The 60948-nt window shown below is 41.5% G+C and overlaps 2 protein-coding genes across 3 annotated transcripts; one reads left to right on the forward strand and one right to left on the reverse strand.

Moving 5' to 3' along the window:
* The first annotated feature begins 19550 nt into the window (after positions 1-19550).
* On the forward strand, positions 19551-35427 carry IFRD2 (interferon related developmental regulator 2). Of its 2 annotated transcripts, XM_063426580.1 has the most exons (13): positions 19551-19685; positions 21223-21282; positions 24590-24706; positions 25871-25955; positions 28706-28830; positions 29372-29529; positions 32188-32238; positions 32360-32526; positions 32817-32922; positions 33050-33187; positions 34020-34148; positions 34253-34348; positions 34535-35427. In XM_063426580.1, exons 1-13 carry the CDS (start codon positions 19631-19633, stop codon positions 34613-34615), a joined length of 1368 nt encoding a protein of 455 aa, XP_063282650.1. In that variant the 5' UTR covers positions 19551-19630; the 3' UTR covers positions 34616-35427. The 2 variants fall into 2 exon arrangements, with proteins under 2 accessions (XP_063282650.1, XP_063282651.1); XM_063426581.1 differs by lacking the exon at positions 21223-21282 and having other exon boundaries at positions 19552-19685.
* A 17814-nt stretch (positions 35428-53241) lies between these two features.
* On the reverse strand, positions 53242-56237 carry NAA80 (N-alpha-acetyltransferase 80, NatH catalytic subunit). Its single transcript, XM_063427466.1, has 2 exons — positions 56192-56237; positions 53242-54801 (listed from the first exon to the last, which is right to left on the reverse strand). Exons 1-2 carry the CDS (start codon positions 56212-56214, stop codon positions 53793-53795), a joined length of 1032 nt encoding a protein of 343 aa, XP_063283536.1. The 5' UTR covers positions 56215-56237; the 3' UTR covers positions 53242-53792.
* Positions 56238-60948: the final 4711 nt, after the last annotated feature.

Consider the following 60948-nt stretch of genomic DNA (forward strand, 5'->3'; position numbering starts at 1 on the left):
CATGCGTGCTAGCACTCCTGCTACTCCTCCACAGCAAGGTCCTGGAAGGTAAGTAAAGCTAGTTTTACACTTTCATTATAGTTAGTGCATTCACTAAGCTTAGGCACACGGGACATTTAGGGTTAAAGGACCACTATAGTGCCAGGAAAACAAACTCGTTTTCCTGGCACTATAGTGTTAATAGATCCCCCCCCCCCACCCTCATGGTCCCCCTCCCACTGGGCTGAAGTGGGAGGAAGGGGTTAAAATCTTACCTTTCTCCAGCGCCGGGGACTCTCCTCCTCATTCCAACGTTATCGTCTGAATGCACATGCGCGCGCGAATTCAGTCAGTCCATAGGAAAGCATTTCTCAATGCTTTCCTATGGACGTCCAGCGTCTTCTCACTGTGATTTTCACAGTGAGAAGCGTGGAAGCGCCTCTAGCAGCTGTCAGTGAGACAGCCACTAGAGGCTAGATTAACCCATATGTAAACATAGCAGTTTATCTTTAACTGCTATGTTTACAGCAGGCAGGGTTAACCCTAGATGGACCTGGCACCCAGACCATTACATTGAACTGAAGTGGTCTGGGTGCCTATAGTGGTCCTTTAAGTGAGGGTTCAAATCAGGGTTGCCATTGGTGTCTGTGTATAAATAGTCAATGGGTTTGTTAGCTCTCACGTGGACGCACTGAGCAGACTAGATACTGAGCCATGGAGGGCAGAAAAGAACTGGTCAAAAGACCTGCGTAACAAGATAATGGAACTTTATAAATATGGAAACAAGATATAAAAAGATATCCAAAGCCTTGAAAATGTTAGCCAGTATTGTTCAATCTCTTATTAAGAAGTGGAAAAAAAATCAGGGATCTTGTTCGGGATACAAAGAGAAACCCACAGGTAACCTCCGCAGAAATACATGCTGCTCTGGAAAAAGACTATCTGGTTGTTTCAAGGAGCACAATATGACGATACTTGAACAAAAATGAGTTGCATGGTTAAGTTAACCGAAAGAAGCCTTTACTGCTCCAATGCCACAGAAAAGCCCGATTACAATATGCCCGACAACACCTTGGTACGCCTCACAGCTTCTAGCACACTGTAATTTGGAGTAACGAGACCAAAATAGAGCTATACGGTCACAACCATAGCATAATGTTTGGAGAGGAGTCAACAAGGCCTTTAGTGAAAAGAATAACATCCCCACTGTGAAGCATGGTGGTGGCTCACTGATGTTTTGGGGTGTTTGAGCTCTAAAGTCACAGGGAGTCTTGTGAAAATTGATGGCAAGATGAATTCAGCATGTTATCAGAAAATACTGGCAGATAATTTGCATTCTTCTGCACGAAGGCTGCGCATGGGACGCTCTTGGACTTTCCACCATGACAATCAACCTAAGCACAAGGCCAAGGTGACCATCCAGTGGTTACAGCAGAAAAAGGTGAAGGTTCTGCAGTGGCCATCACAGTCTCCTGACCTTAATATCATCAAGCCACTCTGGGGACATCTCAAACATGCGGTTCATGCAAACAGCCAAAGGCTTTTGTAGGCATTTTGCAAAGACGAATGGGCAGCTATACCACCTGTTAAAATTAGGAGCCTCATAGACAACTATTACAAAAGACTGCACGCTGTAATTGATGCTTAAGGGGCAATACACAGCATTAAGAACTAAGGGTATGCAGACTTTTGAACAGGGGTCACTTCATTTTTTTTCTTTGTTGCCATGTTTTGTTTTGTGATTGTACCATTCTGTTAAAACCTACAGTTGAATATAAATCCCATAAGAAATAAAAGAAATGTGTTTTGCCTGCTCACTCATGTTTTCTTAAAAAAAATGGTACATATATTACCAATTCTCCAAGGGTATGCAAACATTTGAGCACAACTGTATAGATTAAATATAGAAACATAGAATGTGACTGCAGATAAGAACGGCCCAGCTAGTCTGCCGAACTTTCTAAATACTTTCAGTAGTCCCTGGCCTCATCCTTTAGCTACGATAGCCTTATGCCTATCCCATGCGTAAAACACCTTCACTGTTTTAAAAAAAAAAAAAATGAAAAAGACGGGGGGACCTCGCTCCACAGTGTGAAGTATTCATCTGCTTTAATCCAGTGTACATTAAAGCTCAAATCAATGTAATCTGATCTATACTATTTTCCCATCGACTTATTTTACTTCCCACTAACGGCTACTCGTCCATACTATCGTAAAGACGCCCAAATCTTTCAAATTAATGACCAACTTCAACATCATCATCAGCTCATACCCCTTATGGGGGGAAAAGACCCCAAGCGAACCTGGGTCGCAGAGACTACACCTGATGCATATCCTATACACTATAAAGCTAGCAACATCGCTTTTTTCCCAAAGCCATAACCAGGCTCTAAACAACTCATCTCAATTGATGGTCCTCGACTCATGACCTGCCCCCATAAAGTCATCTTTTAACAGAAACTCTCTCTCTCATCCTAAACCAAGCTGCTCCCAGGTGATTTTCCTTTTACTCTGATAGTCAGTATGGTTGTGGAAAATTAAGCTAGATAATGGGATTCTCGAGATCAGCCTGATTCAATATATCCACTTACTCCTGATTCACCTTATTCCTGGTGGTTATCACTCTACTCCTCTAATTAACTAATATCTACCTCTCTAATACGCTCACCTCACTAGAGCTTTTGCACCCTTCCTTCTTTTAGCCCGGCACTCCCAAACTGATTGTTTAACCCCTTGAGGACCGGACTGTTTTTGCGATGTTGTACATTTGCGACCAGGCCTCTTTTTACACTTTTGTGGTGTTTGTGTTTAGCTGTAATTTTCCGCTCTCTCATTTACTGTTCCCATACAAATTATATATTGTTTTTTTCAGGACAAAAGGGGCTTTCTTTACATACCATTATTTATATAATCTCATGTAATTTCATTTTTAAAAAATGAAAAAATCTGATGAAAAATTGAAAAAAATACATGTTTTTTTACTTTTATGTGAAAAATCTTTTACTCCTCTACAAAAGCGAATGAAAAAAAACTGCTAAATAGATTCAAAATTTTGTCCTGAGTTTAAAAATACCCAGTATTTACATTCTTTTTGCAATTTTTTTGCATGTTATAGGGCTATAAGTACAAGTAGGATATTGCGGTTTCAAAACATACATTTTTAAAATGTATCAATAGTGACATTGTAACACTATTATCTGTCATAAATCGCTGAATAACACCCCACATGTACATATTTTTTTTAAAGTAGAAAACCCAGGGTATTCAATATGGGGTATGTCCAGACTTTTTTAGTAGCCACTTAGTCGCAAACACTGGCCAAAGTTAGCGTTCATATTTGTTTGTGTGTGAAAAAAGTAAAAAACTAAATTGAACGCTAATTTTGGCCAGTGTTTGTGACTAAGTGGTTACTAAAAAAGACTGGACATACCCCATTTGCAATACCTTGGGTTGTCTTCTTTTGCAAATGGTATGCCATCATGGGGGTAATTCTCATTCCTGGGCTACCATACGCTCTCAAAGGCAACGTAACCAACCTGGCCATTTTCAATGTAAAAAAATTTGACCCATATATTTGACCCTGTAACTTTCAAAAACGCTACAGAACCTGTACATAGGGGGTACTGTTATACTCAGGAGACTTTGCTGAACACAAATATTAGTGTTTTAAAACTGGAAAATGTATCAAGACAATTATATCATCAGTAAAAGTGCTGTTTGTGTGTGAAAAATGCAAAAAAAGTCACTTTCACTGACAATATCATCGCTGTGATATGTTTTACTGTTTTGAATCACTAATATTTGTGTTCAGCGAAGTCTCCCGAGTAAAACAGTACCCCCCCATGTACAGGTTTTAGGGTGTCGTAGAACGTTACAGGGTAAAATACAGTGATAGCAAATTAAATTCTCTGGACTTTTGGCCTGGGTTGGCAGGCAGGTCCCTTAAATTGCAATCAATAAAATAACTTAATTATGTAAAAATATTACATAAATACGCACGTAGAATTTAAACATATATGCATATTTATATATTTGAAGTCTACGTGTATATTTATATAATTATTTATGTAATTTTGTATATGGACATATGAATAGTTCGTATTCTTTTTATTTATTTATATATACATAGATATATATACAATTTCATTCTAAGTGTATTTTGATATAAATATATATTAATATCAAAATACAGTTAGAATAAAATTTTGTATAGATATATAATTTTTTTTTACATTTTTATTATTATTTTTACGTTTAATTTAATTTAAATTACTTATTATTTGTATTTTATAATAATATATATATATACAATATATAGTTATTATATATATTATATATATACGTGTGTAATTTAATTCTAAGTGTATTTTTATATTAATATATGTACATATTAATATAAAAATACACTTAGCATGACTTAGCATTTCCCGGATGTGTTAGAAACACAGGTGCCTGCTAAGTTATGGTCCTCAGGCCCAGAGGACATAGGTCACCTAAATGTTCCACCTGTGGTGGTAAAGCTTATTCCAGGAGCTAAGTTACCAAGGAAACCACAATATCCTCTAAAACCAGCACAGGCTGCAGCCATTTCCATTCACATCAAAGCACTCTTGGAGAAGGGTGCTCTAGTGAAGTGTAAATCTGAATGTAATACTCCATTATTTCCTGTGAAAAAGAAGACTCCAAAAGGTGAGCCAGTGAAGTATAGGATGGTTCAGGATCTCCGTGCTGTCAACGAAGCAACTGTCCTGGACACCCCTCTTGTACCAAACCCTCACACTCTGCTCTCTGGAGTCCCACCATCTGCAAAGTATTTCACAGTCATTGACCTGGCTAATGCTTTTTTCAGTGTTCCACTGGATCCCTCCTGTCAATACCTGTTTGCTTTCACCCACGAAATGCAACAGTATACCTGGACTGTCATGCCCCAAGGGGCACAAAATTCTCCAAGTCAATTTGCAAAGGCCATGTGTACCATCCTTGACCCATGGCAAGCTGAACACCCAGAAGTTGTTTTGCTCCAGTATGTGGATGATTTACTGCTCTGTGGAGATGATATTCCCACTACTGAAAGGTGTTCAATTAGTTTGCTTTGCTATTTGGCAGAACAAGGATGCAAAGCTTCACTTCTCAAGCTGCAGTTCTGCCAACCTTCTGTAATTTTCCTTGGACATTGCCTATCTCAAGGTACCAGACACCTCACTCGGGACCGAGTCAGAGCAGTTCTGGATATCCCACCTCCAAGGACTTCAAAATCTCTTCATGCCTTCTTAGGCCTCATTTCCTATTGCAGAGCATGGATCCCAGAAGCCTCTCTGCTTATGCAACCTCTCTATGATGCACTCAAGTCAGACCCATTCTGCCTGACAAATGAAGCCCTGGATAACTTAAAATCTCTTAAACGTGCCATTGTTTCTGCTCCTGCCTTAGGCCTACCAGACTATACCAAACCTTTCAAATTATTTGTCTCTGAAAGACAAGGCCATGCTACAGGAGTCCTTACCCAAACTAATGACTTAAAAGGCCGCCAGAGGCCTATTGGTTACTTCTCATGCCAACTGGACATTGTGGCCAGAGGGACCCCTTCCTGCCTTAGGGCTGTTTTTGCTGCAAGAGAACTCATTGAACGAACTTCAGACCTGGTCCTTGGCCACCCTCTGGTTGTTTTGGCCCCTCATGACATCTCTGCCATTATCAACCAAGTCCAGCTCAAGCACGTGTCTCCTGCTAGACACTTGCGTCTGCAATGTCATCTTCTTCTGCCTGACAACATTTCTATACAAAGATGCCAAGTTCTTAACCCATCCACTCTTCTTCCACTCCCTGAGGGGGGTATCTACTATGGGTTTGTCACGGATGAAACTTACATCTACCTTCTCTGTGGATGTATCAAGAGAATGCATCCACATTTAACATTTTACAAAGACAAGACACCTCTCTGTGAAGGCCCGGATTATGCCTTCTGTACCATGTGGTACAAGCCAAACATTACTCCTGAACCTTGTTATGAAGATGAGCTCTACCATTGGATTGGAGTGAAGCTCACTGCTCAAGATTTCTATTGTGACTCTGAAGGCAATAGCATGGTCCTGATCCAACTGCCCCCAGAACTCAATTACCTGTACCGCCATTGGGATACTGCTATTCCACATATCCCCGTTACCAAGTTGAAAACAAAATCATGGAATGATCTTGGGCCCATGGCAAAATTATGGGCCACCATGGATGAATCACAGCTACAGGAAAATGGTATTGCCAAATACCCAGCAACTGATCTTCTTGAAGCATGGCCACGCCATTTCCTGGAAAAAGAATTTCAAGACCTGGTCATAGTGAATGATTATGACCCAGAAACACCTCATGACTGTTTTGAACAAATGAAAATGGAAACAGTGCACTTACCAACTGTGCATGAGAATCCATTACCAGATCCGGATTTTACTCTGTTTGTGGACGGTTCAAGGTATGCTGATGAAGAAGGCAAATACCACACAGGATATGCCGTAACCACAACAGATGAAGTTATCAAGTCATCATCTTTACCGCCAGCAATGTCTGCACAAGAAGCTGAATTACAAGCCCTGACCTCAGCATGCAAAATTGCCGAAGGAAAGCGTGCCAACACCTATACAGATTCAAGATATGCTTTGGGTGTGGCACATGACTTCGGCCTCATTTGGAAGACAAGAGGATTTCTTACCACCGCCGGTACACCAGTCAAACATAGCTCTGCAATCAAGGAACTAATGGATGCCCTCCTACTCCCTGAAGAAGTGGCCATTTTGAAAGTCAAGGCACATGGGAAATTGGATACAGATGAAGCAAAGGGCAACCATTTGGCTGACCAGGCTGCTAAGCAAGCGGCCAGAGATTTGCAGGAAGTGGATGAAGAAGTGTCCGGTCAAGAAGAAGAAGTTCCTATCTTTACCTTGCAAACTCTTCCTACTGACCTAAGAATTTTGCGAGAACAGCAAGCTGCAACTACGCCTGAAGAAATCCAGAAATGGAAGAAGAAAGCAGCAGTCCTAAAGGACGGAATTTATTACAATAACTCTAAATTTTGCCTTCCAAAGAATTTATATCCAGCAGTTGTCCAATGGGCACATGGGCCTGCACATCTGTCAAAAGACCTAATGGCCGCCCTCATTCAAAAGTATTATGAAGCACCTGGAATCACAACATTGATCAACAGCTTCTGTAGGGCCTGTGTCATTTGTGCAAAATGCAATCCAGGAAGACCAGTCAAGGTGCCTGCAAAACACCTAGCAAAACCCATGTACCCATTCCAGAGAATTCAAATTGACCACATCCAAATGCCCAAGAGTGGGCCTCATGAATACGCACTAGTAATAGTGGATATGTTCTCAGGCTGGCCAGAAGCCTACCCAGTGGCCAATATCCCTGCCAAAACAACGGCTAAACGTCTACTTGCAGATATTGTGTGTAGATTTGGACTTCCAGAAGTCATTGAAAGTGATCAGGGCCCAGCCTTTACAGCAACAGTGACTAAAGAAATTTGGACTGCTCTGGGGGTGACCCTAGCCTTTCACACCCCTTACCACCCACAAAGTAGTGGTAAAGTAGAGCGCATGAACGGCACTCTAAAAGCCAGAATGTTAAAAATGTCACAAGAAACAAAGATGCCCTGGCCAGAAAGCCTGCCAATAGCTTTATTCAGCGTTAGGCACACACCTAGAGGGAAGCATTCGTTATCCCCATATGAGATTCTATTTGGGACAGCACCCAGACTAGGTTGTTACTATCCGCAGCAGTTACAGCTTCAATCTGATGTTTTAGTAGACTATGTAACTGAACTTGCAAGTGCCTTAAACAAAATACATGCCCAAGTTTTCTCTTCAATTCCAGATCCTGATTTGGACACAGGTACCCACAACCTGCTTCCCGGAGATTGGGTTCTGGTTAAGAAGTTTGTGCGGAAAAATACCCTGGAACCAAGATTTGACGGGCCATTCCAAGTTCTCCTGATCACCGCAACCTCCGTCAAATTGGCCGGCAGGCCACATTGGATCCACGCTTCCCACTGCAAGAAGTCTCCTGCCCCAGAGGAAGCAGATACCGCACAACCATGTACCTCTGGTACATTGTCTCCTTAATTAGTTTAATTAAGGCCCAGCAAGTAGCCATCACTAAAGATGTTAGTGGGTACACCTTTTGGTATAATTCATCATGTACCCGTGTCGCTACCTATACCTTTGATTATTGTGACATCGTAGAATGCCCATTCCCTACATCACAAATCCAGAATATCTATAGAGATATCCCTCATGCAAAAGACCCATATGCAGTGGTGTATCCTGGTTTTGTGCTGCCCTAGGCAGGACAAAACTCAGGCGCCCCCCTCCCGCCCACGCCACCCCCACCCAACTCTCCCCCCCGCCCGCGCCACCCCCACCGAACCCTCCCCCCCGCCCGCGCCACCCCCACCCAACCCTCCCCCCGCGCCACCCCCACCCAACCCTCCCCCCGCCCGCGCCACCCCCACCGAACCCTCCCCCCCGCCCGCGCCACCCCCACCCCCACCCAACCCTTCCCCCGTCCCGCCTTCTAAATACACACACACACATTCACTGACAAATACGCATACACTAGGTAACAGACACACACACACACACTAACAGACACACACACACACACACACACTTACAGACACACACACTAAAACACACACACACAGACCCACACACTAACAGACACACACACACTAACAGACACATACACACTTACAGACACACACACACTAACATACACTAACAGACACACACATACAGACATACACACACACACAGACACACACACACACACACTAACAGACATACACACTGACATACACACACACCCACACACTAACAGACATACACACACACACTAACAGACACACACACACACACTAACAGACACACACACACACTAACAGACACACACACACACTAACAGACACACACTTACAGACATACACACACAGACACACTAACAGACATACACACACACTAACAGACACACACTTACAGACATACACACACAGACACACTAACAGACATACACACACACTAACAGACATACAAACACACTCACTCACTCACATATTTAATACATTTTTTTTAAAATTTAACCCCCCCAGCCTCCTTACCTTTGGGAATGCTGGGGGGGAAGGGGGGTATCTGTCTCCCTGGTGGTCCAGTGGCTGCTGGGCAGTGCGGGTAGGTGGGCGGCCGGCGAGGGAGCACTTCCTCTGAGCAGTCTGCTCAGCTCCCTTGCGCGCCGCAGAGTGAGGCTGGGAGGCGGAGCCGGAATATGACGTCATATTCCAGCTCCCAGCCTCACTCTGCGAGGGAGCTGAGCAGACCGCTCAGAGGAAGTGCTCCCTCGCCGGCCGCCTACCTACCCGCACTGCCCAGCAGCCCGCCGGCCGCCCAGCATGCCTTGTTAGCCGCAAGGCTAACAAGGCATTTGCCCTGGGCATTTGGGGGCGGCTTTTTTTGCCGCCCCCTGAAAAATGCCGCCCAAGGCAAATGCCTTGTTTGCCTCGCGGCTAATACGACCCTGCCCATATGTTTGTGTAGTTGACAGACAATGGGGGCACAATTGTGACCATTGGGGGGCGGCGGGATGGAATGCCGGGCCTTCCTGGGGTTACAAGCCAAAAAGTGCCTTATCTAAAGTAGATGATCATGGTAGGTCCCTCCTTCAAAGAATGACTTTGAGAAAGCCTGGAGGAGGCACACCAATGAAATTAATTCTAAATATTGAGCATCCAAGTCCAACAGATGCAGACCGATATGTATTGGGAATGTATTGGAAAAAGGGTTCCTATACTAAATTAGGGCATTTCTACCTTAGAGATATGTGTAATTCCTCTGAGTGGCAAGGAGCTACTCACATGATCACAAACCCATTAAAACCACACATCCAGTCCTTTAAGGACATGATGGCCATTGCTAACCCCACCTTTGAAGATACCATGGCCGCTGAAACAGGTTTTAATGATGTTAACCTATGGTTAGAATGGATGAAATATAATGCCAACAAGCATAACAAAACCGCATGCTATGTGTGTGGTGGTGCACGGCCTCATCTGGGCACTGTGCCTTTGACCCTACCAGTAGATGTAGAAAATTGTGTTTTGAGTCTTTTTGCCTGTCACTACAATTTTAACAGGTCCATATGTCAAGCATGGACAGCAGAGTATCCTCTTCTAGCCAAAGATGTCAAACCCCCTGATGGTATTACCGTATATAAAGGTAATTACACTTGCTATGCCATGTACGATGGTGTTGGTAAATTTGTGGGTAACTTTTCCAAAGGTTATTGTGCTACATACAGAACTGTTCCTGTACGCTTGCTACAACATCACACTAGGTCACTAGGGGACATTTACTGGTTGTGTGGGGATTTACGGCTAAGATCCAGAATGGACACGGAATGGTGGGGGGAGTGTACTTTGACCAAGGCCATTATGCCCATACACATTATCTCTGACACACACCTCAACACCCATGAGTCCAGCCACACTAAGGTTAAGCGTGAAGCCCCAGTAAAAGGAAGTTTTGATCCTCACATTTACATTGATGCCATTGGGGTGCCTAGGGGGGTACCCAATGAGTTTAAAGCAAGAGATAAAGTTGCTGCAGGGTTTGAATCACTTTTTACCATAGTTACCGCAAACAAGAATTTAAATTGGATAAATTACATTTATTACAACCAACAACGTTTTGTTAATTACACCAGAGATGCCCTCCAGGGATTAGCCGAACAATTGCAGGCCACATCCCAAATGGCCTTCCAGAATAGAATGGCCCTAGATATGATCCTAGCCGAAAAAGGAGGGGTATGTAAAATTTTGCCCGACACCATGACATGTTGTACTTACATCCCAGAAAACACAGGCCCTAATGGTAAAGTTACGTTAGCCATAGCAAAATTAAATGACCTCTCTGAAGAGTTGAAAAGGAATTCTGGGATAAAAGATCCCTGGGACAGATGGTTTGGTTGGATGACGGGTTGGCAAAAGGCTTTAATGCATATTGGTATGGCAATACTAATTTTTCTTTTTATCTTTGCTCTTCTCTTTTGTTGTGTCTTCCCTTGTCTGAGAAAATCCCTCACGAAGACTGTTGACCAAGCGGCACCTACTTTCACACATCTTGAAGTTGATGACCAAGATTTCCAGGATCTCAACTCACCCTGTTTGCCGCTGCAATCTATCCCTTTTGATGATAAAGTGCGAGAGTTCTAGGAAGGGACCATCTTAGGGACAGCATCTGTCAGTGAATGGTAAAGGCCCCGTGTGGAGAAGTGGTGGGCAAGCCGCCATGGGCCACCCATGGGTGTGAAGTGTTCGAGAGCCATGCTGACGGATGAGTTAGCCTATTAGGGTCAGAATTAGGGACAGACTTGCACTTTGCATTAACACCTAGCTAGCGGCCACGGGGTTTCTGTGCCTTTGGGCTAACACGTCTTCTGGTATTAACAAATAAAGTTTTATCTCTTAGAATCTAACATTTCATAGGGGGGACTGATGTAGAATTATTAAAAAAAATCTTTATTGAACTTGTATTGAATTATTGCACTAACTCCATTTTAACCTGATACTGTGACAAATCCTCCATTTTGTCCTCATAACCTGACTTCTCCATTTCAAAACTACATTACATGACAGAATTTCCCAGCACAACTAACACAATAGACAAAGACTGTATTTTCCATAAAGACATGACTACCCAGGAAATGCTGAATTTCCCCTAACTCGCAACATAGTATAAAGACAAGGCCATGAGAACACTGTAGTAATGAAATGTTCTATTCATAAGAGACCTTGCACCTGACCACAAGACCTGACATCACTGACCGTGTAAAATGACGCTCAAGCCCCCCTTTCCACCGAGTAAACCTCATGCTAAGGGAAATGGCGCTTGAGCCCCTTGTCCCCACCCGTGTCCAAAACAATACCACCTCTCGGTGGGTGGACACGAAGCTAACCACTTAGTTTTTGAGCCAATTAATTATATTGATAGGTGGACACTAATCCAGACACTTAACAATTAATCCAATTAATGATGTTTATTTACTGATATCTTGATAATCAATGATGACGCAAAATGCCTCTTAAAAGGGCCTGCGAGCCCGCTCTTGCTTCACTTGCCAATAAATTTCCTCGAAGTTATTTTAACCTGAACTCCGTGTGTCAGACTGAATTACTTCAGCGTATATACGCAATTCAATTTTCTTTAATTTGGACAGGAACAGATAGACATTTAAACATTTTGGTTTACTGCTAAAAAGTACCATAACATTATATATGTCTATATATCATATATATATATATATATATATATATATATATATATATATACACACACATATATATAATAATAATTTTTTTTATTAACTTTAACTTTTTTTATGATTTTACAGCAGCAGGGAGACTGCCTGTCAGTACAGACAGTCCCCCTGCAGGCAGACACATGGACACCTATTGTGACCATGTGGTCGCCCTGTTGGGGGATCACATGGCCACAGGGGTCCTAATTCACCATGGGGAGACTGTCTGGGATGCAGGCAGTCTCCCCACAACGGGAGCACCGCCGATCGCCGCCGGGGGAACAACGGCGATCGGGTAAGTACATCTTAAAGTTAGGACGGTTCAGGACCGTCAGCGGTCGGCAATGGAAAAATGCCGATGACGGTCCTGAACCGTCCTGCGTCGTTAAGGGGTTAAACTCCCCCTACACACAGATCCTACTACTTCCCATTAACTACACTAGGCCAGTGACACTCAAAAAAGATACATACACTTTGGCTGGACTAAATTATTTTATAACACAGCAGACTCAACGGAAATCTCTCAACCAACAAACACGCCTAATCGTACAGACTAACGCCTACTACATATATCCATCAAAAGCTCGTTTGAGCAGGGCCCTCATCTACCTATGGTTCCTGTGTCACCGTGTAATTGTCTCATTTATTGTAAATTACCCCCCTCCCCTTTCATAATATTGTAAAGCGCTGTGGAACTACCGTATTTTTCGCTCCATAAGACGCACTTTTTTTCCCCTCAAAAGTGAGGGGAAATGTCTGTGCGTCTTATGGAGCGAATATGAAGCTTTACTTACCTGTCTTGCAGCGTTGGCCGGCAGCACAGGGCGCACCGCGGTAGTGGAACTTGAATTTCATGTTCCGGTTTCCGGCAGGACTAAAAGGAAGTGTGCACAAGCTGAGTGCGCACTTCCTTTCAGTCCCGCCGGAAACCGAAACATGAAATTCACGTTCCACTACCGCGGTGCGCCCTGTGCTGCCAGCCAACGCTACAAGACAGGTAAGTAATTATGGGACAAGGGGAGGGGGACAGTATGGGAGAGAAGAATGCTAATGCATTTTCATTTGTAATAAAAACTTATTTAATATTTTATTAACTTTGAAAATGTGTAGTAAATGGTTGATAGGGTTATGGTATATTAAAGGAATAGTCTAAATCTAATGGTATATTAAGGAGATACCAAATATTTAATGCATTGTAAAGTAGTGAAAGGGCTAAAAATCAAAACAAATATCAGTAATTGTTAAAAAAAAAAAAAACACAAAAAAAAACAATGGATTACTGCTTTTTGGTGTGACCACTGACTAAAATTGAAATTATCTTACACCGTCAATACAATATGACATTTGCATAGTTGTAATATCAATATCTGGGCACATCTGGAGGCTTCTTATGAAGGCAGATTTATCTATGGGGAGGGGGGGGATGAAGTCTATGGGGGGGATGAAGTCTATGGGGAGGGGGGGAGGAAGTCTATGGGGAGGGGGGGAGGAAGTCTATGGGGAGGGGGGGAAGATGAAGTCTATGGGGAGGGGGGGAAGATGAAGTCTATGGGGAGGGGGGAAGATGAAGTCTATGGGGAGGGGGGAAGATGAAGTCTATGGGGAGGGGGGGAAGATGAAGTCTATGGGGAGGGGGGGAAGATGAAGTCTATGGGGAGGGGGGGAAGATGAAGTCTATGGGGAGGGGGGGAAGATGAAGTCTATGGGGAGGGGGGAAGATGAAGTCTATGGGGAGGGGGGGAAGATGAAGTCTATGGGGAGGGGGGAAGATGAAGTCTATGGGGAGGGGGGGGGGAGATGAAGTCTATGGGGAGGGGGGAAGATGAAGTCTATGGGGAGGGGGGAAGATGAAGTCTATGGGGAGGGGGGAAGATGAAGTCTATGGGGAGGGGGGAAGATGAAGTCTATGGGGAGGGGGGAAGATGAAGTCTATGGGGAGGGGGGAAGATGAAGTCTATGGGGAGGGGGGAAGATGAAGTCTATGGGGAGGGGGGGAGATGAAGTCTATGGGGAGGGGGGGAGATGAAGTCTATGGGGAGGGGGGGAGATGAAGTCTATGGGGAGGGGGGGAGATGAAGTCTATGGGGAGGGGGGGAGATGAAGTCTATGGGGAGTGGGGGAGATGAAGTCTATGGGGAGTGGGGGAGATGAAGTCTATGGGGAGGGGGGGAGATGAAGTCTATGGGGAGGGGGGGAGATGAAGTCTATGGGGAGGGGGGGAGATGAAGTCTATGGGGAGGGGGGGAGATGAAGTCTATGGGGAGGGGGGAGATGAAGTCTATGGGGAGGGGGGGAGATGAAGTCTATGGGGAGGGGGGGAGATGAAGTCTATGGGGAGGGGGGGAGATGAAGTCTATGGGGAGGGGGGGAGATGAAGTCTATGGGGAGGGGGGGAGATGAAGTCTATGGGGAGGGGGGGAGATGAAGTCTATGGGGAGGGGGGGAGATGAAGTCTATGGGGAGGGGGGGAGATGAAGTCTATGGGGAGGGGGGGAGATGAAGTCTATGGGGAGGGGGTGGATGAAGTCTATGGGGAGGGGGTGGATGAAGTCTATGGGGAGGGGGTGGATGAAGTCTATGGGGAGGGGGTGGATGAAGTCTATGGGGAGGGGGTGGATGAAGTCTATGGGGAGGGGGTGGATGAAGTCTATGGGGAGGGGGTGAGTGAAGACTATGGGGAGGGGGTGAGTGAAGACTATGGGGAGGGGGTGAGTGAAGACTATGGGAGAGAGGAGAAGACTATGGGAGGGGGGACACTATGGGACAGGGGAGAAAAAAAATATTCTGTACAAACTGTCCCATAGTAAGAAACACTATGGGACAGTTTGTTCCGAATATTTTTTTTCTGGGTTTCTTCCTCTAAAAACTAGGTGCGTCTTATGGTGAGGTGCGTCTTATGGAGCGAAAAATACGGTAGTTGGCGCTATATAAATACCATTAATAATCATCATCAACACCCGCACACCATCCCATATTGCTTGATGGCACACTTACATTTAATACTGCCTGTCTCTGATATTCTTTGTCTTATTCCCCTTTTCACATTACTTCCGTATAACCGCCATGTATAAATTCATAGACAAGACGCCCTCCAAAATACCTCAAAGAAAGCCGCAAAGACCAGACAAGAAACAGCATTTTAAAGAAGCAACATCGCCCTTTACTCCTTGCCTCTCTCCATGGTACTCAGATGCTGAGGAACACTCTCCCTAGTCCCCTTCAACTCCCACATTAATCTCAAAACAAGCCTCAGAAACAGGCAGCGTTTTTAAACAATTCTTTAAATCCCAGTTCAAGGATATTAAAGTCTCTATTGATAGTGCAGTTAATTTATTTCAAACTCACTTCTCCCAAATAATTTTAATGGAAACACCTACTTCAATCCACAATAAGACAGCAATAAAATGCCTTAACATCATTACAAGACAAAGTGGACGGTCTTGAAATCGGCAGTAGAAAAAAAAAAAAAAAAACACAATTTACGATTTGTGGGCTTTATAGAATCTTTAAAGACAAGCGACACCATTTCTACTCTTCAATTCTGGTTGCTGGATATGCTCCAAATAGCAACTACAACCCCCGCTTCCCTCACCATTGAACAGACACATAAAAAAAGCCCGGAAAGGTCACATAAAAACAATAAACTAGGACCTTCTGTGGCAAAGTTTCTGAATGTTTACGACACCATACAAATTCTTACAGCTTAAAAACAAACAGCGCGCAGGCGGAGCCAAGCAGCGGAGCTGACAAGACGCATGGCACTGGAGCTCCGGAGAATATATCCCAAACTTACCTGTTTTAGGGTACAACACCCGACCAAAATATTGGCAAACACCCAGAGGCAGTGGGAGAAATCATTATGGGTCGAAAGACCAAAAAACAGAAGCCAGATCAACCCAGACAAGGCCTGGACATCGGAGCCATGTGGAGGCAGGCCCACGGAGTAACGAGGCCCAAGATGGCCGACTACACGGAGACATACTCTGAAGTCTCAGACGACTTCTCCTTGGGCGAAGAGGTACCTGACTTACCCAGCCTGACTGTACCCACGCAACAGCCCCCATGCCCTGACACAGCACCAGTGACCACAGCGGTGCTCAAAAGCCTTTTGGCAGGCCACGATACAAGCGGACATGGCCAACATCCGCACGGACATACAAGGGCTATCGGGTAGACTGGGCTCCCTGGAAAAAACCTCTACGACCAATTCTGCCCATATCTCCTCCTTACAACAGGAGATCAAGGGTTTACAAAGCCGAAATGACAACTTCGAACGGAGATTTGACTCCCTAGAGGACACAAGGCGGGTGAACAACCTGAAAGTAAGAGGGGTGCCGGATGACATACCGCAAGCCGAACTGCCGCAACTCGTACGACGGCTCCTGGGAGCCCTACTGCAGCCACGACACGCTAAAGCAGTCACCCTAGACAGTGTCTTCATGACCCAGAAACCTGCAAGTGCCCCACTGGCGGCTACCCGAGACCTCATAATTTGCTTTCAGCAACGAAAGGATAAAGCGACAACATTAGCAGCAGTCAAGCACTGCTCCCCATACCTATTTGAATCAATGCAATTGACCTTCTTTGCAGACCTCTCGGGGAGCACTCTGGCCTGGAGGAGGTCCATGAGACCGCTCACTGAGCTCCTGCGCCAACACGGACTCCCATACAGATGGCGCCTCAACCGTACCATAAGCATCGTAAAAGGCAACGAGACACACAAGGTCAGTGACCTGCTGGGTGCACGGGAACTGTTACTAAAACTGGGACTTCCTCAAGATGCTCTGCAGCGCACAGCACTCCCCTCCCTCCCCCCCCCCCCCCCCCCCGTCTGCCTTAAGCGGTCACAGAGGGACGTGGGAAACAAATAAGGACACAGATGGCTCTAACCTCATAGCTAAGTATACCCACAGACGACCGACTAGATTTATTTATATAATGTACAAGCAATAAGAACCACATACGGTCAGCTCACTGGCACACAACGTAACCTAGAAACTCACAGCCATACCAAAGACATAACACGCATCAGACATGCACACTAAACCGGGAAACCTACAACACATCAGACCTGATTCAATGGTTACTCTAAACAAGTTGAAACTGCTTATAATATTGTTAAAATATGCCTGATGTTTACACGCCACGCAGATTGCGCGAGGGAAATACTAGAAGAATGTGTTTGGGGCACTTCGAGTCTCATGTACAGCTTTTATGCACTGAAAAACTAAACTTAAAACAATAGAGAATAATAAAAGGAAAGAAAACAAAAAGAGGAACAACATGCCGTGCACACCACCAGGCATATAGGCCACTTTAGACATAGGCCATATGTTTATAGTTACTGATGTTTCCCCCTCAACACTTTTTCACTACGGCTCGGTTAACCACTGGCAGTCTAAATCTACTTGAATGGACCTAAACCATAGCACTCAGTTGTGGGCCAATGTTACCACTCTATACGACACACTAGGCAACTGCTTTAGGCCACTGGCTCATGCAAGCTTTCCATCTAATCGCTCTACATAACAGATATGTAAACGTGGTCAATGCAATTTTTCTTTTGGTTGTATTTTTATTATTTTCATTTTCTGCAACTTAATTGAGCAACCGCCCTATGCAACTGACTATACAAAATCTTCATATTAATTCTCTACGCAATCGTTCAACACAAATCATATGTGCAAAATATATGTCATCACGCTAATATCTAAACAATGTCAATCAATACCATCCCCATTGTTATGTGAAAATGTGCTTGATTCACCCTGTACCCCTATGTTCAGCGGTTTGTATTGTGCCCGAGGATTGCCTTTGGGGTACCTCGCAGGCGAATGTTATTTTCTTACGCACTACAAAAATAAAGAATTAAAAAAAAAAAAATAGCGCATCCAATTTACCAAGATAACAATTTTTTTTTTTTTTTAAGATTATTTGGCACTCATGGACACTGCAGAATTTACTCAAATTTGTTCAGCACTACACAAAAAGGGCATGTCCTGCCCTCCTTTACCCTGCTACATTACGCATGAAAATTTCAAACCGAGCTCTCTCCCACCACATCTGTGGAAGACGCAGCAAAATTTCTAAACAATGCTTTGCCAGATTGGGAAAGACCCTCACCAAGACCCTTAGACAACTTCACCTAATCGTTTAATGACAAGTTTGTATAGTTAGTTTGGGCCAAATGGACTCAAGGTTGCTGGATCCACAGAACCCCTCACATACTGAAATACTTGGAACTTTCCATATGTGTGGGATGGGACAGAAGCACCTTCCTGCATATTATTCCCTGCTACAAAGCTTCACATGCTGAGGTGTCGACTGACTCAGATGTCTTCCAGGTCACAACCAACCACTAAACCTACTCTGAAGCTGTCAAGGGGGCCAGTAAGCTACTTAAATGACCACTATAGGCACCCAGACCACTTCAGCTCAATGAAGTGGTCTGGGTGCCAGGTCCATCTAGTGTTAACCCTGCAACTGTAAACATAGGGTTAATCCAGCCGAGGGAGCCCGGCGCTGGAGAAAGGCAAGTGTTTAACCCCTTTAGCCCAGCGGAAGGGGTGCCATGATGGTGGGGGGACCTAAAGACCCTATAGTGCCAGGAAAACAAGTTTGTTTTCCTGGCACTAAAGTGTTCCTTTAACCCCTTAAGGACACATGACATGTGTGACATGTCATGATTCCCTTTTATTCCAGGAGTTTGGTCCTTAAGGGGTTAAAAGAAAAAAAAATTCTAACTTACCTGGCACACCAACAACCACACATCACTCTCCTTCAAAAACTCATTGGTCACAATCTGTTGCCACCCAGTGGCAGCGTCTTAGAATTGCAGTTATACAAATAATCTATTGCAGGCTGCACCTGATCCAATGTGGCCATGGCAGCTTTCAGTGAAGCAGACATTGATGTTTAGTGACTTTTCCTAATTGGAGTATATTCATCAAAACAGTAAAAGGATGAGGAGCACTGACAAAAAAAAACAACCTAAAAGACAAAAAGAAAATATAGAAAATTGTCACCAGTGACAACCCAGACTTGTGTTGAATGGCGCCAATGCAATGCATCCTGTGTAATGTGTTGAGTAACCTGCTTTCTCCGGGTCCAACCTGCGGCCAACTGTTGCTCAGACAACTACACATCCCATCATGCCTTGCCTGAACGTCACCAAGTGCATGCCGGGATGTGTGGTATTTTGCGATCAGGCGGTCAGCGGTAGGCGGATCGCTGGGAACTCCAAGTTCCGTGAGTCTGTTCGGCGACCGAGCCTCGCCGCTCCAAAACACACGCTGACAGCTGCTCGGAAACCATGCCTCGGGCCCGGAGAGCCAACCAGTCCGCCAAGAAGGGCGGCGGGAGCCGCGGTGAGATCCGAGATCAGGGAGAAGGGGCACGGGAGGGCAGCAGGGTGACCTGTCCTAATGTAATGGGAGTGGGACCCTGGAATAGCCAGGAGGTAAGGCGCAGTGTGCCGGGCCGGGTATGGACAGGGGGCTGTCAGGGCTATATATACCCCATGCCAGTCACAGGACAAGCTTTACACCAGCTGGGGCTAATACTGGGGCAATAGAGGGGTTCCTGGGGCAGCTAGGGGACACGTGGGTGCCTGGTGTATGTGTAATAAATACTTTATAATGTCCTCATTGCTCAGCCTGCTTCATGTGACATATGTTGTGACATTCACTGTCCAGCTCCATGTACCTGGGGTTATGGGAGCCTGCTGTTTGGGGTATGTTCCAGTCCCTGATTGTTAAGGAATTGTCATTTCAATATCACTACCTACCTATTTTGATTTTTTTGTTTACTCATGTGGTTTATTCTGTAAACTGTGAATTCTGGACAATTATAAAGGAGATTAGTTTTAAGTCTGAAAAAATTGCCAGATTAGAAAGAAATATCTACCAGTCAGGGAGACATGACCAGGCATAGGCACATTTCATGCCAAAACATCTGAGTTGAGGAAACAACTCTCCAAATACAGTTATTTGTTTGGTTTGTTTGTTTTTCCATCTCACGCCAAATGCCATTTTGGCATCTGAATCTGTTTTCCGATATACACGGTTTAAGAGAACTAACCCCCATTTGTAATTCTCAACAATTCTTAGTTTAACAGAGTTTGCCCAGAAAGTTTTGGCACGTGTTGCTGTGATGTGGCTTAAAGGAAATCCTGGCCAGAGCGCTCAACTAGGGGGTTGCTAAAATTAATATGAACTGTTTGGAAGCCATGAATTTGTTGAGGTTTTTTTTGGGATAGAGAGAGTATGTATGTATATATGTGTGTGTGTGTGTGTGTGTGTGTGTGTGTGTGTGTGTGTGTATATATATATATATATATATATATATATATATATTCAAAACATCATCAGGGGTGCACTCTCAGGTCTTGTGAAAATACTTAGTGATTTTAATGGCAAAAAAAATGTACATCTGTAATACGATCAACGTTTCGACCCCTAAGGATCTTTAAAAAGACCCTTAGTGATTGAAACATTGATCGTATTACAGATGTAAAAAACATTTTGACATTAAAATAACTAAGTATTTTCACAAGACCTGAGAGTGCACCCATGATATTATTTTAAATTATACAACACAGGTAGCACCTAGGGGATTTTCTACTATTCATTATTGACCAGTAGCGTGCAAAGCTCTATTTGTTGTGTGTGTGTGTGTGTGTATATATATATATATATATATATATATTGTGTGTGTACAAAGTGCCCCTCTGCAGGTGATAATTTTGATTATTTATGTTCTTTTGGTAATTAAATAACATTGTTATGGATAATACCCAAACTCTCCATTCCCCTGTTATCCCAGTAAAGCCTTATATCCTCCTATGTTTACCTTCCCAACCCCCATGGATCCACTGACCCCCACCGCCCCCTCCTCCCCTTGCAGGCTCCCTGAGACAGGAATTGCTTCAGCTGAAAGTGTCGGACAAACTGAACCAGTTTAAAGGTACATGTTGTGCCACTAGCAGCATGTGTCTCTGTCCATTACAATGAAACGCTAGCTAAAATACAAGCTTGGAACATTTTATTTATGAACACACACACAAAGTATATTCGCTAAATGTAAATGTTTGAATCAATACAAGGACCAAAAATAATATATTGCACAGTAGTTTTCCTTTGCCAGTCTTTGGAGGATGTCAGTAGATACGTAGTATTCTTAAGTAGAATGTGAAAAGGGCCACGGAAATGGTTTTACAACTGCTGTAAAGTGTAATATGTTGTGAAGATATGGAATAGTTTAATTCATTACCACACACATAAATCAGCAATTGACACTATACATGTTTTGCTGACACTGTGTATTTTCCCCTGGATTCTTATGCTTGTTGTTGCAGGCTGTGTAAGGGGAATCGTGAAACATTTTGTGATTAGTATGAAATGCCAGGCTATGTGATGGTTTTATCCAGATTTCTCCAGATTATGTGAGCTTCACTCTTAGAACTGTTTTTAGGGCAACCATATATGGCTATTGTTATTTGTATCTTATGAGGCCAGTGTTATTTCAATAGTTTTTAGATATGAATTTTGTTTTTTCCAAACCTCTAGTCCTTGTTATCCCTTCTCCCTTGCAGTACTAGAAAGTCCCCATTTCTGGTAATTATCTTAATGAGTTTATTTACCTATTTACATACATGTGAATAGGGGCTCCTATTTTCTTCGGACCCCTGTTAAATATAGATAGATAAATTCCCCCCACCACCCACCAAAAAACAAGTCAGTGAAAAATGCTAAAGTATTCATCTGCTGATATATGGAACGTTTAAAGTACAGTGCCCAATTTTCTAGATATTAAAATATCCAGTTGTAACCTTGAGCAGGATGATTCAGTTTACTCTCCAGTTGGGACTGTTGTATCAACTGACAGTTTCTCCCAAAGGGTGGAATTCTATCACAGGAGTTAAACCAAACTCTGGTAATTGAATAGCAATCCTCCCATTGACATCTATGAGCAAATTGCAATTCAAATACCAGAAATATGCTTATGTCTTCTAATAGAATCCAGTTTTTATTTAACAGGTCTAAGAATAAAATAGTCAGGTAATGACAGATAAATATATATGTGTTTAAACACTTGGTAGTATTGAAATATATCTACTCTGTTAAAGAAGCTTGTGTTTTAGCTATTGATTTCCAAAATGTCATGCTTTCGCCAGTCACCACCAACACCATCACTTCATCCTACTCATGCATGTACAGCCGTTGTGAAAAATGTACCAGAATGTTTTTATTCATTGTGAATGGATTGTATTTATGGCAACAATCTGTTCTGTGCATGGGATTGGGTAGTTAGCTTTGTACTTATGTCCCTGAATTTAACTGGAAACTCTATTCAGCTGGTCACATGTCTGTCATACTGTAGGCAGTATATTATAATTTTGTATATGCACAACAGAACAGAAATGCATTGTGGGCTGTGTTCTGTTAATGTAATTCTTGTTCTCCAACAGAAGGTCATGCTATGTCACTGAAGACAGGTAACCTGAAGCACCATGGGGAAAATCAGTTCTAGGAATCGATATTTTTTTTGGAGGACCGTCGTTTTTACTTGGTCTGGTCAGGAGAGTAATGTATCTGAGCATAGATTGTAGAGAGAGAATAAAAAGCAGGATTAGTGGAACAGAGCAGGGTGTTAACGGGGATTGGTCCTGTCCTCTGGAGTAAAATAGTGTATCAGGGATTGAAAATAGTGACTGACCTGAATGTATGAGAACCATGCTACTGGAAGGGCTGCACGCAAAATACATTTTTTTTGTTAGGAAAATATACTAGGTGTCTCAAGACCTCCCGAGTAGTCCCTATAGTGAACAGGACTCATTGTGAAAATATGGTTGTTAAGGAATCTTTTTTTTTTTTTTTTTTTTTTTTTTTTTTAAATGAAATCGTATTAAAATGTTTTAACAATTAAACTACTTATTTATAGTATGTTAAAATTTTACAGGGAACAATAAATTTACTTTTACCACGTTTAGTCACATTTCTCATAAACTGCAGAGCTCTTTCAACTTGCCAGAAATAGGCTGGAAGCCACCATGTAACAAATTTATAATTGTAAAATTTAGGTGGGTTATGTGATCCTCTTTTCACCAGAGTAGATACTTTCAGTTTGGACCTCTAGAACACATTTAAAGTGACACTATAGCCACCAGAACTACTACAGATGATATAGTGATTCTGGTGTCTATAGCATGTCCCTACAGGCTGAGCAATGAAAATGCTTCCTTTTCTCTGTGTTTACATTGCTGCCTAGACAGCCACTAGAGGTGCTTCCTATTTCAAAGCTGCATTGTATGTAGCACCTATGTTCAGCGTCTCCACGCTCTGCATGGATTCCTCTTACCAATGATGAATATAGACTCCAGTGGTGTAAGGCGACCAATAAATTCATTAAAATAAACAATAGAATGGTTCTACACGTTTCTCCTGTATCTGGCTTCTTAGGCACATTCAGCAGATGACAATTTTAAAAATAACCATAATCCTACTCTTCCCAGAGTACTTCTTAATTATTAAGTATTCTGTTAGTCCAAACAAAAAGGTATCATTGCATACTGCCATACTGTGGTATTTTGGCATTAATCTACACTATATATAGATATAGACCCTGAAGTTGTAGGGGTGTTACAGCTGAAATTGCGTCCCTGAAGAATCCCGATATGGTGGAAAAGTGCAGGACGATAATAAATATACTTCTTGCCATACACCACTGGAGTCTATATCCATCATTGGTAACCAGAATCAAGACAGGCGGTGGGCCGTAGCTCCCATGGTAGAGAGGAACCCTTAATATGCTGTGATATACACAGTGCAATTTTAATGCAGAGTTCTATTGGACCTAAACTGTATTGCACTATTGCATATTTCTTTTTTTTTAGTTTTTGTTTATAGCTGTATCCTTCTATTGTTGTTTTTAGTGTATGTTTATTAAGCTGTGTCATATGTTTGTTCTGTTAATATTTACACATTGCACACAACCTCACTGACCCATGTTTCACAGCTGATTGTCTTTTAATTAATGTACTCTTTGCCAGAGATCCTAATTTATCTGTTTGTTTTTGTTGGTTATTCTGTATGCTGGTCCCTGGCTGCTGCTGTTATATTCCACGGTTCTAATGCTCATCAATATTATGTTGCAACAACAACAAAAAAAAAGCAAAAAATTACAGGATGGAAATAAAATGTTAAAACATATTGTGTAAAACTGGTGTAAACTTTTTTTTTTTTTTTTTTTTTTAATTCTTTCGTAATTTCAGGCTCCCGTCCAGGAACACGTGCTGAGTCTGAGGCCAGTGATGACGAGGCGGCAAGTGATGTTCTCAGTCATTGCAGCAGTGCCAGTGAAACGTTCAGCTTGGCAGAGGATGGCACAGGTTAGTCTGCATACATGCCGCACACTTACAAGGCAACCAAAGTTTAATCTGTCTATTTCCAGCCTTAATGTTTAGCACTTGTTTTTTCTTTACACTAATTCAGTAGAAATGAGGGTCCATTGAGGTTAGGGCATCTGGGGGGTACCTGGGCACTTCTTGCCAGCATGCACTGTGGAAACCAATGTGAACAGCACCGGAAGCCTAGAGATACCCCTCTGGTGTAGCGCTGTTCCTCTCTTAATACCCATCACTAGATTGGTGCCCAGACGTCCTAGGAAAAGTACTTGTGGAGTCCACTCTGACTTTTCTTCACTAGGTCAGCCAAAAGACAGAACTTTTTATAATTTTTTTTTTAGGATTCCATTTTCACATTCAAACCAGGAAGCTTAATTTTTTCCTTAGTTATATGTTATAGCTAATATGATAATCTTAAGACATTTGCTGATATTTCTACAAACAAATTGTTGCTTCTCTATGTTTGTGATTTTTATGTGGCTGTCACTATTCTTTAAAAACCTGAATAAATTGTACAGAAAGTAGCTTAAGAATAAATGTTAAGTTACACGATCAGCTATTTTCATGTGTACATTTGCATCCTTGTTATATATTTAATTGAATTAAAGCTAAACTTATCCAAGGATTAGCCATGGCGATTTTATACCAGACTACCCCCTGGGTTTGCTTAAAGGGGCACTAGACTTTAGGAATACACTTTTGTATTTCTAACACTACAGTGTTCCTTTAAGTAATATTCTGGGATTTTCATCAGAAACTAATCTAGAGTTGACATTTTATTTACTGCATTGTTAAGATAGTTAACATTAACAAATGTACATATTGATATCACCAAAACAGTGTCTCAATCAAACTTTTTGCATCTACATGTTTTTAGGACAAAGCAGAGTATATCCCATAGCATGTGGTTTCCTGCAGTGTTTCTTTAACTTGCAAGGTCTTATTTAAAAAGCGATGTTAACTATTTTGATGCTTTTTAAGACACATAATGGTCTTTACACCGTGCTCTTACCTACCACAACCCCCAGGGCTGGTTATTGTAATCTCTAAAATAATAATCTAAATTTCTATTTCAATCAGCAATGCTTGTGTATAATATGGACCCTTCTTCATTCTTTCTGCACCAATAATGACTGTGTTATTCTACAGGGAACGAGTTACAGGATTACCAATCTCAGCAGGAGCAACGAGAGGACAAACTTAAAGAGGATATAGACAATCTGATGGACAAAAGGTGAGGAGTGATATATACCAGAAAAAAATCTCTTGATGTCTGATCCATGTTCAAAGTTTACACCGTGTTATCCAAAGTTGTCTTTATTTATTGTAATGTACATTATTGGTTCACCAACCAGTACAGAGTTTAAATTTGGTCTTGTTCTGTTGATATAGTAGTAATGATAAAAGCTTGGTCAATTATTAGCACTTGTAAGGACTCTTTTTGAGAACCATTGTTTTCCATCAACAGTGCTATCTTTTTCTGTAAGCGCCCGTCAGGGCCGTCTTTAACGCGGGGCAAACGGGGCAGCTGCCCCGGGCCCAGTTAGTCCTGGGGGGCCCAAAGCAGCTGCCCCGTGGCCCCGCCGCCCATAGCCTGCATAAGAAAAATTCCCTCCCTACCCATGGGCCCGCGGTGCTTGTATTGCGGCTGCACCGGGGCCCATACTCTAAGGGTGCTCACCGGGTGGCAAATACACTTAGGGCCACCCGGTGAGCACTTTTCAGCACGGGCCCGGTCGGATGCTGTGGCCGTTTAACAGCACGACCGGGCCTCCTGCTTTACGGCAGCCTGGGAGGAAGTGACGTCCGGGAGTCACTTCCTCCCTCAGAGATGATGACCCGCGCGGGAGGGAGGCTGAGCCAGGAGGCAGCGAGGAGGGGGACTGAGCAAAGAGAGCCAGTCCCCAACTCCCAACCACCCAAGGCAGCACACTGAACCCCAGGGAAGGTAGGAAACTGGAGGGGGGCTTTACAGTTTGCCCATGTGTATTTACAGTTTGCCCATCAGTATATGTGTGTTTATGTCTGTCAGTAGGACTGTGTGTGTCAGTCTGTCTGTGTTTGTGTCTGTCAATATGTGTGTGTGTGTGTGTCTTGTCTGTCACTAGGTCTGTGTTTCTGTCTGTCACTAGGTCTGTGTTTCTGTCTGTCACTAGGTCTGTGTTTCTGTCTGTCACTAGGTATGTGTTTGTGTCTGTCAATAGGTCTGTGTGTGTGTCAGTAGGTATGTGTATGTGTGTCAGTTTGTCTGTGTGCCTGTCAGTAGGTCTGTGTGTGTGTGTGTCTGTCAGTAGGTCTGTCTGTGTGTGTGTGTCAGTGTGCCAGTATAAATAAAAAAGAGAGAAGTAGATGGCGCTTACACAGTAATCAAAACACAGTACTGGAGTGGAAAAAGGTGTTCCCCAACACCCTAGAGTCAAAGTAGTAAAATAGGGTATTAAGAGCAACAAGTGCCAAATACACACACCACTCCCTGTGTCTAAAATAAGAGGTAATAATACTTATACATATACAGGTACATATGAGAGATGTTCCATGCAGTCAAGTCCTATAGGGACAAAAATACAAAAAATACATAGTATAGACTGTATGTATAAGAAGAAATATATGGAAGTGGTTAAATACACTCACGCGTGTAATGGAAACGCGTCTGCATTACTGTGATTTTGTGTGTCACCATATGGGACCTGCACAGTTATTTTTAAACTTTTATTTACAATAAATGTAATACTTTTTTATCATCACTTGCTGCTTTTTCCTGCTTCTGGGGGACATCATCCAAGCCTCTCCATATAGCCCTTTAAGGCACCCTTGGGCACTATATACAGAGCCTGGTACGGCTCTGGAATCCGTGAGTGTATTTAACCACTTCCATATATTTCTTCTTATACATACAGTCTATACTATGTATTTTTTGTATTTTTGTCCCTATAGGACTTGACTGCATGGAACATCTCTCATATGTACCTGTATATGTATAAGTATTATTACCTCTTATTTTAGACACAGGGAGTGGTGTGTGTATTTGGCACTTGTTGCTCTTAATACCCTATTTTACTACTTTGACTCCAGTGTGCCAGTATGTCTGCCTGGGTATTAGTATGTCTGTCTGTGTGTGTGTCTGTGAATGTATGTCAGTATGTGTCTGTGTGTGTGTCAGCATGTCTGTCAGTGTATGTGTCGGTATCCATATGTCAGTATGTATGTGTCAGTTTGTGTGTCTGTATATCTGTGTGTCTGTATGTGTATCAGTGTGTATCTGTATGCTGTCTTTGTGTGTTTCGGTGTATCTGTGTGTGTGTCTGTGTATCTGCATGTGTGTATATGTGTCTGTATATCTACATGTGTGCCAGTGTGTATATCGGTGTGTCTGCATGTTTTTCAGTGTGTGTGTGTGTGTGTGTGTATAAATATCTATGTGTGTGAGTGTGTGAATGCGGAGATGTATGCACATATACAAACACTACATACAAATGCACCCCGGCATTCAAACTCCAACACTACGTACAAACACACACCAAAATTATATGTAAACACACCCCTGCATTCAAAAACCAACACTACACATAAATACATGCATGCAAGTACGCCAACACCACATACTTTCCATACAAAAACCTGTTTACATTCAAACACATAAAAACAGCTTAGTGCTAAATACAAACCTTCAAACATGGGTAAATGGTAGAGCCCCAGCTGTCAATGCATTGCTGGAGTTGCACGACAGATGGGGAACTACCTTTTAATCACCCGTGCGATAGGGAGGCTCAAAAAAATTCTTGCACCTCTCTACATTAGGACTGCCACTGCATTGGGGTGGAGGACGGGATTGCACACCTGGCGAGAGGGTACCAGGGGGCCCAAGCAAATGCTTTGCCCAGGGTCCAATCAATATTAAAGACGGCCCTGACGCCCGTGTTTGACCTCTGAACACATACTTGTAGTCAAATGTTTTTGTGACCTAATCCCACTCTATATTTGTAGCATCAAGACAAGACAGATAGCTTTGACCAATCTGCGCCTTACCCTCTCCTCTCATGTCCTTGGTGATGTTCTTACAGAAAGACGGATTACCCTCACGGATGCTCTGGAGCGCTGCTTGAAGAAAGGTAATAATATGTGGACAGTCTGCATTGTAAGGTCCACACAGCACTGGACATTGGTTCTGGTGTGCATTCTGTAATAGTATACTGTGTGGAAGCCGGAACCCACTTGTTACTGTGCAAAGATTGAGTATCAACTTGGACCCACACAGGAAAGTAGAAATTGAGTGACTCCCTTACACCTAAATAAGAGATGACTGCCCATTATTCCAATTAAATAAAGACCCAGAAACATTTCAATCTTGTTTCTGGGTGAACTCTGTTCAAGCTTTGCTAAACTCAACAACAACAAGCCATGTGAAATGTCTAATTTTATCAGTTTTGTACATTTACATTGCTTTCCCCAAGAAGTGTCCAACAAATACCAGCACGTTTCTATTTGTCTGTCCAGCCTAAAAAATAAAACCTGTTGGTGTTGCTGTATCATTGCTACCTGGCCAGAAAGAGACTTAATCCATTTAGTCATTCTACAATGATGTGACTACATGTTATGTCACCACTGGTTCATCTTCTTACAATCTTGGTCTATCGCTTATTTGTTTTGTAGGTAAAGAGGAGGAACAGTCTCTGGCAGCCACAGTGCTGTCTCTGCTTTGTTTACAGCTAGGCTCGGATCCCGAGGGAGAAGAAGTCTTTCGCTGTCTGAAACCCCTCCTGATCAGCATCCTTACAGACACCAGTGCAGGATTGTCTGCTCGGCAGAGTGTAAGTAGGAAAGCTTCTCAAACAGCCATACATGCTTAGTGGTCTCTGTACTCTGCACTGGACAAAACAAGATTAATGAAACACACTTGTTGCAGCAGTAAATACTACATTAGGAGATGTGATGGGCACACTATTGTTTACTTAATTTGGTCATGAAAGCTTGATATTTCAGACAGTGAGGTGCTTATGGGAGCATAGATTTCTGTAAGGGTAATTTGGTAAAGCAAAATAGAGAGGTTTTTATTTGATTGATGCAAAGTTTAAGTGTTTCCATCAACTGATACATGGTAGATTAGACATTTAGTAAGTATATTTAAATGGTACATGTGGTGTTTACATTCAACCCACCCCAAAAAGAACCTTGGGATTATTTATTATACACAGTGCCTTGTAGCTCACACAGCCTGTCAAGGCAATTTATTTTACCCTGTTCAACATAAAAGTTTTTTTAGCCTACACCAGCCGCAGTTGTTATAATTCCAACAATGTCCTGATGCCCTCCCAAAGTCAGTAATCAGACCGACCATTTAAGAATGGTTTGACAACTTTTACCTGGGGTCCGTGGGACCACCACCACCACCTACTCTGAAATCAGGATTTCCTGCACGGTCCTAATCCTGGTGATGTAGGCAAGTGTTCATTGGCTGATAGCATTCAGCTGACACTCTCAGCCAATGGGCTGATTCAGACCAACAGGGCTTGGCTCAGGGAGCTAATGAAAACTTCTTCAAGGAGCTTCATGCTCAAGAAAAGCCAACGGCAGACCGATTTGACTAGACACTGTGGGAGTCCACTCCTAGCACCATAATGGGTATTACTTCTAATAGTTCATTATTTAATACTATCCACAATCCTAACATGCTGTCTATTTCCTGACACTGAGTGGGTATGTTATACCATTTGAAAGACACTTCTGTGTTGTCTGATCTGTGTTTTGCCTTGCATCCTAACATATAGAAAAGCAGCAGGGTATTATGTGGCTTTAATGTGGGAAAGCGGGATTTGATGGTGAATGTATTATAGAGCAGCAGTGTTTGAGAAGTAATACACAATCAATACAATTTTAGGACCTTGCACAAGAAACCCCCAAAAATAGAAATGCTAAATATTCATAAAGAAAAACTCACTGGTTGATGAAAGCAAAGCTCTTTATTGCAAAATTTTAAACTCCTCTTGAACAACCACATCCAAAAATATTTCATTAGCCGATGTCTAGTGTAGTCTAACATTGGTTGTTGAAATATTGTGGCTTTGTTTGTGATTTGTTCAAAATGCTGTTTAAGGATTTTTCAATAAAGAACCTTGCTCTTGTAGACATTTTACTTTTATGAGGACTTGTAGTTGAAAGTAGGGATCGACCGATATTTTTTTAGAGCCGATACCGATAATCTGTGAACTTTCAGGCCGGTAGCCGATAAATTACCGATATTCTGTACATTTACCATTTTGAAAAAAATAAACGATTTTTAAAGGTAAATGCACAAAATATACATGCCACATGTAGTGGATGCAGCATGTTTAGGCAAGGGAGCTGTGTGTGTTTGTGTAGTGTGAGTGTAGTGGATTTAGTGTGTGGTGTGTGTGTATAGTGAATGTAGTGTGTGTGTGTGTGTGTGTGTGTGTGTGTGTATATATATATATATATATATATATATATATATACACATATATATATCTCATGAATGCAGAGTGTGTATTTCTGTAGGTATGTAACTTGTGTAAAATGAAGGGGGGGGATTTTTAATGTAAAAAAAAAAATGTAAACATGTAATTTATTTTGTATAATTTGTTTGTTTGTTTGTTTGTTTGTTTTTTAGCCCCCCTTCCCTGCTTGTTAATTGGCATGGGAGGGGGGATATGACAATTCCCTGGTGGTCCAGTGGCATGGACTGTGAAGTGGGGGTCCCGCAGCAAGCTCTTACTTCCTTTCCCTTCAGCTCCCCTGCCTAACTCTTGCGTCCTGTGTGCCGCACAGAGCATTGCCATGGTAACCTGTGGCAACACTCTGACAGCTGTGGGACCTGCGAAATGTAGACAGGGGAGCTGAAGGGAAGGTAAGTAGGAGCTTGCTGCCAGTCCTCCAGGACCGCCGGGCTTGTCATGGGCCCAGCGGTCCTGGTATGTATTATCGGCAATATTTGTATCTGATATTGCCGAAAATACAGAATGCCGGCCCGATAATCTGTCGATCCCTAGTTGAAAGTGTTACATTCATCCTAACAAGCCTGACACCAGTATGCTTAAAATAGAGAAAGAATTGATCAGAATGGTGTCAGGGATGAGCACAGTGGTGCTGGAATTTTTATCAAGTGTCCATGGTGTTGAAAGTTACTAACTAAATATGGATGAAAGTGTGTTGAACTTAGGCAGTGCCAGCTTGCTAGTGCTGCTTGTAATTCTTTATTGCTTCCTCTTGATTTCTCCTGTTTTTCAATGATTATTTCTTGTCTCAGTCGTGGTCATCTCACCGTTGCTATTAAGTAACTTTCAAAGTGAATTTCACATTTCAGGCCAGAATAATTGAATTGGGAAAATTCTCTGTCGGTTAAGCTTCAAGTTTGGCTCCTTTGGCCTGAAACTTTAATTGAATTCTCACGTTGGTGAAGAACCCTGTTTGTATCTTCAATGAGGGATAATTGTCTTGCTCTTTTCTTACAGTGTGCTACATCCTTGGGTTTGTGCTGTTACATTGCTGCTGCTGATGCAGAGGTAAAATATTTATTTATCCATCATATTTCTTATATCAACATTCACTAGCAAAGGCAGGTGGTAAGCAACCCTATTGAATGTTCTAACTTTTCCTCTGATGTCCGCCTCTCTTCTTCGCCAGGATTTAATTTCTAGTCTCTGCTGTCTCGAGGGTATAATCACATCTTACTATACTGACTCTGGTGCCCCGCACACAGCCCTCCATGGATTACTTTGCTGTACCCTCCAGTCCTGGGCGCTGCTTCTCACTATATGCCCAGCCAGCCGCATCCAGAAAGTTTTAGAGAGGTGAGTGTAAAGGTTCAGTTGGAAAAACGGTCAAGCCTAACTTTTAACACGTTCTTGTATCCACTATTGATCTGAAAATACATCTTTATACTGTAAAGAACCCTTTCCTCTGCTGTAATTGAAAAGGTGTTTGCTATATTTGAAAATGTGTTTGTTTTCTCAGTTTATTGAATCTTGTGCTTCATACAGTAAATTTATTGAACGGGTCATACGATGGCTGTTTATAGTGGTTGCATGTAGATAGGCGTTCCAGTGTTATGCTCAGAGTTGCTCTTTTTTCCCTCCACTAGTCATTTACCCCGTTTGCCTGGAATGCTGTCCAGTGAGAATGTCAACTTGCGCATTGCAGCCGGAGAAAGTTTAGCGTTGCTGTACGAAATGGGACGTGATCTTGAGGTGAGAATTGGTTGCTTTCCTCTGCTTTGTGTATTCCCTATCCATGTGCCATTTCTTTACTAAATTGTCTCATTAAGTTATCATCTGGCCATATTTCAGTGTCCCACCATCACCTTTCTCATTGCAGGAGGACTTCTTCTATGAGGATACAGATGAGCTATGTGTGACCCTGAAAGCTTTAGCCACGGATAGCAATAAATACAGAGCCAAGACTGACAGACGCAAACAGCGTTCTATCTTCCGGGATGTTCTCCATTACATTGAGGTAAGCAGTAGCGATAATCAGATTGAATGATGTCACTTTCAGATACCAAGGTCACCTTGACTAGATTCCCCACACTGTGCGTAAATATGGAGATGGCTTGGATTGTCATTAAATTATTCCATGTTGATCTTGGATGAGATGGTCTTGTTGATATATTTGTTCTTAAATGTAAAATCAGAATGGAAGTTTTTTTTTTTTCCCTCTCTATCTCCACCTCCCCCTGGTTTGTCTGGATAGAGAGGACTAAATATCTTCAATCAAATATGTCATAATGCATTTTTCTAAGGTTCAATCAGTTTATCCGGTTTTAGCAATAGATACTGCTATTATCAGTTCTGCTTCTGAATATTATTCATTAGGATCACTTTGCTATTATAATTTGGCCAAAAAGCCAAACACTACCGTCCCATATTGTCGATTCTGCTGATCGTTCATGCTTAGCAGTGTGGCAATGTGGCAGTGCATATGTGCTTGCATCCACTGCAATATACATAGTTTATAGTGTATTAAAGTATAGTTTTCAACATCCGTTATAGAGGGCTAATCACTTATGTTGAAAACCAATGTACAAAATGTAAACCGAAATAGGAAAGTTGAGAAGAAGAAAAAAAATACATATGGGGTTATTTACTAAATTGAGAATTGAAAGTGAATTTCAAATTCAAGGCCAAATAGCTGAACAGGAAAGATTCTCTAAGTAATGCTTCAAGTTTGGCTGCTTAGGGACAAATTCACCTTGAATCCTTACTTTAATAAATAAATGATGGTTTACTGTTGTTAACGTTCCCTCTTCCCCTCATTTAACACTATCCATGGTTTGTTACCCTTGCAGAGCAGCGAATGCCAAGAAGAAACCATAAAGTTTGGTTTGGAAGCCATGTATATAGACAGCTGGGCACGCAGGAGAACATACAATTTATTCAAGGAGGTTCTGGGTTCTGGCATTAGGCATCATCTACAGGTAACCTCACAGCTCTGTGTAAAACCTCTCCTTGTGAGATATATTTTACCATCATTGGTCCATGGCTAATATGTTTTATATTTTCCCCTTTCTGCTGTCCGTAGTATAACGAGGTTCTGCGTGATATATTCTCCTTGGGAGCCCCTCTTGTACTGGATGCAGCAGCAATCAAGGCCAATAAAATTTCCAGAGTAGAGAAGGTACGTGCAAATATGTTTAAGAAGCACTCCACTTTGGCACCCACTCTCCTAAACTAGGCAGGTGTCATTTTTTCTGGTAGATGTGACTGTTGTATAGTTTTTATATTTTTCTATTTTTTGGAGGAAAGGATTTGATCTTTCCTTGGTGTTCAGGTGATAGCATGTCTCTTTTCTCTCTCTCTGCAGCACATGTTCAACTCTGCAGCCTTCAAAGCAAGAACGAAAGCAAGAAGTAGAGTCCGGGACAAGCGAGCAGATATCCTCTAATTGACCGCATGCCTCACACAAGCCACTTTTTACGTTACCTGGTACTCTTGGATAGTACCCTTCCTTGGCCACCATGAATCTCCTGTGTGGAAATTAACTTTTGATCATGTATTTAAAATACCAGCTCTTGCAGAAGTAGACAAGTCCAGTATTACTGGCAGAGTAGATGTTAAAGATGCTGAGAATTACAGGAATGACAGCTGGAGGTGCTCTTTTTTTTTTTTTTTTAATTTTTCTTAATCAAGACATTTTAATTGGATTCAATCACTGTGTGATGGCTGCAAGCAGAGCTTCTCAGGACACTACAGTCTGTGAACTGTTTGTGCAATACTATAAGGGAGCCTTCAAGGAAGGTACTGCAAGTCTTTGACTTACTTCCTCTCCTCGGAAAGGTGCTATGGAGATAACTCTGCTGCCGCCAAAACCCTGCACCCTTTGGGACATGTTGGTCAATTTGCTTTACAAAGGGCAAGCAGAGCAGTGCATTGCCATTTCCCTTTTAATGGCCATGGAATAACATGTTTCACACCCACTATTGCGTTGCTTGCAGATACAGAACCAAACAAAATCTGGGTTCTCTTTGGAATTTTCAGCGGCTGTTCCTATATTAAGGACAATAAACAACTTTTTTTGAGGGGTGGGGAGAGTTGTATTAAAGGGACACTATCAGAAACATTTTGTTCTTCAGTTTAAATTGTAATATAGATTTTAGATGTAGTTGTAGATTAGAGTTTATACAATTTTAACTACTTGAATTATTTCTTTATCGATGCCTTCCTTTACTCCTGTTTGCCCTGATTAAAAAAACAAAACACCCTTTGCGCACAGGAGTCGTTCTACTGTTGACTCACTTATAAAATCTTTACAGCAGCCCTAAAGTAAAAGCAAGCTGTAGCTTGTTTTTTTTGTTTTTTTTATATAACGGAAGATTAGAAGGCGCATGTGGAAGAAGAGTTTAATATAAACTGAAATATTTAAAGAAAACGCTAAGCTACTGCTAAATATTATTTTAATGCACAAAAAAAACAAAATGTGTTATGAAAGTGTCCTTTTGAGGGTGTTTGGAGAATGTTACTAATTGTTAACCTTACTTGACCATTGTCCAAATATTACAGCCTGTGAGGTACTGGGAGTTTGAGGAAAAGACTCAAGCACAACATTCCACCTTCCTCAGATGTAGTGCATTTTCTTTCAAGAATGTCAAAGCCTATTTTTTTTGTAATGAAGGCTTCTTAATGGTCTCGCTGCCAAATAGTTAATTTTCCATCAGGTTTGTAAAGTAATTAATTTCTTTGGGAACAATACTTCTGCAGCCTGTGAACAGGTTTCTGACACAGCCTGTGGTGAGCTGGTGAAAAGGTATCGTCCCTAGAACCTCTTATTCTTCCTTACAAAGCCTTTAAACACATTCTTTAACATGCTGCATATGCACAGTAATATGGGCATGTATCTTTGTAGATCCGTGACTGATGATCAGGCTGAGGACATAATCTGCCAGATTCTACACTCCAGCCAATCAGCACAGGCAGAGTGTTACAGGGTTATACATTAATATGAGCATTACAAGTATATTTCAAATTTTACGGGTAAAATAACGGAACTGGGAGAATTATCTAATTAATGGTCGGTGATCAGGACAGCCAGCATGATTAACACTGCAACATGTAGGCTCTCTGCTCATTTTAAAATGGCATCTGTCTTAAAACATGTCCCAGTGTATCCTTATTCTGGTCACACTCTTTGTTCTTCACTAAAGTGAGAATTAACATGAATTTAAAGAATATTTTTAATTTAAAGCCACACAGCTGAATTAGAGAATTTTTCCAGTTCTGCTATTTTGGCCTTACATTTGAAATTAATTTTGAATCCCAACATATCTCACCTTTGTCAATTTCCACATCTGCCCTTAATGGTGGCCTGTGTTAATGAGGAAGTGGCACATTTTTTGTTGGTCACCAATCCTCTTAAACAATTTTGGAATGCGCCATCTCTGCCCCGTGTAACCTATGCACAGGGTGGAATCCGCTTCCCACGATGTTCTGCTTGCACATCCACATTTATAAGGAAATCAAGGGACATATTTCTAGTAGAAAAGCCTTGCATTTGATGAACAGGATGGGCAATGTGTATCACACAAATGACCATTCCTTTTCATTAAGTCATGATTTAAAGGGAAAAAAAGCATAGTGCCTCTTTTAAAGGACATTGATCCCACTCCCCTACCTCTCTTTACAGCAGTGCCTGGAGTTGTGGCCTAACTGAGCAACTACCCAAACTACTCTTTACATTTTGCATTATATGTGCATTAAAAATCAGTTGGAAGGAAAGAAAATCTAATTTATCTTTGTGGATTTTATACAAGAAGTTCTTTTAAACAAATAAAAAAATAAATAAAAAAAATACTTTTTGGAATAAAAACCTAAAATAAAGTTTAGGGTTTTAAATAAATGGATGTAATATTAATAAAAGTCTTGTGGGGGTGAAGAAAACTACAGGACTGTGTCTGATTATTTTTTTATAACATTCAGTGTCCTCATTTTAAACTGTTTAACAATATACAAATGGGGGTAAGTGACCCATATATATTTGTAGCTATGTGTAACCTTGAGGATAACAAATACTTGATGTTCACATGAATGAAATTTATACCGGTAAATCCCTATTGTATGGATTTCTTCGAAAGACAATTAATCTAAGGACCAGAGATTGTGTGCTGCTATTTCCTTTATCACATTTTATGTATTTTTGAGAGCCAAGGTTGCGTACATCTTTTGGTATTGATTGTATATGTCCATGCCCCTCTTGAACAGGCTGTTTTATTCTCTTACTAAGGGGTTTATCCACTTTTATTCCTCAACAGGGAATTAAAGAGAACAACCTACAAGGAAATGCACATTCTAGACCAAATCTGTTTAATTACTCAGCATTCAGTTGGTCTAAATTGGCAGTTCTTCAAGGAAGCATGTAGGCACCATGGTCACCTCTAAGATTGAAGTGGTTATGGTACCTTGAGTCTGTGGGTGCCAGTTCTCACATTACTGCTAGATGCTCACTCTCCTACAGTCTGACCTCCAATTACTATATAGTGATGGGGATGCTATGCTTCAGCTTTATGCCATACCTATTTATACCAGGGATTGTGGCCAGGGCCGGTGCAAGGATTTTTTTCCACCCTATGCAAAGATCCATTTTGCCTCCCATATTCTCTGAGGTTTATTTACTAAACTATAAGTTGCACTGAAATGACAACTGAATTGCAAAGTTTAGGTAAAAACAGCCAAGCTGTTACTGGTTTGAAAATTCTTATAAATCTATTTTTTTTGCATACATTTCACAATTTAGTTTTCAATTTGCAATTTGGTCTATCAGCTGCCCTTTTCCTCCATAGTGTTCCTTTTTCTCGAAATCTGTTTTTATCGTGTATCTTCCTCCTCCATTTCTTTTATGCCTAACTTGTAGTTCTTATATTCATGCTTTCTCTGCTCACAAAACTCCATTGATTCTCTGCCACCGGTTTCTCTTTATTCTGATAGGGTTATTCACCTAAGATGAGAATTGTCCGTAATTCAGAGTGAATTTCTAAATTTAAAGCCAAAATACAAGAAATGGGAAAATTTTACCAGGTAAGCTATGCTAATATAGATTACTTTGACCTTACATTCTAAGTTCACTTGGAATTCCCAACAAATTCTAATTGAGTGAATAACTCTGTCAGTGCCTATTTTTCTCTCCTTTTTTTCATTCATATATATATATATATATATATATATATATATATAAAATTATTTTTTCCCTTTGGCTTTCCTGTCTTAAAACTTTAAGGACGTACGCAATTGTATGAGTTCCGAACCAAAATAAAACCTGAAATTTAAACTATATGTCTGTTTGACCATAATTTAACTTTTTTATATTATATATATATATATATATTATTTTATATCATTTTGTTGATATAGGAAAAATAGGGCTTTCATTTCACATCAAATATTTCTATATGAAACCTAATTTAATATGAATAAACGGTAATTTGAAAGAAATGAATACATTTTTATTTTCCATGTTCTGCATGGCATTTTAACTGTGAATATCCTAATGCTGTTGACTTTTACTGCAATAACGTACACATTTGTGTTCAGTGATGTCTGGTGAGTACAGATGTGTACCCCCTTTTCCCCATGTAGAGGTTTTATGGGGTTTTGGGAAGTTGCAGGGTCAAATAGGGCTTTCCCATTTCAGTTTTTATATCTTTTCCAGATTGGTTTGCTGGACCAATGTACCAATTTTCCCACGCTTTATAAGCCTTCCCCGCCCTGCAGAGCTCAGTCTGCAAGGAGCCCTCGCTGGGTGAAGATGTTTTTTTTTTGTTTTTTTTAAATTGCGTCGGTTATTATGGATTTTTATTTGGCCTTTTTTGGGGCTGAAAAAAGATTTTAGAAGAAAGAAAACATCAAATGGTAAGTTTATTTTTACAGGTACTTAGTTAAAGGCCCCCCCCCCTCATTATTTTTAGGGTGAGGGGAGTAGGTAGGGGTTCATTTTTTGGGGGAGGGGGTGACTAGGGGTTTGGGGACCCCTAATCACCTGGGTGGGGGAGGGGGGTTAAATTTGTATTTAGGCCCCCCACCTGCCGCTCAGGGGTTGGGGGGGACATTAGGTTCCCCCCTTATTCTAGTTTAGGGCCCCACCCACCACTCAGGGGGGAGACATTAGGTGTCCCCCCCCCTTATTCTAGTTTAGGGCCCCCACCCACCGCTCAGGGGGGGAGGACATTAGGTGGTCCCCCCCCAATTTTTATTTAGGGCCCCCACCCACTGCTCAGGGGTGGGGGCCGGTGCGGAGGACAATAGGTCCTCCCCCCTTTTTTCACTTTAGGGCCCCCAGCCGCCTCTCAAGGGTGGGGGGCATTAGGTTGTCCCCCCCCACCCCCATTATTTTACTTTAGGGTCAATTCAGGTCTTTCAGCCTTTTAGTAGATAGCTCCCTCATACTGTGGGAATTAGGGAGTTATCTACTTATTCATTCCGGTCATTACATTGACTGGCCAAGTAACTTACATTATATATGAATGTGTGTTGCAAATGCTTACAGTTGAATCCTGGCTATGTTTGTATACTTTTTATTTAACCCCTTAAGGACACATGACATGTGTGACATGTCATGATTCCCCTTTATTCCAGAAGTTTGGTCCTTAAGGGGTTAAAATTGTATACAATGTAACATTCTTCTTCTTTCACTGGATAAGTATATTAGTACTTAAGCAATACTGTGCTTCGGCACCTCGGAAATTCGTTAATTTCAGCAATTCAGCTATTCGGACATTCGGAAGCATCCGAATTGCCCGAAATTCGTCCAAACATGTCTAGAAGAAATGAATATGACCATTTACTAAGACATCTGGATACGCAATTTGGCAATCTGAGAGAAGAAATCCAAATGAATACTCTGGCTATTAAGAAAGAACTGCAGACTTTGAATACACGAATTCAAGGAATTGAAGAAAAGCTAAAAAGAAGAGCATTTGGCGCTGGAAAAAAATGGTGACATGGAGAAGAAATTAATAGAACTGAAAGACCGGTCAAGATGGAACAACTTAAGATTCAGAAGAATATCAGAACAAATCAATGCGAAAAATCTGGAGTCATACATAGAGGAGCTTATTAAATATCTGAAAGTGGAATGGGACGCCAGAATCCCTACGATGGAAAGATGTCACAGAGTGAATAAACATAAGGGGGTCCCAGACCACCTCCCAAGAGATGTTTTGTATTTGTTTGTTTGTAGTGCATTGCAAGATAACATTAAAGACAGAGGCAATGCAGTGATCAGCTTGAGAGAGTAGAAGCAAGAGGTTAAAAGACATGTCTGAGATACAGCACTTTTTTAAAAAAAAATTACAGGAATACAAGTCGCTTATGTGATGTGGCAGAGAAGTTACCCACCAAAAGGCCCCATGTGAACTCAAGTATGTAAATATGTCACATATGAGTAAACTGCAATATATACTATATTCTATAAGAATGCAAAAAGTAAATGAAGTGCCGTTGTATTTGTGAAATTCAACGTTAATTGCCAAGGGTAGCAGGAGCTGCTGTAGTGAGCATCCTCACAGTTCTGCGGTTAGGCCCTGCCCCATTTTATATGTTTTTAGACAATATTAAAGCCGCTATTTTTTTCAACCTTCACCCGGAGTCCTGTAATTGAGTGGAAGTATCCAGGGGAATCTCCCAGGCCCCCCATGCCATCAGGGGAGGCACTATATATGCCTGAATCAAACAAGATCATGTGAGTGCATTTCAAGTTGCGCAGTATTTTAATTGTACAACAGTATCACACTATATTTCTTTTGTATATTTTTATTGAGATATCAGCCAGTTCCCTCGTTGTGTGTCTATATATATTCTTGTGGAGAAAAATATAAATCTTATACAGCTGCTTGAACTAAAGAATTGGAAAAATCTGTTGGCAAAATGCGCCACGGTTATATATAGTTGGAGACACAACAAACCGATAGAACTGATTAAAAAATGGGAAAAAGAATTAAAAGTACATATACCAGAAGAAGAGTGGATAGGTTCCCTAAACAAATTATATAAATATATACATTGCCTAAATCTTACTGAAACACAATTCAAACTCTCAAACAGGTGGTACCTAACACCTAAAGATTTAAAGAAAATTTTCCCAGAGTCATCAGATAGATGCTGTAAATGCAAAGTTAACGAAGGCAATTTGATCCATGTATGGTGGCAATGCACACCCATAAATACATTTTGGAAAGATGTAATCAATGTACTATATCAAACAAAGGAAATTAAATTAGTTTTAAAACCTGACGTGGTCCTGTTAAACCTGAACTGGCCAAAAATGACAACAAAAAAACACAAATGTTAATGCTATATATTATCATGGCAGCTAAATTAGTTTTAGCACGAAACTGAAAAACAGGGACAATCCCATCCACCCAATAATTATTTACACAAGTCATATGGCAGGCAGAAATGGAAAGGGGTATCTTGGTGAACCTAGGAAACAGATATACTCAAATAGAAGACTGGGATACATGGATAAACAAAATGGAAATGTCTACCTAATAAATAGCACTATAGTATCAAAGTTCCTCTCGAGACCTCCCTCCTTCCCTGATTCCTTCTTTATTTACTTTTTTTTTTCTTTTTTCTCCTCTCTGAATATAGTGTGTAATAATTAACTGGGGCATAATTCACATTCAGCTACAGAGGGGAAAGGAGACAGGGTAGAGGAGACGAGGAAACGAGATGAACATATAGAATTACCCAAAACAGGCAGATAACCAGAATGAAAATTATTTGTAATATAAAGGATGTAAGATGAGCTCTCTCTCCAAAGCAAGCAGGGAAACCAAGACTGATTGACAGGAATTCACAATAGGATTTAATTATCAGGGTTGGGGGGTCGGGGTGGGACACGGGGAGTTTAACATGAAACACAGAAACTCTTAATAAATTAACCAGGAGATATATATGATGACAAGTGTACCAAGCCTGAATCACAGAAGCATCAGCAAAAATAATACCAGGCAGGTACATGTCTGAAATATAAAAAAAAAATACTCTTTGGTGTTCAGCATTGTCTCACGAGTTAAACAAATACAAAAATATTAAGCCCTGAGCTCAAACTCCCACTACTGCTGGATGGCAGCAAAGACTACAATGTACATAATTCCCAATACATACAATAAAAACCACAAAAAAAATAGTTACATGAACACTGTCCCAATTCACTACGCACATTTAAATAACTTTAGTATCACTCCAATGGTCATTAAAGTGTAAACTAACTTGCCACGGCATGGCAAAACCTCGTAGGTAAGTCATAAACTAACAATTCACCTTGCTTGCTTCAGGTAAAAAAAAAAGTAAAACCTCTTACGAGACATAGAAGGGTGTCTTACTAAACCCCTTATTAACCTTTAACAGGGAACACATAGGAGGGGTGACATTTTATTATTCAGGGGCAGGACATAGTTCCCCCCAGGCCTCAACAGATCGGTGCTGGGTGTGTGCCCTAAATAATTATACAGTGAGGGATGGACACTTAGTTGGCCTTGGGTCCACAATTCCCTAGCCACCTGTCTTTGTCCTACTACTCCCTCCTCACATTCATACTAGTAAAGATGAAGTCTTATGATGAGCTCTTTTTGAGTTGGAATATCTTTGAAACAAATGAAAAGATACAAAAACTAAAACAAATTAAGGATCTATGGCGCTGTAATTAAAACCCAGTTCAGTCAATAAATCACCCAAGTGCAATGTCACTTTGAAACTTAATATGAAAAGATGTATATGAGAGAAAGTAGGGAATGTATTGCTTCATGTATTTGCCATTCTTTGGTTACACAATTTCCCATCACCAAGGAGGGACAGTTTAAGGAAAGTATATGTCCCTATCTGCTCCCGCCATGGCCACCTCCACCCAAGCAGACATATCACCTTGTGGGGTTTGTTAGAAAAATATGTAAAAACTCCATCAGTTACAGTGCCACATTATAGATTAGAGTTTGAGTTGAGTTCTGTACCAGGTGTGAACAAGTGCATGTCCATTTCTTCGACATTCAGTGGGTGAATTGAGAAATGCCATGGTATGAGGGCTCTGGGTCAGAGAGCATATCTGTTTAAGCAGTGTCAGGTAGCAAACATCCTAAATGCTGATCGGATTATCCCTGTAGTGAGGGATAAACTCTTTGTGAGGTCACTATTTGGCCAGGTGATTCCAGATAAACTTTTACAAAAAAACAAGTCATGCTTCAAATGTTTCAGCATGTGCCATATCATGCACTTTATGCATGCAGCAACAGGCACAGAAAAGGAATAATAAACAGTTTTTTTCTAGAATGCATTTCTTTCAGTAACATGCATAACGGAGACATTTTACATTTTTCACACAATGGGTTAGGGGTTGTGGGTAACTGCAATCAAGATGTTGTGGACTGTCAACTGGTTTTATTTTTTGGGGGGGAGGGGAGGCTAGAGAAAAGTGACGATGGTACAAGGATGCCAAATAGGGACTGTCCCAATAGATGAATAACATGCAACTGCCCAGCCCATTTTACTTACCCCTTACACCAATAAGAGGGCATATTTGTGCCGTCAATACATACAAGTACACATCTGCTTTTACAACCATCACAGACATTTAATTCATTGTTTTAAGTGACAACTGAAAATTTGGAGATGGTACTACATGATGCTAAAGCGAGTTGCGTAAAAGGGATATTGCTAACTTTTCATCTGCCTGGGGCCATGTGGAGTTTTAATCCAGCTTTGATCACAGATTAGTGTGGGTATCAAATCACTATGTTGGCAATGTTAGTGGAGGTCTATTCAAGTGAAAGTATCGCAGAAGGCCCTTTGGGCAAATCTAGACAGCATATGGTTACCTAAGCATGCTGGGAGCTTGAGTCACACACAGCTATGAGCTATGATAAAATTGCTAGTGAATGGGTTAATTTATGGTTCAAGCACTTCAATTGGAAAGCTGAGGACTGCTTGCCGTGTAGGGGATCCCTAGTATGCCAGCTCACATCGAAATAGATACAGCTGGAATGAAAGGAGATATAGACAAGGTTGGGTGCAAGGATTTTTGGCTATACAGGTGAAGATGCATTTTACCGCCCCCTGTGAGAACCGTCACTTCTCTGAAATTTACACCATTGAATAAAATATTTAAAATCTCTAATACATTAACTTTTATATATTTAACATTTATATTAAAGATTTAGCATATTACATCAAAATACACGTCAGAGAAGGCAAAACCTGGACAAATTTTGCAAATCGAGAGAAAAATTTAAACATTGTTTTATTTCTGCTATTTTCTGTAAGCTTTCTCAATGCTTGCTGCTAGGTGCAAAGGACAGCGATAACAATGATTGGCTGTGAGATGGGATTTGTGGGATGAAGAAGTGTGAATATCTACATATAGTTTTATTGTTCACAACTCACAAATACTTATTTGTTAAGTATAGGCAAAAAGGAAATATTAAAAATACAGAGAAGTAGCAGTTCCTTTTTAACCTTTTTTTAAAAACCATATTCCATTATCAATCATATAAATGATCTATCATTGTTTAACTCCAGATATTTGTGTTGGCTGCAGGAAATGTCACCATTCAATCTATGGTAATTAGATCTCACATAATTTAATTTGCACTTGTATTAAAACAAGGTCCTCTGATTGGAATGCAAATAACAGAATTGTATAGCTCTTGTACATTTTGGGGGACAACTCAGTTTACCATTTGTCCATTGATAATGTTCTAATTTACTTAAAGGGCATCTCCATATCTCCCCCACGGGTTGTCTGGCTGAGGCGATATAAATTAATGCATGTTTTATTTTACATAATAGCTTGACTTTGATTACCATACCATTGTATGAAAAGTCATACAATGAACAAATACTTTTCTTTCAACAGGTTATATTGGGCACGTTCAATTACAAAGTGTATGTAGGAATATACATTTTTTTTATTATCTTTTTATTTTTTATTTACAGCATGAGTTATTTAACATGATTGTTATTATTATTATTTTTTTAATAAAACACCAGCAAATTCTGCAGATTTTTCTTATTAACACAAACCTGACATGGAGCAACATAATTAAACCATTTCAGTATGTTTTAAAAACCTGGCTCGGGAGCTTAAACTGGTAGGGAGAAATTTTGAGAAAAAAAACTGCTAATTAAAAAAAAAAAAAAGTTACAAACTGTTTTAAAAAAAATGAAAACAAATTGAATCAGCTAAAGGAGTTTCTGGTCTTTCAAGGTTATTGACGACGTTTATAAATCACCCCCATCAAATATAAAAACAAATGACACTTTAGAAACATAATATACACTGGGAAAAAAAATGTAATTGTCAATTATAGACCAAAATGAGATTCGGCAATTGTCCTGGAAATGTTCTCTCTTCTGTCCCCTGTTTATAAATCTGCCCAACTTGCCATCATTGTGTTTCTCCTACATTTGGACCCTACAATCATCATGACGGCTGGCTCAGATACTTTGGGAAAGGGACTTGTTTGCTGACTGGGGGCCGAAAATTTGTAATTTTTTGGGAAATTTTCTACAATCCCAGTTTAGCTAATAAATTCCTAGTAACCTCTTCTAGTAATATTTACTATAAAAGCACACCTTTTACTATTAGACATTTTTTGACATGGCCAATGCAGATTTTTCTTCAAGAGAATCAATTAGTACCTTATTAATAAAATAATTGTAATGAGTAATTATGACCTGTTTGCTCCCAGGGTTTCTATAAGTTTGTGTTCCCAGGTAAAGGTGATACATAGACTCTATCCTCAATTTGCATATTACTTGCCTAGGTTGGAGCCGAAGATCATTATGAAGGTTCTGTGAGGAGTGCCCCAGGGATACACACAGTTGTGTCCTTTGGCCTAGTGGGGGAGATTGTTTAGTCTCTGCCCTCCCACTGAGCCATTTGAATGACATTAGCCATTCCCTGAATCACAGGAATCCTTGATTCTCTTGTTTATATGCATATTCCTTACACCTCTGTCCTCCTGCTCCTCTCTCTCTTTTTAAACACCTTATTTTAGGTAGTTCCCCCTCCCACAGTCTCCCTGTGGATCCTCCCTCTTCTGGCCCCTGTTTATACATTTGCACAACTCGCCACAGTATCATTGTGTTTCTCCTACATTTGGACCCTACAATCATCATGATGGCTGGCTCAGATACTTTGGAAAAGGGACTTGTTGGTGAACATTTTGGGTCTCAATTAGATGTGCCCCTGCTGACTCCTGAGCCCGTCGATGACTTGCAGACTGTACCCCTAAACCCAGAGACCTCACCTCACCCAGAAGGTAAGTGAACCTCCTCACTGTTTATGTATTAGAAACGTGCAGATCAGGTTGGCCAGTAATTGGTAACATCCCTGTGGGGAGTCCCACTATGCCACCCTGGACCCAAAGAATGCCTGAGTAGCAAGGGGAATAAAAAAAGAAAATTATATATATATATATATATTATCCCCTTGATTCTTAGGATTTTTGGGGTCCAGGGTAGAATAGCCATGACTTATTTATTATCTGAATGGGCTTTATTAAAAATAATATTATTATTTTGGTGTTTTTTGGGCATTTTTCACAATGCTTTACAATATTAGTTTCTGAAAAATTTCAAGTTTGGCCATTAATAAGCAATAAATATATTCATTATATCTGTGTATCATGTGATCAGTGCAAAACTCCCATAAAAGCAAGGTAATTATCCGCAGTAAACAACACCACTGGATTAGCACTTCCCCCATCAATATCTTTACTAAGTACAAAATACCTTGATGAATTCTTCCTTGTTTCATGACAATAAAAGAGTTTAAAACTAAACAGTATTAAACATTTATTAGGGCAGTTCATATAGTCTACTAACTTTTGAATATCAATGAAAAGTTTAAGGAAGTAAGACAAGCCACAAAGTGTTCATGGTACAGGAGCTCTGAGAAATATGTTAGCATTAGTTATTAAGAAACTAATGTAGAATTATTGTATCACAGAGATTTACATCAAGTACATCAGAATACTTTATGTGTAAACTAAGCAGTCAAGGTGAATAAAGTATTTTATTTTTTTTGTTGTAAATTATAAACAACTTTGCATAAGCAACTACCACTTAAGACAACAATACTAAAATATATAAAGATGAGAGATGGACCTAAACAGTCCCAGCATCTCCCATTAAGCTTTAATCATTATCCCTCTGCCATAAGCATGCCCAGTCCCATACCTCCTTAATTTCTAATAACCATAATCAATTCACACCACCATCGTTAAAAGGACACTATAGGCATCAAAACAACTTTAGCTTAATGAAGCAGTTTTGGTGTATAGATCATGCCCCTGCAGTCTCACTGCTCAATTCTCTGCCATTGATGAATAAAATCACTTTTTGGTATTTGATTATGCACCCTAACTGCACCTCCCCTTGCTGTGACAGGAACACTATAGGATCAGGAATAAGTAGTTTACTTCCCTATATTCCAGTGCCGTGCCTCCTTGTCGGAGATCAGAATTGACAATCTCAGCTAATCCAATGCTTTCCTAGGGGAAAATGCATAGCGTGGAGATGGTGAACGTCAGTGCTGCACGACCCAGGAAGCACCTCTACTGGCCGTCTGAGTGACTGCCATTGGAGGTGTCCCTAAGGAGCAATGTAAACACTGCATTTTCTCTGAAAAGACAGTGTTTATGGCAAAAAGCCTGCAGGGACTGACTACACTCACCAGAGCAACTACATTAAGCTGTAGTTTCCGGTGACTGTAGTGTCCCTTTAACTCATAAATGGCAAAGAAGTGAACAGTGAGACAGCATGGGCATGATCTATACACAAAAACTGCTTCATTAAGCTAAAGTTGTTTTGGTGCCTATAGTGTTTCTTTAATACCACTAGTTTGACATTTCAGTACTAGATACCTGTATTCCTCCTGCCATGGCTTTTATTTCCCCGCAAAAAAAAAAGATATATAGTTTTATTGGTAATGTATGTCTATTTTAGATTTAGCCTGACCCAAAAGTGTTTTGCTGACTTATTAGAACATTGTAGGATTCCACTTTTAAACCTAAGATAGTTTCATGGTGCAAATTAGATGTGGACTTTATGTGAGTTATTTACTAAACAAGGAAATTTGGTGAATTGGGAATGAAACTGTACATTGTTTACAATAATATCTAAGGTGGACATATAGCTAATTAAGAATTTTTACAGTTTGGCTACTTTCTGGTTTATCAAATGCATTTTTAAGACTATCGTGCTTCCTGGAAAAAAATAAAATCTGTGACTTTACATTGGAATTTTAACACAAAACAGACAAATTGAAAATAATTCTCCAAACTTTTCAGACTTGGCTGTTTCAGCCTTTAAATTTGGAATTCCAAAGTGAATTTTCGATTTTGTGAATGACCTGCAGGTATTTTTTTCCAGTATTGTAATGTTTTGTATCATGTCTGTCCAAATGTGCAAGGAGATACTCAATATCAGGTTTGACTAACCTATTGGTCCCCTTTCAGTTCCTGTGGTGTGCACGTGTGTCCGAAGGCTCAGGCCAGTTTATAGAGAATCTGCCTCCCAAAGAAGATCCATAAGAACCTGTTTGGCAGTCGTTTTCTATTTTATACTGTCGTTCCTGATCTTTGTTACTATGGCGATGGTAATGTACCTAATCTACAACCAATGTAAGTATTTGACACAATACACCCAATATCTTCTTCACAATCTTTGCTTCTTTTTTTTTGCAGAGAAGTAAAGAAAAAAAATCAAATAAAGTGACTCGTTTTTATATTGTTTTGCATTTTTTTTATACCTTGCAACTTATCAAAAATCTGAATGCATGATGTTTTTGTTTCTTTGCCCTGTTTTACAGATTCTTTTCACAGACACTTCTTTGTCTAATGTTAAAAAAAAATAGAAAATGCATTAAAAGCTCAAAGCAACACTCCAAATACAATAACCACTACTTCTAACTGCAGTGGTTATAGTGCCAGGAGGGCCCTGGTGCCATCCCTCAGTAGGAAGACAGACTGGCTTAGTACAGATTGCCAATTTACCAGGGACCTGCCAGGCACCAGCAGACACAGTCCCTGCTTTAGATCTTCTCATGCTGGAGAATCCAGATAGCTCTCCAGCGTTAAGTCACGCCATGCACCACTGCACTGATTGGCTGAAATCGGCAGATGAACATTCTCATTCAATGAACGTGGTTGTGCAATGGCAAGGCTTTCCTTTACAATAACATCTGGCTTCTTCTGCTGAAAAAGGCTGGATGCAGCAATCAGAGGACACAGGTACATTATCAAATTGTACTAAAACAGTTTGGCTACTTACCTGAGATGGAGCCAGGGTACTCCTGACACCATAACTACTCTGTTAAGCTGTAGTGGTTGTTGTGCTTATCATGTTCCTTTTAATTGAGTTATTCTCTTAGATGTGAATTCGCCAGAAATTCTGAGTGATTGTCAATGTTTTGACACAGCTTGAAATGCAAATAAGCAAATAAGCAAGACTTGCCCTGCATTTGTGCATGTACATTTAGCAATGGGCATTGTCTTAAAAAAAGGCTTTTATTTAAACCAGAGCATGGGTTGCAACCCAAAAGGACCAGTGTCCAGAAACCAGCCGTGGACGGTACAGTTTCGACTTTTTGGATTACGTTAACATGTCGCTGATTTTGGTCAATAAGTTGAAGTTGGTAATGTGTGTGTATTTATCTATGTTTAATGATTATTATGGTACTTGAAATGTTCCTTTATTCATATAACTAGCGCAGTTTGTGCACTGCCCTGTCCAGCATTATTTAATTTTTTTTTGTATGATTGTAGAATCTATTGGTTATATAAATGAATAACATCACACTATACAGACTAATGACTTCTGTTTTTTCTTTGCAGTTCACTGTGACAAATATCTCTACACAATAGCAGAAAAACTTAACAAGCATGAAGAGATTCTACGCCAAATCCAGGGATCCAAAGTCCATCTCTAATGAGGAGACTCCACAAAAACAAACAAACCTATACATTTACTCTGGCAGCGATGCAGTTGTGGTTGGCTTATTTGCAATCTGCACGGGTATATTATTTTTCTTTTATCTGTTCAGTTTGTAAGCCTGTTAATGCGTTTGACCTACAGTTTGCAATAAAAACACAGATAAAATATAATGCCTTAGTATGTAATGGCTTTGTTTGTAAAATTGTGGGACATGTGATACTAGGAAAAGTGGGGTTGCATGCACAATCTGTAAAGTTAGCCATTCGGTATCACTATTATAGATTACTTTTACTTGATTGACATTAAAGGGACACTGTAAGTAGCAGCAGCAGAAAAATTACAGCTTAAAGGACCACTCTAGTGCCAGGAAAACATACTCGTTTTCCTGGCACTAGAGTGCCCTGAGGGTGCCCCCACCCTCAGGGTCCCCCTCCCGCCCGGCTCTAGAAAGTTCTCAAAGCTTTCCTATGGACGCCAGCATCTTCTCACTGTGAAAATCACAGTGAGAAGCGCAGAAGCACCTCTAGCGGCTGTCAGTGAGACAGCCACTAGAGGTTGGATTAACCCATATGTAAACATAGCAGTTTCTCTGAAACTGCTATGTTTACAGCAGGCATGGTTAGCAGATGGACCTGGCACCCAGACCACTTCCTTAAGCTGAAGTGGACTTGGTGCCTATAGTGGTCCTTTAATCAGAACCAGGTATTGTGGGCACTAAAGAATTTTACACTGATGGCAGGCATTTCATCCCCATCAGAGTTATTCACCATGTGAATTGTTGGTAATCTCAAATTTAACATTTTAGGGCAAAAATGGCTGTGCTGAAAACCGCTAATCTGGAGAACTTTTAGGAATTTCACCCACTATTTTTCCAGCTTGGTTATTCAACCCCAAAATTTGGAATTCCATTAAGAATTTGCCACAATCCCCAATTAATAAACTCTTACATGTGTCTATTGTATCAATATTTACTACAAGCACACAATGTACATTTTTCAAGTAGTTTTCCAACCATTTTGTTTTCAAGCACAACTATTGTGGACTAAAATCTGCACTTTCTTTGTCAATACTTCACAACTCCTGGTTCCTACTTTAAATAGTAACTCAATACGCGAACAATGACATAAGGTAAAATGCTAATTTACATTAGCTCTACATAAAGTAGTGGGTGTCCTAGACTGTTGATCAGGGGATTAAGGAAGATAAGAAACACACAGTCCTGCCTACACAATTCTATTCATGCATGGCTTTCTTTTATATTCAAAGTACCCTGATATAGACAATTGGTATTTTAATTACTTGATTGCATTTACTGTCTGCTCAAGAGGGTGTTCCTATCAGTCACCACCACTATTTAAACTCAAGATTTACATGAATCCCTTTGATCTGAGATATCTATTGCCTTCCCTAGTGTTTAAATAATTCCCACGGGTATCTTGAGGTAATTGAAATACTATGAAAGGTACAGGTGGGACAGATTTTACCACCTCTTACTACCTCAATGTACAGAAAATGTAACTGAACTATGCCTTTTAATAAATCAAAATAAACATACTATCAATGTCTCTTTCTTGCAAGACTTAAAGGTATAGTATAGTGTTAGGAATACTAATAACACTATAGTACCCTCTGGCCCCCAATTCCAGCAGCTAAAGGGTTTAAAAACGCGATGGTAAGTGACAAATCTGTTTGTAATTGACAAACCTCTGACTTATTGTGGATTGATTATTGTTTTAGAAGTGGGTACACTTAATTTTGCAAGTACTTCCTAACAACTTAATATTTCAAATAAAATCAACATTTCATTGTTATTCCATGGAATTATAATACACAATCACAAAGTTTTCCTTAAATATTTTCTTTATGTTGCTTCACGGTTTTGTGAACAAATAAGGCACTGCATTTTATATCACCCATCACATGTGGTGTGGGTACAAAATGGAGATACAATACTTTACCTATCAGATCAACAAGAGTAATTTATTACTAACAGTGCTGTTTTTTCAAATAAAGGACTATACATTTTGGTTGTTCATACTGTGGTAAATCCAAAACCTGCAACATTTTCCACTATGAAGCTTCTTCATTCATTTCTAGTTGATAGTCTTTTCTGTGTTTTTTGGGGTGAGGGGTGGCTGTGCAGGGATGTTTAAAGGGACACTCTAGAACTCTAAAGCACTTTAGCTTGCTGATAAGCGTTAAGTGTGAAAAATGTGTTCTGTTTTCTTTTTTAATTTGCAACGAGTGTAGATTTCAATAGAAATTGACACGTTTATAAAAAAAAAAAAAACTGGTTGCTGTCACTTAGATAACGGGTCCTGTCACTTCCAGGTCTGGTTAGCTCAGTGGAACTAAACTCAAGAGGCAACAATTGCTCAGTGCACCTGCCTTGCAACTTCTCATTGAGCTTCATTAAGAAGTCTGTGATTGGACAGCCACAGAAAATCTGGGCATGGTTAGAAGGGGAGGGCTTGCCAAGGCTCCAGACAAGAGAATTGCAGTTTTTGATATACTTCCAATGAAAATATACATAATTAAATGAATGTAAGTTTTTATTTGCATATCTACTAAACAGTGATTTTATTTATTGTATACTTGGGCAGTAGCGTTTTCCTTTAAGGGTTTTGACTCTCTACATCAGAAAACGTAGGAGCTACTTTTTCTTCTAGGGAGCAAGATTTTTTGTTTTGGGCAATTTTTGGCAATGGCCAGAGCTTAAAGGGAAACTCAAGTGCAAGGAAAACAGTCAGTTTTCCTGGCACTGCAGGTCCCCTCTCCCTCCCACCTTCCAATCCCCGGTTGCTGAATGGGTGAAAACCCCTTCAGTCACCTACCAGAGGCAGCGACATGTCCCACGTCGCTGCTTCTTCCTCCGCCGCCGCTCCTCCTCCTCTGCATTACGTCGGCCGGTGGGCGAGACTGATCCTGCCGGCTGGCCGTGGAGACCTAATGCGCATGCGCGGCAATGCCGCGCATGCGCATTAGAGCTCCCCATAGGAAAGCATTGAAAATGCTTTTCAATGCTTTCCTATGGGGAATGGAGCAACGCTGGAGGTCCTCGCACACCGGGCCAACAATAGCCTAGACCCTACTGGAGATATGGCTACGGTAGAGATGACAGAATTCTAATCACACCAATTCATATGAGCAAAAAGTGCTGCAATACGCTGAAAGCGGTCAGCTGACTCTCTTAGCAATCCATTGCTGCTTAGGCTAATGCTTCCACGCTGGGGATGCTAGTTTAGCATTAAAACATTATAAGGGTTAACATTGAATGGCAGGACAGTGCAAGTGGGCTCCAGACACTATAACCACTACAATAAGATGTGACAGTTACAGTGCATACAGTGTCCTTTTAAGCAAAGCTCCATTGCAGTTGCCACTCTAAATTGCCCACAATCCATTAGTCAAAAACATCACAAAAAGCAAACTGCAGACAGCATGGACAGAGGAAAACAATGGTAATGCTAGTGATATCTGGCACAAGAACAAAAACTAATAAGTATTAATAATAAAGTCAAGTGGCATGGGAGGAGTATTACCACTAAGACACAGCGGCTTAAAGAAAGGGAAGCTGGTAAAGAAGAAAAAAACCAAAAACAAATCCATGGTAATTAAATTTCCATCTTGCTCTATCACCCTCAAATGCACTTTTTCATCCAGAAAATTGTTTGCCCACGGAAATCCTTGTATGGGGACTGTAAGGCTTGGCCAGTCTCTGCACGCTGTGTTGACTTGGGGGAAGGAGGAAAGAGTGGTGGTCCTGAGGGTGAAGATAACGGAGATGCCTGTAGGTTAGTAGAAGGAAAGGATAAAGGCAAGGGAGGCGGTGGTGGGGGGGTTGTGGAACAAGCTGTACTGTTAACAGGTTCAGATGAAAAAGGACATTGTGTGTTTGCAAGATAAGATGGAGGTGATGGAAGAGGTGGTGGAGCTGGGGGTGCTTGTAGAGAAGGACCCACAGTTGGAAGTGGGTCAGAAGAATGGTGTGCTGGTGGAGGTGCAGAAGGAACATTTAGTGGTGGAAGTTGAGAAGAAAGGGTAGATGCAGAAAGGTTGACTGGAAGAGGAGGAGGTGGGGGATTTGATGCAAGAGGGTTTGGTGGTGTTACAGGAAGAGCTGGAGAAGTAAAGTGAGAATGTGAAGGTGGAGCAGGTAGGTTAGCAGAGGTGTTGTCTGTCTTTGTCATGCTCTGAAATATGCCTGAAGGCAGCAAGCTACCAAGAGTGCCCATGTTCTGAACAGGCTCAGAAAGCTGGTACCCTAGATGTGAGTAGAAGTACTGCTTGTCATGGGTAGTAAGGTGCATATTTTGAAAGCCCCTTCTATGGGCATAGTGCTCAGTGGCCTCCATCAGTTTCCTTCCATAACCTTTGCCACGTAGTTCTTCGCTGACAACCACTGATTCCACGAACAGGCTGTCCTTTAGTCCTATCACTCTGCAGAGACGAACATGACCAAGAACTGGACCCCCAGATTCCCTGATGAGGACAAGACACACAGGGAATTCATCGCAGGAACGCTCTAAAGAGTGCATACGAGCACCCAAACTTCGGCGCCATGTTTGATTCAGGAGCTCTGCACAGGATGCAATCAGATCTTGGCGTAGGTGCAGTGGTACGAGAACAAGATTAGAGGGCAGATGTACCCTAAAAGGGAGACAGCAAAAAGGATTATGAAATGCCCAAAGAGAGAGAAAATATGAAGTCTAACTGAAGAAATTATCAAACTATTTTTGTCTAGTGGGGGTGGGGACATGTTATTGTGCAAGCTAACAAAGGCAGATTTATCTGTGTTTCTTCATCAATGAAGCCAGCTGCATTAATAGCACTGACTCACTCCTAGGAAGCTATAAAAGATAGCAAAGAATTATAGGACAGGCAAGCACCATAAAATATCTTGTACAATCAAGGGCAATACTATAGCTTCCGCTATTATATCCCTGTGCAGAGTGGGTTTTTAACTACACCTCTAAGTAACAGAACGCAGAACTCCTGTACCATAATTCTTTAACTGTCACATCCATCCCACCTCTTCTCTATTTAGGTTTGCCATATTTTAATCTAATTAAGACCATCTATAAAATAATAATACAGATTTTAAAATACTACTCTGAGGAAAAAGGTTGCTGAACCCTGCAGTATACTCTTTGTTATATTAAGAAGGCACGTTATATGGGCAATATGGGCACTATACATTCCAAAAAAACTGTCTTGAATCTGCTGGGTCTGTTTAAATTTGGTAACATTTCACACCTTATTTGGCATCCCTACTCTGGTAATATCACAAAAGCCTCCAAACAGCTTGGCAGGCGCACCAGCACAGGGTTGGGTATTAGATACGGCAGCCTGCTAACCCAGTGTGCCACCTCTTATATCCACCATATACCCTGACTTCTACAATTCACTTAGTAGTATATAGGTGGTTGTTGTGATGGGGGATATATAATCTCTTAATTTACTCTCTACTAATTATGTGCCAAGGTAACTCATTTATATCTAGAATGCTTTCAAAATCAAAACACAAGCTCCTACACCAATTCAAATGCCATTGTAAGATTAGTATGGACCTCTGTAATATACGAATATGTAATATTTGTAATATCAGAGAGAGCAAGGTTGTGGATATCAGATAGGGATCTGGGGAAGTAGAACAAGGAGTGTTTGGGTGTAAACTACTCTTATTAGATAAACATAAACACATGGCTAAATTAACTCTATAATAAAGGTATGCTCTGATCTGGAATCTATTGGGATAAAATAACATGTAATCTAGACATAATTGGAATGATCATGTGCCCATCTATAAATAAACACAGAGTAAGGGTAGATCCCAATACTGCAAATAGCACAGACTGCATACATTGTGCCATATAAGGTCACAAACAGCCATGGGTAGCGGTATAATAGAATAATGTGTTATATTCCTTATTTTACTCTTGGGAATGGTATGCTGGGAGGTCTCCCACTTGTGCCACTCATATGCCACCCAGATCTATTCCAAGCATGCCCACATTAGGGTCACAGATAGATCACTCACCCGGTTCCTGGATGGTCCCCCATGTGCTTTCATGCTGTTTCATATTTGACCAATCAAACGTCAAGACGTCACATGAACAGCAGCTAATATCCAGGTGCTTGTAGGGAGTTGTAGTTCTCCTGGCCCAGAATAGTGACCACAAGATGGCGCTCTCAGACTTCTAAATCATAAAAATTAAGCTAAACTGAGAATTCAAAGTGAATTCAAATGAACCGAAACGGAATTTCAAATAAAAAGTCAAAATAGATCATAGAAAAAAATCTGTAGGCTTTCAATTCAGCTACTCTGGCCTTAAATGTGAAATTCACAAAATTAATAGTATTTTGCAGAAACTCAGTCAATTAAACAAGAAATAAATCTAATCAAGCTGCCTATTTTAATGGACCAATCTCCCTCCTGCAACATACAATTACAAATACAATTATTTATATAGCACTATGCATTAGGTAAATCAAGACAAATAATTCTAACAAACAGTGTTTGACATATGGGAACAGTTGATGAAGAGAGTTATGCTCAAATGAGCTTACAATCTAAGGGCCAGAACAAGATCTTCAAGTCCCTTAGCGTGCCAGTGTTCTATTAAAATACCCTACCCCATGAAAATTCCCTACCCTCGTCACTTCTGGTGACGCGGCAGACGAGTGAGGCTGCCGCGTCACCATGTATGTTGGTCAAGTTCAGACGTGGCGATATTGTGCACATTTCCATAGATAAACAGAATTGTTTTTTACATTTTTACATTTGTCTAGCTGAGCAATGTCAGTTTTCTAGTACATCATAACATCATAAAATCATAAAATCAACATTAACGTAGGATTAACATAGATACTAATGCCTAGGATAATATCCCTTTGTCTGTTGGTGCGTGTGGGTTGGGCAACTATGTGGTTACGCCCTGCCTCGACAGGGTGACTTCGTATAGGAGTGTGTATGGTATTTATGCACTTCAGTATCCCGTCAGTATTGAGTGTCGGTAGCTGGTTGGCTTGGTTGATACCTCCTTTGCGATGGCGGGGTGTGTTTTATCCCATTTAGCGAGGAAGAGGTCGCACTCTGCGCAGCAGGGCGCATGGACACCGCCTCCTTGCATACTTACATGTTGGTTTTGGTGGGGGCGGGAGTGATGGGGCGGGGCGGGGCGGGGAGGCAGGAGGAGATAACAAATTGATCTGCCAGAAGGGGGAGAAAGGAGGGGGAAGGGGAGCGCGCTGCGGGATCCGTCTCTGTCAGTTCTCCTAGTCTCTTCCTTGTGTGTTTGTGCTGGTCTCAGTAATTCATATAGTCTTCCCAGGGTTGCCAGATTTTTTAAAATGATTTTTCAGTGTTCCTGATTTGGGCTGTGAGTTTAACCATTAAATAGTTATCTTTGATCTTCATTATAATGTCATTGTCAGTGGGGACTGTAGGTGCCAGCCACGCCTGGGCTAGCACCCTTCTGGCTGCTAGTGTGATTTTGTTGAGGAGTTGTTGTTCTTTTCTAGGGAAACCGTCTATGGGCCTCGACAATAGGACGGACCACGGGTCCATGTCTATGTGTCTTCCCAATACGTTTGTCAGTAAGGTCTGTACTCGTTTCCAGTACCCGTCTATAACATGTGTACGAATGTTCCCTTGGCTCCACATCCCTTCCAGCACGTGTCTGTCGTGGTTTTTCCCATCCTATACAATTGGACTGGTGTGGTGTACCATCTCATCAACATTTTATATGATTGTTCCTGGTGTAGCACACATATTGAAGTCTTGGCCGTCGCCTCCCATATGTCTACCCAGTCCTCTCCCTCAAGCTCACCTCCCAGGTCCCTCTCCCAATGGCTAATGTAGTTGGGGTCTTTGGTGTTTTTGTCTGGTGCACTCAGTTGTGCGTATATGGTTGTGATCAGTCCTTTCTGGTCCTATTCTGAGTTACACATTTGTTCAAAAAATGTCATTGGGGCCTGTGCTGCTCTCTTGACCTCTGGGCGGCTGGCAAAGTCTTTAACCCCTTAAGGACCAAACTTCTGGAATAAAAGGGAATCATGACATGTCACACATGTCATGTGTCCTTAAGGGGTTAAGCTGTATGTATCTGAATACGTCTTTTGTGGTTAGTGGAGCTAGGGTTTTTAAGTGTTCGAACGTTTTGAAGGTCCACTTGTTGTACAAGTGGGCATATCTCTGTACCCCAGTGCTCTCAATGCCCTGGAAGTCCCTTGCGCTCAGCCCTGGCTCAAATGCTCCATTGTGTAGGTATGGGGTCATTGGCGATGGTGTGTGTTTTAGGGCGTGTTTGTCAGCCGCTAGATCCCAGATCCGTATCGAGTTGAGTATTGCTGGGCATGTGGTGCGGAGGGGTGGTCTGTCCTGTCTGGGCACCCAAATCCAAACCTGTGGTAGGTCAGTGCTCATCAGTCGTGTTTCTAGCTCCACCCATCTGTGTGATCCCACCCCTGAGTGCCAGGCCACCACCTGGGCAAGCTGGGCCGCTAGGTAGTAATAGTAGAGAATTGGGAGTCCCATTCCCCCTCTGGTTTTTGGCCGATACAGTACCTGCCTGGCTACTCGGTGGCGTTTTTGTGCCCATATGAAGTTGTCAATGGTTCTTTGTAGGGGCATGAGGTCTTGTTTGGTTACTCTTACAGGCAGAGCCTGAAAAAGAAACAGCAGACGCGGGAGCAGCGTCAATTTTATGGCGTGAAGTCTGCCTATCCAGGAGATTGTTTTTTCTTGCCACTTGTCTATGTCCCTGCACAGTGCTTTTATGCTTGGTGTGTAATTGTCGAAGTATAATTTGTCCGGGTCTGCGGTGAGCCTGACGCCCAGGTATTTAATGTTAGTTTTTACTATCGTGAATGTGTGGTCTGATCTTATTCGCTCTATCTCTCGTGGGTCCATTCCCACGGGCATGGCCACCGATTTTCCCATGTTAATTTTATAGCCGGAGACATATGCGTATTCCTCTAACAGGGACAAAAGCCGGGGGAGCGAGTGCTGTGGGTTGGTTATCGTGATCATAATGTAATCCGCATAGGCGGAGACTTTGTACTCTTCATCCCCGGCCCGTATCCCCTCTATGCCCCCCGTCTCCCGTATTCTGTGCAGTAGTGGCTCCAAGGCCAGGACGTACAGCAGGAGGGACAGGGGGCATCCCTGCCTGCTTCCGTTGTTGGGCCGAAAGGGCTTCGTGGTTGCCCCCGGTACCGTCGTCTGTGCTCTGGGGTCGGCATATAAGGCCTCTATCCCCCTCACGAAGGGCTCCGACATCTGTAGATGTTTTAATAGTGTGAATAGGTAGTGCCAGAGTACCCTGTCGAACGCCTTCTCCGCATCCAGCGATAGGACCAGAGAAGGCGTCCGGGTCCTCGTTGCCCACCAGATGACATCTGCGCCATGCCTCGTGTTCTCATATAGCTGTCTCGTCGGGACAAATCCGACCTGATCCGCATGGATCATGGTCGTCAAGAGGGGGTTGAGCCGCGTCACCAGTATTTTTGCAAATACTTTCACATCAAAGTTGATTAGGGAGATGGGTTGGTGGTTTATTGCGTCTGACGGGTCTTTCCCTGGCTTGGGAATGAGCGTTATGTCTGCAGTGAGTGTCTCCGAGTTCGGGTACCTGCCCTCCATCCACTCCGTGTATACGTTTACGAGCCGGGGCGTCAGTGTTTCCCTCAATATTTTGTAATAGGTGCCGCCGAAGCCGTCTGGCCCGGGGCTTTGTTGCCTTTGAGGGCTGAGATTGCCTTATCTACCTCTTCTTCCTCAATGGGCACACCCAGTGTCAGCATTACCTCTGGGCTGGGTGTGGGCATGTTGGTCTTGCTAAGGAAGTCCCTGATAGCCTGGTCGTACAGTTTATTATCTCCGTTGAGCTCTGGGGAGTGATTATAAATCTTAGAGAAGAGCTCTGTGAAGATCTGATTGATCTGATTGATCTCTATTAGCGTCTTTTAGCGCGGCTATGTTGTGGTGTTTCGGTTTCGGGTTCAGTGCTCTAGCGAGCAGGGTGTCCATTTTATTGGAGCATTCATAGTAGAGGCGTTTTTTACGGACCAGTTCCCTTCCCAGTTCGTCTATTGCTGTGACCCTTATTTTGTGCCGCAGGTCCCTGAGTACCTGGAGGCCCCCGGCCGAAGGTGCCTGTTTATGTTTGGTTTCCGCCTGCCTCAGTTCCTTATGGAGCTCAAAGGTTTTCCGCTCTCTGTTTTTTGCGACTAGTTGCGATTTTAATAAGGGTCCCCCTTATAACTGCCTTATGGGCAGCCCATATTGTCGTATGTGACACGTCTGGCATGTCGTTAATGGCGAAGTAGGCAGCTAGTTCGTCTTGTATTTGTTTCGTGACCTCTGGGTCCTTAATTAGTGTGTCCCTAAGTCTCCATTTCCAGGGGGGTTTAGGTCCTGGAAGTCTTAGTGTGAGTTCTACATCTGCGTGATCGGACTATGTTATGAGGTTGATACGCGCGGATTGGATCCATGGGATCCCTCCTTGGTTGATAAGGAACATGTCTATTCGGGAGTATGTCGAATGGCCCGCCGAATAGAATGTGTAGTCCCTTTGGCCCGGGTGTTGCAGTCTCCATGGGTCAAGTAGTATTGTTTGTTGTATAAATTTGGCCAATAACTTGTCTTGGCTCCCTCCCCCCTTTGTTCTGCGCTCCCCTTGTGATGCGCTGCGATCTATTGCCGGGCATGGTGTGGAGTTGTAGTCGCCCCCCGCTATCAGAACACCAAACGGGAGCATTTGTATGAGCCTACATAGCCGTTCCCAGAAGTCT

The sequence above is a fragment of the Pelobates fuscus genome, chromosome 7, assembly GCF_036172605.1.
Source record: "Pelobates fuscus isolate aPelFus1 chromosome 7, aPelFus1.pri, whole genome shotgun sequence".
NCBI classification, from domain to species: Eukaryota; Metazoa; Chordata; class Amphibia; order Anura; family Pelobatidae; genus Pelobates; species Pelobates fuscus.

Coding starts and splice junctions, on each gene's coding strand:
- NAA80 (XM_063427466.1), bottom strand. CDS start 56,214: ATGGGGGACCATCCAGGAACCGG. Junction 54,802..56,191: donor GGGGACCATCCAGGAACCGG/GTGAGTGATCTA, acceptor TCTCCCTTTTAG/GGTACATCTGCCCTCTAATC.
- IFRD2 (XM_063426580.1), top strand. CDS start 19,631: ATGCCTCGGGCCCGGAGAGCCAACCAGTCCGCCAAGAAGGGCGGCGGG. Junction 32,527..32,816: donor ATCCAGAAAGTTTTAGAGAG/GTGAGTGTAAAG, acceptor TCCCTCCACTAG/TCATTTACCCCGTTTGCCTG. Junction 34,149..34,252: donor GCATTAGGCATCATCTACAG/GTAACCTCACAG, acceptor TGCTGTCCGTAG/TATAACGAGGTTCTGCGTGA.